The 72,089-nt window shown below is 38.7% G+C and overlaps 1 protein-coding gene across 1 annotated transcript; it reads left to right on the top strand.

Annotated features, from left to right (window-relative positions):
- The first annotated feature begins 24,046 nt into the window (after window positions 1–24,046).
- On the top strand, window positions 24,047–70,210 carry TMX4 (thioredoxin related transmembrane protein 4). The gene is made up of 8 exons (XM_047067845.1): window positions 24,047–24,356; window positions 36,335–36,450; window positions 45,743–45,788; window positions 47,361–47,489; window positions 50,326–50,371; window positions 59,898–59,999; window positions 64,858–64,921; window positions 66,087–70,210. The coding sequence occupies exons 1-8, from the start codon at window positions 24,184–24,186 to the stop codon at window positions 66,443–66,445; spliced, it is 1,035 nt and encodes a 344-aa protein (XP_046923801.1). The 5' UTR covers window positions 24,047–24,183; the 3' UTR covers window positions 66,446–70,210.
- Window positions 70,211–72,089: the final 1,879 nt, after the last annotated feature.

Here is a 72,089-nt window from a genome sequence, read left to right as displayed (position 1 = left end):
TCAGAGAGAGAGGGAGACACAGAATCCGAAACAGGCTCCAGGCTCTGAGAGGTCAGCACAGAGCCGGATGAGGGGCTCGAACTCACGGACCGCGATATCATGACCTGAGCTTAACCGCTTAACCGGACGCTCAACCGACTGAGCCACCCAGGCGCCCCCCAGGCGCCCCCCAGGCGCCCCCCAGGACTTTATTCTTATGATGGCTTTATAGCATGTCTTGACTTCTGGTGAAATGGGATTTCACCTAAAGCCTAGGGTTCTTGCCCTCCAGAGAACTCTTGTCTAGAACAGAGGCCCTTTTTAGGCTGCAGACACTAGACATGTTCTCCCTCTTCCCTCTTCTTTTTCAAAATCTGCGTAATCATTTGCATGTGTCAATTCTCTCCTGTAAATTTAAGACTAAGTTTTTTAGTTTCTTAAAAATATCCTGTGGGGATTTTGATTGGAACTTCTTTGAGATTTTAGAGGAAGTTAGAGGAGATGAACATTTAAACAAAATTAATAGAGCTTTTTTTTTTTTTTTTTGAAAGAAAGGAAGGAAGGAAGGAAGGAAGGAAGAAATTATCTCTTCACTCAAAATGCATACAACTCATTTGAAAGCCATGGGGCATTTTCTGTGCTTCTTAGTGGTTATTTTTCTAGCCAAGTTTTCTATTTGTGCTAATTTTGACCTTTTGTATTTTTTCCAGAAATGTATCCATTTACAAGTCCATTGGATGATGAGAAGCATTCGGCCCCCCTCACCCCATTACCTCCAGTGACAACAAACACTGGTAGTCAGATGAGGCAATGGTAGGGCAACCCCAGCTGACCAGCAAACCAGTGCAGAATTTCCCAGCTGACCCACATACTCACAAGCAATAATGAACAGTTGTTGTCTGTCATACACCAAAAGACAGCTGATATGCTTTGTATATTTCCGAGATTTCTGAGATTTGAGGTTAGTTTTTCAAATCCATTGGTCTTACTCTCTGCTATGCTCAGGTTTGATTTGGGGGAATGGGTCCAACAAACCTTGCTAGTTTGATTGTTTTTTTATATATACGTTTTCTCTCTGAGTAGAATAGAGAGGAACCTGTCCCTTTTTTAAGATTATTTTTTAATGTTTTTTAAATTTATTTTTGAGAGAGAGAGAGAGCACACCTGAGCGGGGGAGAGGCAGAGTGAAGGGGACAGAGGATTCCAAAGCTGGCTCTACGCAGACAGCAGGGAGCACAATAAGGAGATCAAACGCAGGATCCATGAGATCATGACCTGAGTTGAAGTCGGATGCTCAACTGACTGAGCCACCCAGGTGCCCTGAACCTGTCCTTTTATATTTCAAGTGATGCAGAAGGAAGACAGGATTGCATTTCACCTGGAGCCTAGTGAGAAGTCTGCTCTAGAACAGAGAAGCTGCAGACAGAGCTGGGAATACAAAACCAACCCCATCCCATCAGTTCTAGTGAGTGGAGATCAACACCAGCTCTGGAGCCCAGAACTAGACCTTAAGATAAATGCCTTTCACAAGAGGACAGAAAGCACAATGCGTGGAAGCTAACCAACACTTGGCATTGCAATTGATAATAAAGAAAGGTCTTATGAAATCCTCTGGCCCTTATGTCTCCTCCAACAATTTTTTTTGAAAGAAAAAAAAAACAATCGAAGTATGTTCTATCTCAGAGAACAGAGCCATCCACTAATTTAAAAAATTCTACAACCAAATGAACCTAAGCAATAAAAAGATAGGAAATTTTTATATTTCTCAAATTTTATAAGTATTATTAGAGCGACTGAAGTATTTAACATTAATATGATAAAGTGTCCAAATGTCATATATACTCAAATGTGAATCGCTCTTTGTTTAAAGTCTTCATTGTACACACTTCTCTTTTTCAACGACTCGTCTGTTTTCTGTGTACTGTGGTTTAGAGGCATCTGAATTGAGTAAGTCTCTCTCTCTGCTCCCACTTCCTTTTGCTTCTCTTCTCGAACTCACCGGTTCAAGACTTGTCCTTTTCAGTGCTCTTCTGTGTGTGCTTTTCATATTTGCCTCTCAAAATCTGCCATCTATCTTAAGAGATTAAATCTTTTTTTAAAAATTAATCTCAATCTGAAAATCTTTTTTAATCTTAAGAGCTTAATTTCTTTTTCCTTTAGGATCATTATTTGGCTCTTGTACATTCTAATCCTTTTTTATTAACTGCATGAAAAATCCTTTTCATCTTACATTTTTAAATGAGAGGAAATAGAAGATTTAATTTAAAAAAAATATGAAATGGGCCTGGAATCTCTTGTGGCGCCAAAAAGTAAGGAAATGCTCAGCAAAGGATGTGAGCATGTCGGAAAGACATGGGCACCGATTTGAAGAGACTCCCAGCAGCCAATGCTAGGTCAGTTTGAGAAAATAAGTAAATAGAGGTGCCTGAGTGGCTCAGTCGGTTAAGTTTCCAACTCTTGGTTGGGACTCAGGTCATGATCTCACGGTTTTGTGGTTTTGAGCCCCACATCGGGCTCTGCGCTGAAGGCGTGGAGCCTGCTTGGGATTCTCCCTCTTTTTCTGCCCCTCCCCCACTCACACTGTCTCTCTCTCTCTCTCTCAAAATAAATAAATGAAAAAACAAATAAATAATAGTTACAGCATTGGATTAGAACCCATAGAACAAGACATATCCATACATCCATGCTGATAGAAAAATAATTGAATAAGTGAATTAGTGAGGGAGAATAGAAAGCTGTACCTTGAGGAGAATTCTAATTAGTGTAGAAGGAATGAGGGAATAGAAAATTGTCATAAGGCAAACAACAGAGTTATTACAGGCAAGATCCACTGATAAGTGCTAAGAGTAGTAGGTGAAAGTTTGAGAAGGAGGGTTTCTGCACTCTCTCAACATGTCTTGCCCCAAGGTATTAATTCATTATAAGAGAAAAAACAGGAAGTTTATGCAGCACAAACCTGGCAGACACCACCTTGGCTGTAGGACAAATCTTCATCACAAACCACCTGATAGGATGCTCTGAGAAGGACATGGCATCGCTTGTGCAATGTTCTTGCCAAAAATGAAGAACCTGAATCTTACATGAGAAAACATCACACCATCCCAAATCCAGGAATATCCTACGTGCCAAAGTCATAGAAAACAAGGAAAGATTGAGGAACTATTACAGATTAAAGGACACCAGGTAGACATGGCAACTAAATGCAGTGTAGGACCTTGAATTAAATCTCAGAACAACAGCAACAAAAATGGACATTAGTGGAAACACTGCTCAGCTTCAGATGAGGCAGCTTAGTTGATAATGTTGTGTCAATATTCCTATCCTGGCTTTGGTGGTTGAAGGCTGTGAACATTAGAAAAATCTGAGTGAGGGGCAGATGAGAACTCTGTATTATTTTTACAATTTTTCTGTAAGTCTAAAATTATTTCAAAATGAAAAGTTTATATTTATATGTTTATATGTGTATGTGTATGTTTTAAGCATTGGTTTTCTCTGTCTTAAAGTTTCATCCTGTACTTGTGTTAGCTCTGTTTCTTTACTGTTACAAGTAAAGAAAAGGCTCTTCAGCCTTTTTTTTTATGACCCTTAAGCAAAGGTCCATATTTGTGCATTAAGACCCTTAAGCAAAGGTCCATATTTGTGCATTAAGAACGACAACAGCAACCACTGAAACCTTCTAAATAGGTATTATCCATAAGTGTGTAGCAAATTTTCCTGCCCACACCAGAGAACTAAGAAAGAGGTTATAGTTTAGAGTTTTTATGGCCGCCTTGATGTTCTATCATTTTTTTTTAAAACTGATTTAACAAATAATGGAAAACATTACCCATGTCTCCCTGAGTGGGGCAAACTCCAGCCTTTCCCTGAGTGCTCTGTCCTGTGGGTGGTGTTGTGTCAGTGGCTGTGTCAGGAGAGGGATGGGGCTAAGGAAGTGAAGGAGAAGTTGAAGAGAGGACAGAAGCCCCTTGGGGAGGGGTGGAAAATCTTCCCCTCATCATCCTATTTGGTAGTTCCACTTGGCTGCTCCAAAAGCCCCCTATGCTGTTAGGTTTTGGTACCTACTACTGTGCTTTGACTAACTCCCTTGCTCTCCAATAGTTAAATATCTCTCACTTAGCATCTCCTGAGGGCAGTAGTCCAGTTAGGTGACAGTCAGAGCACTATTTATCTTTGTTATAAATGGGTCAAAATGTAAATACCTATATATTTACCAGCAGGGGTTGTCAGACCGAGCGATTTTGCAGCACCCCCTGCCAGGAACATTTGACAACGTTTGGAGAAATTAAAAAAAATTTTTTTAAGTTTATTTATTTTTGAGAGAGAGAGAGAGCATGAGTGGGAGAGGAGCAGAGAGAGAGGGAGACACAGCATCAAGGCAGTCTCCAGACTCTGAGCTGTCAGCACACAACGTGACACAGGGCTTGAGATCATGACCTGAGCCAAGTCCGTTGCTTAACTGACTGAGCCACCCAGATGTCCTGGAGATATTTTTGATTGTCAGAACGGGGAGGTTGTACCAGAAGAGACCAGGGAGGTTGATAAACTTCCTACAATGCATAGGACATCCCCTCACTAAAAGGATTACCTGAAAATGTCAATATTGTTGAATACCCTAATGACATAAGTTTAGTTGTTTTTAGGAACTAGGTAAAGAACCCTATCAGAGTTCTCTAGTCCTAAAACCAGCCTATATCTAATATCACACACACACACACACACACACACACACACACACACACACACACAAATGTCACCACACTGCTAACTTCCCTTTTTAATATGTTTGCATCAATAATGGAAGCTGATCCACTGCTTCAGCCTTATTTGACTATAACAATAACAATTAATATTTATATAGAGCTTTAAACTACATCAAGATTTTCCCATGTGTTACCCCATTTGAAGCTTGGGTCAAATGCAATCACGGTTAGGTAATTCCAGGGTAGAGCTCATTAATCTTGTGTGGTAATATCCAAATGCATGTATCTAAGGGTCTTAGCAAAAACAACCCATGCTCCCACAGAGGGCACAAGAGCAGACAAGTAAGTTAGCTGATTCTCGGAACCAGCCCTCCAAGTCCACTGTCCCCTGGAGTAAATAGACAAACTATTAATGACCTGGATTATGTATCTAATTAGATTTTTGGCAGTAAGCACAAGAAAATCAAATCAGGTTGTTGCTGTGAAGGGACACAATAATGTTTACTCTTTGATTTTTCCATTTTAAGAAAAATCAAGAAAGGAATGATGACTACTATTAAGAAGGAAGCTATTTTCTGTTCTTTTTTGTTGTAAGTATAATGCAGCTGTATTTATTAGATGGGAAGAGGGCTTTAAATTCTCCTAAAATTGTCTCATTTTAATTTTCATTACACCATCTTTTCTAGCTACCATTAAATGCGATTGGTTTCCAAACACACTTCCCCAGGTAGGAATCATATTAACCACCTCAAATCCGACATCCTCAGAAACCAGGAACAGTTCTCACTCCTTCCCACAGTCCCTTCCCCTCCTTCCTCTGTGCACCATTTTGACAGCACCAGTAGCCTGACAGCCCAGAAAAGTTTAGAGGGCTCATGGATTCCTTTCCACTTCCTCAAACCAATTTTTAAAATCTAAGTAAGGGCACTGTTTTGTTTTTAATATTCATTTTTAATTGTGGTAAAATACACATAACAAAAGGTGCCCTTTTAATGATTTTGAAGTGTCTGATTCAATGCCATTAATTACACGCTCCAAGCTGTACAACCATCACCATTATCTAAAATCAAAATTTTTCTGTCACTCCAACCAGAAACTCTACCCATTAAATAATAACACCCATCCCTCCTTCCCCAGCCCCTGGTATCCTCCAATCTACTTTCTGTCCCTATGAATTTGTCTCTTGTCAATATTGCATAAAAATGGAATCTTACAAAATTTGTCCTTTTATGCCTGTCTTATTTCACTTAGGTTAATGTTTTTAAGGTTCATCTACATTGTACCATGTATCAGATCTTCACTCCTTCTATGGCTGAGTAATAAATGTGGATGTACCACATTTGCTTATCTATTTACCTATGGATAAATGGGTTGTTTCCACGTTTTGGCTATTTCAATAATGTTTTTGTGACCATTCACATGCAAGTAACTGTTTCAGTCCCTGTTTTAAATTTTTTGGGTATATACATATGAGTGCCATTGCTGGGTCATACACACACAAAGAAAATAATTCTTAGCATTCTAATTGGATGAATATATTTTACAGAAATAAGGAAAGTGTGTACACAGTTATTTCCATGTTATCTGCAGATATATCAAAGCATTTATGAATTTCTGGGAATTATTATTTTTAAATAATTTTAATATTTTATTTTTAAGTTATTTATTTGTTTACTTATTTAATCATTTATGTTCTTTTTTAAAAATGTTTATTTATTTTTGAGAGACAGAGCATGAGCATGAGCAGGGGAGGGGCATAGAAAGAGGGAGACAGAGAATCTGAACCGGGCTCCAGGCTCTGAGCTGTCAGCACAGAACCTGATGTAGGACTTCAACTCACGAATGGTGAGATCATGACCTGAGCCAATGTTGGATGTTCAACTGATTGAGTCACCCAGGCACCTAATATGTTTTTTTACTTTGAGAAAGAGAAAGGTGGGGGAGGGACAGAGAAAGGGAGAGAGAGAATCCCAAGCAGGCTCCGTGCTGTCAGCACAGGGTCCTTACATGGGGCTCAAGCTCACAAACCGTGAGATCATGATCTGAGCTGAAATCAATAGTCAGACACTTACCCAACTGAGCCACCCAAGCACCTCTCTATTCTTTTTTTAGTAATAAATATTATTCATAGTACGATAGTAAAAAATGACTTATATCACACTTAAAACAGCTTGTGACACACCAATGATTAATGTAGTGACAAAAGGACCAACACTTGGTATGAAGTACTATCACTTAGGTCTGGCATTGGCCCGCCCTTGTCCGGTAATTAACCGCTTGGAAATAATGCCTAAGATAGTGGGTGATGGGTGCATAATCTTGAGAGAGATTGACGTATGACCATAGTGGAAGTTCAGAGACATCTAAAAAGAAATTCAGCACAGAGACAGATAAAGTCTGGCAGAATGTAAGAGTAATACAAGATGACAGGATAGTAATATTAATGTCCCTTAATTATATCACATAGGTCATTGTCTGCTCTTCTTGTGGAAGGAAAAAAAAGCCCTACTGTCAGCAAAAAATATTAGGGTGAATATGAGGTTCACCTCCAGGAACCTTAGCCTCCTTCCATGTCATACCAACTCTGCCCTGGCTCATGCCCCCTTCCTGGGGCTGATAGTTACTTGTCTCACGAATGCTGGGATCTTCCTCATGGCCACCACAAAGCAGCCAGGCAGGCCCATCTGGAGTTCTGACTCCTCCAGGTACCTGAAGATTTCAATAAAATATCACGCCTCAGGGCTTGAGTTATGGCGTCCCAGGAGGCAGCTGAAATAGCCAAATGATGCCACTTGGCAGCATGGCGGGTTATATTCCATTGATGCACACTTTAACCAGTGGGGAAGATACGTGTGAAGCCCAGACTATGTATTCCCTTCTCTTTCTCCCTCCGAGGGACTGGCCTGATGCGTGGATTCTCTTTTTGGCAATCCAGGATATCCCATGCCAGGTAGATACATCTGCTGATTACCATGGCTTTGTATCTCCTTGTGCCTCATGTCTCTTCTTTCCCTTACCCTTACCACTCCAGATTCCCCCCCCACCCCCCAAATTAAGTATCATTGCTTTCAACCTGGCCTCAGGCTCTGTTTTCTAGGCAATCTGGGCTGAGATGGTTGGCATTGATATCCCCATTTTACAGATGAGGATAATATTAGTAAAACTCAAAGAAGTTGAATAACTTTGAAGTCACATAAATAGCAAGTGGCAGGCCAAATCCAGTCCAAATGCTAGGTCTGTAACATACTCCATCTGCATCTAAGAAAGATTAGTTATGTCTTGCAAAGGCAGTAAAGTGACAAACACAGAACTATTATGATAATGTCCTGAAGCCTAGCCATCACTTTAGAAAGCCCAGGAAAATACAATGCTTAAACTTAAAAATGGAAATGTCATTAATACATTCAGAAAGAAAAAATCCACTAATATATTTCTAAGGAAAAAAAAATAGGCTGTTTTTAGGCAGAACACCAAAACCAAACACAAGGATCTGTACTGTTCTTAGCCAAAGGATTTTAATCTTGTTACACTCTCTTCCCAATCTTCTCTGTGCCAAGGATTCCATTACCAAATTAAACTGGCAATGTTTAAGTATAGCATAAAAGCATTTTATGTGAATGTGGACAAAATAAAAATCCAGATATATCACATTGTGCTAGTTACAAACTGCATGTGTCTCATTTATCACTTTTGTGCTTTGTGTTTAAATCATCATTTTTAATCGGTAATACGTTCATATGGACCAAAAGGATGTTCAGGTTAAAATCTCCATCTACCTTTGTTCCCAGCTGTTCAACTTCCCTAAGACAGTGTAGTGTATCCTTCTGGGATGAAGAAGTTAAATTAACTGCTTGAAATCTACATAGTCCTTGACAGGGGACATGCACCCAAGGGAAGGACAGGGGACCCGGTCTAGCTTCTGGCATCTGGACCTCTACCTATAAATAGACTTACTAATACGTGTTAGGAGGAAGAGGCATTGTCTCAAAAAGGTTTTTAGCAGGCAGTCCCTGGCTAAGGATAACCTATGGTAAACAGAGCCCAGAGTCACTGAGGTGGGCCTCCTGGGTGAACGTCAGGTAGGATATACCTGGGTATAAAATAGAGATGTATCATAATTAAATGCTCCTACTGTGGGAGGTGATTCTGTGAACCACACATAGAGAGCATTTCTGGATGATGGGGTGTCAGCCTCCATAACTTCACAGACTTCTCTCTGCTTCATCTGAGCATTTTGATCATGTGGGCCCTCGCCATTCTTAATAAAACCTGATCCTGAGAAATATGTCTGTGATTCGTGGCAGTCTATGTTCTACCTCACCCTCTGAGAACTTCTATGCATATACACAATACATATTTCTATCCTAACTTTTTTTAACCAGTGTAGTATATGATACATACTGTTCTGTGACTGGATTTCTTCTATTAATTTGAAAATTCAAAAAAAGAGCAAAGCCAAAAAAAAAAAAAAAGACAAAAAGGGAGGGGATCACTTATAATACCACCAAACTCTATTTGTTGTGCAGTTTTTACATTTTCTGAGTTAAGTCAGTCTTGGGGAAAAGAATGGAGTAAACACAAGCTACATTGACAGGGGTGGATAGAAACAGGTATTTTCATACATCACTTATGGGAGCGTAAATTGAGACCATCTCTGTGAAGCACCTTTGGGCCATGGCTGTCAAAGTCATATACACCTCTTTCCTTTTTCTTTTTAATTTTTTTTAAATGTTTATATTTACCTTTGAGACAGGGCATGAGTGGGGGAAGGGTGGAGAGAGAGGGAGACACAGAATCTGAAGCAGGCTCTAGGCTTTGAACTGTCAGCACAGAGCCCAATGTGGGGCTTGAACTCATCAACTGTGAGATCATGACCTGAGCCAAAGTTGGGTCATGACTTAACCAACTGAGCCACCCAGGTGCCCCTACACCTCTTTCCTTTAAGTCAGCAATTCTGCTTCTAGGAAACTGTTCTACAGATGTACTTGCATATATGCAGTGTATTAAGCGTACAAGATTATTCCCTGCAACAACTGCTTAAGAAAGTAAGTTTAGAAACAACCTAAATTCTGTCAACAGAAAACTGATTAAATTTGCATAATACTGAAGCTGTAAAACAATGAGAAAGCTCTTTATATGCTGCTACAGCATTATCTACAAACCATATTAGTTACAGCCACACATTGCAACACTTTTTTATTAACTGCTAAGGAATCTCTGGTATATATATTTTAAGGGATTTTTGTGTGTGCATGACCACACTGATATATTTTTCCAATATGGTATCATACTACACATGCTATTTTATAACCTACCTTTTTTTGTTATATTTTCTAATAAGATAAGCATTAATTTATGTTAAATAAACTTCAGGGATATGATATTTCCAAAGCCTTTAAAAAAAAAACTTGTCTATTTATTTTGAGAGAGAGAGAGCAGGGGAGGAGTAGAGAGAGGGAGAGAGAGAATCCCAAGTAGGCTGTGTGCCGCTGTCAGTGTAAAGCCCAGCGTGGGGCTCAGTCCCACGAACTGTGAGATCATGACCTGAGCCCAAATCCAGAGTCAGACACTTAACTGACTGAGCCACCCAGGCGCCCTCAAATGCTTTAATTGAAGTAACATACACATATGGGAAAGCATACAAACCACAAGTGTATATACTGCAATGAGTTCTCCTGAAATGAACAAACCCACTTCCAAACACCAGTGGCAATTTCTATCCTCACTGTCTTGACTTGTTCATGAACTCATATCCTTTTTGGAATAAAATCCCATTTTAGCAAGTGTTCTCTCTATACTATAAATTTTGCAATGTAAAGATGGCAAAGTAGTTTGCACTAGCAATATAGAGCCAGTTATGACTAATTTCTGACAGCAAATCAACTAAAACATATTTTACGGTGGCCTTCCTACTAAAAAAAATCTGAGCTTGTGAAGGGTCTCTGATGTGATAATACATCTGAAGCTGAAACTATTTATATTAAGCTCATGGGCTGAAAGTATTCAAGTATTAAAGTTCTTTAATGAATTAAGACCACTCTGAATATCTTTTCTGTGGTTGATACCAACCTATTACCTACCAACTTTGTTATTAAATATGCTTTCAATAAGGACATATGTAAATCACTGTAAAAGTGGCAAATGATTATAGAAGACGTTTAAATACTAAATGATGCTTTAAAAACCAGTAAGTTTTGTGACGATTTTATTTCTTGAAAATGTAGTATTCTAGGGGCACTTGGGTGGCTCAGTTGGTTAAGCATCGTCTGACTTCAGCTTAGGTCATGATCTCAGAGTTTGTGAGCTCGATCCCCACATAGATCCTCTGTCCCCCTCTCTCTCCCCCTCCCCCACTTACACTCTATCTCTTTCTCTCTCTGTATAAAATAAAAAAACATTTAAAAAATCTTAAAAAAAGAAAATGTAGTATTTTATAGAAAATACATAAGTGTATTATTGGAAGAAAAAAGTTAAACATAGGAAACTTTTTTCTTAGAAGTAATAATTTTATTCACAATTGGTAAATAATAATTACCAAGTTCATAGATATAAGTGCTCTTGTTGGCATGTTGTAATTGTCATTTATACTGGTGTGGCCTGACAGTGTGTATGAGAAAGCCCATGGTGCCCATGGGCTCTCTGGGCCTCCTGATGTGAAGTTGGCCTTGTCTCTTCCAGTCTTGTTTTCTTTCCCATCCTTGAGTGAGTCTGTAACTTTATGGACTCTTGCAAAGGAAGAGAGGAGGAAGGGACCAAATCTAAGAAAGAAGGATATGTTTTTCAGGTATGTGTGTATCAGAGAAACACTTGACAACAACTTTGACATATGAGGAATTGAGGGGGAGGAGACCAAATCTTATTTTCATTTTTACTTTTTAAAATTGTTTCAGTGTTTATTTTTGAGAAAGAGAGAGAGAGAGAGAGTAGAGGAGGGGTGAAGAGAGGGAGACACAGAATCTGAAACAGGCTCCAGCCTCTGAACTGTCAGCACAGAGCCCGATGTGGGTCTCGAACTCACGAACCGTGAGATCGTGACCTGAGCTGAAGTTGAACACTTAACCCACTGAGCCACCCAGGCACCCCTATTTTTAATTTTTAAAGAAACACTGTGTGGCTTAAGTTTCCCTTTCATAAGACTTGAGAAATACAAACAGGATTATTTTGACATTACTTTTGGGTGTGGCATTGTGCTCTTGATCCATACCTGAACCACGTGGCTTAGCCATCTACATGAATCATGAATGCAAAAGCTGAGCTTTACTGTAAATGTAGCATTAACTAACAAATCTTTGCCAATTTAATATCTAAATTCAGCATATATTTGTCACATCACTGAAGATATAGTGTATGTGAAACACTATACTATATGAATTCTTTCTCTTGGATCTTGACTGAAGGGTCTAAATTTACAAAACGTACTCTATTTCACAAATAAGATTGAAGCAGGTGCTGATGACATTACATTTCTTCACCGGGGTACATTTATATATGTGGAAATGTTTGGGTATAATGAAAGGTTTCTTTGACATTTTGGGTCTTTAGTGGGAGGCTGTTGTGTGCATTGGAGAATATTTAGTAGCACCACTGGCCTTTGACAGCTATGTACCTATAACATCTTCCCCTCCTAAGTAACAACCAGAATGTGTCCAAACACTGCCAAATGCTTGCTAGGGGACAAAGTCACCTCCATCCTCCATTGAGAACCACTATTACAGTAATTTTCTAATGAAAATCTCCACTAACAGGAGAATGCTTGTCTACTCCTTCACAATAGCCAACATGATTTTTACTTGGACCTGTCTCCTTGCAACCTAAGTGAAAAGTGGTGTGGTGTTTGTTTCACCTTCTCCTAGGAAGAATGTTTTCTGTCACTTTTCCAAATCCTGGGTTTGAGTTTGCTTCTACTTCTTAGTTCTTTTATCCAGTGGTTCATAAGGAGAAGTATTCTATTCATTTTATTTTATTTTATTTTATTTTATTTTATTTTATTTTATTTTATTTTATTTTATTATTTTATTCCAGTACACTTAACACACAGTGGTATGTTAGTTTCAGGGTTACAATATTGTGATTCAACACTTCCGTACATCACCCAGTGCTCATCACGACAAGTGCACTTCTTAATCCCCGTTACCTATCTCACCCATCTCACCACTCACCTCCCCTCTGGTAATCATCAGTTTGTTTTCTATAATTAAGAGTCTGTTTCTTGGTTCATCTCTCTTTCTCTCTCTCTCTTTCCCCTTTGCTCATTTGTTTTGTTTCTTAATTCCACATATGAGTGAACTCATACAGAAGTTGTCTTTCTCTGACTGATTTATTTAGCTTAGCATTATACTCTCATCCATGTCACTGCAAGTGGCAAGATTGCATTCTTTCTTTCTAGCTGGATAATATTCCATTGTATATATACCACATCTTCTTTGTCCATTCATCTATCAATGGACACTTGGGCTGCTGCTTCCATAGTTTGGTTATTGTAAATAATGCTGCCATAAATAGAGGGGTGCATGTATCCCTTTGAATTACCATTTCTTGTATATTTTTTAAAAGTTTATTTATTTTAAGAGAGGAGAGAGGGCGTGAGTGGGGGAGGGGCAGAGAGAGGGGGAGAGAGAGCATACCAAGCAGGCTCTGCACTGTCCGCCCAGAGCCCCACTCAGGGCTTTATCTCACAAACTGTGAGATCACGACCTGAGCCCAGATGGAGCGTTGGATGCTTATCTGACTGAGCCACCCCTGTTTTGTTTTGTTTTTTTGTTTTTTTGTTTTTGAGTAAATACTCAGTACTGCAATTACTGGATCATAGAGTAGTTCTATTTTTAACTTTTTGAGGACCCTCCACACTGTTTTCCACAGTGCCTGCACCAGTTTGCATTCTGAAGAGGACTTTTTAATCACCTTTAATGATGTGATGAAAATTCTGTCTTTTGTACGGCTTAGAATAAGATCAATCAAGGAAGTCTTATACTTTCAAACTAAACATCTGAAAATAAAATTAGTTTACTATTTCTGGTCCATTAGTATGGGAAAATCAAGTATTTGTAAGTGTTACTTAGATTTGTTTCCGTTTTTATTGGTAAGAAAAGGTAGAAGCTGAAAACTTGACAACACTGGGGCGCCTGGGTGGCGCAGTCGGTTGGGCGTCCGACTTCAGCCAGGTCACGATCTTGCGGTCTGTGAGTTCGAGCCCCGCGTCGGGCTCTGGGCTGGTGGCTCCGAGCCTGGAGCCTGTTTCCGATTCTGTGTCTCCCTCTCTCTCTGCCCCTCGCCCGTTCATGCTCTGTCTCTCTCTGTCCCAAAAATAAATAAACGTTGAAAAAAAAAATTAAAAAAAAAAACTTGACAACATAATGCACGTTTAATATTACAGATGTTTTCAAGTACATGTTGTCTTTTTTTAATGTTTATTTATTTTTGAGAGAGAGACAAAGAGAGAGAGAAAGAGAGAGAACAAGCGGGGAGGGGCAGAGAGACAGGGAGACACAGACTCTGAAGCAGGCTCCAGGCTCTGAGCTGTCAGCACAAAGCCCGACATGGGGCTCAAATCCATGAACAGTGAGATCATGACCTGAGCCGAAGTCGGACACTCAACCAGCTGAGCCACATAGGCGCCTCTAATCATATATTTTTTTAACTATTTTATTAGAGATTTTAAATCCATACTTTTAGTATTTAGAATATTAAGTTAAGGAGATGCATTTCGTTAAGTGGTAGTATAGTATCATTTATCAGTGTTTGCAGTGGGGTGCTGGAGTTATCTTGTATCAGATTTTACAGAACAAATAATATGTTTTCAGAAATTTTATCAGCTGGAGGACATTAAGCTGGCGGTCTGAAATCAGCCATGGTGGCAGAACTTAGAACTCAGAAACTGGCAAACTCAACAAATCAAGGCTTCCCAGCCTCAGAGATGTGGGCTGTTAAACATCTACCATCATACCTCCGGGCTTAACATAAAAGGACGTTATATAGAATCTATCCTACTACATTTATAATTTTAAAGTATTCTGTTTATTCCTCAGTAATAAATTGTTCTAGTGATTTAGGTGAAATACAGACTCCTGTTTTAAGTTACATTTTAGTTACATTTTCTCTGATAGCACAGACTTTGACTATTTTTCCAATTTTTATCAGGAATGTATAAATTATTCCCTAGCAGTTATCCCAAAGCATTTTCTTAGGTAAAATGCAAGATATTGAACTCTAGACCTGCATTATCTAATATTTTAATGATTACCTTTGTCTAATATTGGATTTTAGAATTTTATATAATGACAAAGGAAGAGGAGCTTAAAATAGGGACAGAGACTAAACATTAGGAGTATAAAATTAAGTTTATTCAGTGGTGAACAGTTGTTTCCTACCTTCACCAAAATGTAAACAAAACAAATAAATTTTTTTAAAAATCATAATTTAAGTATCTGGGGAAATATTTGCTTCATATATCAAGAAATATTTACCAAAATGAGATATGTACAGTGAATTCTTGTATAGACACACAAGAGCTGACAGTTTAATTAAAATGTTTTGTTGCCTTGGAGCAGAGCAATAAACTCAAAGGACATCTTTGTTCCTTCCAGTTTCTTCTCTACAATAAAAATAAATACTGACTTAATGTGTTAAGCACACAAATATAGTTTCTAATTTCCCAACCTTCAAATGCCAAAAGATAACAGATACTTGTTCATGATAAACGTGGTTTGGATTTTTTTTTAAGGTTGAGAGTTGAACTTTGATGTTCTTATACTTTCATGCCGTTGTATCATTTTCTCCATCTGCCCCTCTTTATTCCTATGTCCTTTTCAGAGTAGCACTCAAGTTCATTATCTTCACTGGCGTGTTCTCAGCCTTCCTATTCTGAAATGCTCTACACCATCTAAAACTTAGTATTTTCTGAACATTACTTAAACTTTATTGTTTAATGTGTTATCAGTCAATGCCTTGCACATTAAGAACAGAGACTCATACCTCTCTTGCTCTCACAGAATCTAGCATAAGACCTATACACAATATATGCTCCATGAAATTTGTTGAATGAAATCTCTAGGCCCAGTGATTATTAGAGATCACCAAGCATTACAGGCAAGTGTTATACTTGGATTCATTAATGTTATTTTCCCTTTTGTGTACAGTTTGCTAGATTTGTGGCACACGGCTGCTATAGAATAAACATGATGCATACCTCTTTCCCAGTTTTCATTTAATCCTACTTTAAAATTGACATAAACATGCCAGGTTCCTGAATATCCTGTAATCAGAGAATATAACTGAAAAGTAAGGAGGGTGAGGGGCACCTGTGTGGCTCAGTCCATTTAGCGCCAGACTCTTGGTTTTGGCTCAGGCCATGATCACAGTTTCTGAGTTTGAGCCCCGCATCAATGATGTGCCAATGATGGCTCAGAGCCTGCTTGGGATTCTCTCTCTTTCTCCCCCCCCCCCTTCCCCTTCCCCACCCCCCCTCCCTGCTGAATCTCTAGCTCTCTCTCTCTCTCAGAAATAAACAAATAAACATTTCTTTTTTAAGTGAGGACGGCGAGTAGTTACAAAAGGAAAGTATTTAGAGTCCACTGGGGAGTTTATGAAACTGGTGTGGTTTATTCTAAACACACTTGATTGAATCCAAAGAAGAATCATTGGGAATCACCAAATAAACTATATTAGTAACTATAAAATATACTTTCCTGATGAGCATTTTGCTCAAGCAACTCTTCATATTCATCTGCCATTTTCATTTCTTCTTCTCTGGCTATTTATAATCTTTTCTATTTTCCTCTTGGGTTGTATTTCTTTTTCTTAATTATTAGTAGAACTTCTTGAATTTTAGGGATATGAAACCTTTGTGTATATTTCAGATCATTTTGCCCAATTTGGCTTAATTTTATATTTACTGTGTGGCAAACTTATCAGAATCATTTTATGGCCTCAATGTTTCATGTGTTACTTAAAAAGACTTTGCCCACCAATGATTCTAGAAGTATCCTCCCAAAACTTTTTAAAGAGCATTTGTTATTTTGTGCTTTTTTCATTTGTGAATCTGAAATCTATTTCTGTGTTTAGATTATGATAGAGATGTATATATATATATGGAGAGAGAGAGAGAGAGAGAGAGAGAGATGAAGAGGAAGTTTTCCTAGCACTACTGTGCATTAGTCTAATGTTTCTCACTGATTTGAAGTGCCATTTGTGGACATTATTAGTGTAACATTAATCTTCAGTTTCTAAGGACAACCACCATTCCTAGAAATTAGGCTGTCTTAGGCTTAGTCCTGGCCAATGGACTATGAGTCAAACTGTTATGTGCAGCTTTTGGACTGAGGAAGCCAAAAAAGCTTCTTGAAGCCTTTTACTTTTCTCTTTTTCTACTATGATCATAGAGGAGGACTCATGTTGAGATGCAAGAGCCATAAGATTGAAGCAGCTTGTATTGTGTCAACCCTGCCCAGGGTTCAGCTTCTCTAAAGAATCTCTTAGATCCAAGATGGAATTTGTGTGGCAGAGACATGAGCTTTCTGAGTTAAGCCTTTGAGATTTGGGGGACTGTTTGTTACTGCAGCCAAAGTATACCTTTTCCTAACTAATATATCACCTTATACATATATATTCGTCTATATACAGTTGTTTCTTGAATCTTTACTCTGATTCATCTGCCTATTTGCTATTACCTATTTACCTCCATTTTACTGTAACTTGATAGCATACTTTAATACCTGAAGGGGCAATATTTACATCATTGATCTTTTTCAAAATCCTGTGCCCAGGATTAACTTTTTAAGACAAATTTTTAGAATTCTGTATAAAAGATCTGTATAAAAGGCTGTTATTTGAATCATACTGCATTAGATTTACAAACTAATTTGGGAAAATTGACATTTCCATCATATAAAGTCGTCCTGTTTTTTTTCATATGTCTTGCATGTTTCTTTAGCTTCTTTTTTTCTGGTAATTTTTATTGTTCTTCAATAAGATCTTTGTCCATACTATATTTTGTTTATTTATTTATTTATTTATTTATTTATTTATTTTTAAATATTTATTTTTGAGAGAGAGAGTGTGCGTGTGAGCATGGGGGAGGGGCAGAGAGAGACTGAGACAGAATTCAAAGCAGGCTCCAGGCTCTGAGCTGTCAGCACAGAGCCTGATGTGGGACTCAAATCCACAAACTGCAAGATCATGACCTGAGCAAAAGTTGGAGGCTTAACTGACTGAGCCACCCAGGCGTTCCAATTTCTTTATTTTTTAATGTTTATTTTTGAGAAAGAGAGAGCACAAGCAGGGAAAGTACAGAGAGACAGGGGGACAGAGGATCCGAAGGAGGCTCTGCACGGACAGCAGACAGCCTGATGTGGGGCTCAAACTCACAAACCATGAGATCATGACCTGAACCAAAGTCAGATGCTTAACCAACTGAGCCACCCAGGCTCCCCTTGTCCAGATTACGTTTTAAAATTAATTCTTACTGGTGTATAGGAAGAGAATTGGTTTATATATATATCTCTTGTATGTAGCCTTCCTTAGCTCCAAGAGAATTGGTTGATTCTCTTTCCCCAGGCGGTGGTCCTGGGATTGCTATTTTGTAGAGATTTATCCTTTTTCTGAATTCATTTCTAGTCACTAACCTGGGATAATTCAATGTATTTCCATTCTTCATGGTTTCTCCTACCATCTGTTCTAGGAAGTGTCCTATTTAAATTTCCCCTCCACCTCTTGTTCCTGTAAGGCATTTAGCAAATCTGTTTGTGTAATTAAATTCCTGTACTATTATTACCTCATGGGCTAATTTTACAGCACTACATAGCTTATTTAATATTTCTATATTGGTTTAACCATCCTCAATAGGAAACTGTTGTATATTACTTACTTACCCTATTATTATAGAGTTCGTAATCTGAATATATTCTCTTTATCTCTCATTGCATTATCTTCTTGATATCAAGTCCTGAGTTGCCAATTTTAGGAAGGTCTTTGCTTGTTATTATGCATTAAAAGTTTCTAAATATATGTGCAGATATGGATTGGAATATATACTTTTATCTCACTTGGTAAATTGTTTTCTTAAATTCATTATTCAATGTGTAAAAAGAGTTCAGAGTATGAAAGATAGCTCACCTTTATGAGTATGTTTATATAAATCTTACTACATTCTTTTGAATCTTTTTGGAATAAGCCCAACAAAAATCCTGTGAAGTCCCATGAGTACTTAAATAAAACGGCATGAAAGAGTATAGCTTCCCAATGGCTTAAAGCCATTTTTTCCAATACATTTTTTTTTGCAAATAAATATCTAATTTTTTTTGCAGATAAATACCTAATACAGCAAATAAATACCTAATACAACTTTAACAAAAGTTAAAAGGGGAGAGGTAGTTCCTATGCTGCGTTCTGGAAATATCACCCCAAAACACCCCCTCAGCTATTCTTGACCAAGTCCTAAAAGGAAGATACTGGGTTAGTCAGAACTGGGTTACATGATCCTTCAGTGATAACTCCAAGTTTTCAGGGTGACTTTTTGATAGATGAAAGATGGCCACACTTTATTTTCCTGCTTCTTGTTATGGGGTAACGTCCTCTTCCCTTTAATCTGGGCTGGAGTTAAGTGGTTTGTTTAACCAATATAGTGTAGTGGACTGACATTCTCAGACTTCTGAAGTGAAGTCTTAAAAAGCAGTGCAGCTTCCAGTTAGGTCTCTGGAAACTCACTCTAGAGAAAGTATGACAGCGCTGAGACTGTCATGATGAAGGAAAGCCTAAGTAGCCACAAGGAGAGGATGTATGGATAGGAGAGATGTCTCATCTGTCCCCAGCTGTTCCAGCCATTCTGTACCAGGTACCAGATATGAGAGTGCAAAAGATTTCAAATAACTCTAGCCTTAGCTTCCAAATGTCTTTCACCATATGCAGAGACCCAAGCAAAAACAACCCAACCATGCCCATCAGCCCTCAAAACCATGAGACTTGATATTGAGGTAGTTATGGAGTAATAGCTAACCTGAATAGGTTTCTCATAATTTTCTTACAATGACAGTGTATTTCTTGCCAGTGTAAAATCCATTGAAAATCCAGGAGAACTTCAGGGGCAACAGTTCTCCGCGGGGCATTTTAGCAACCTAGGCTTCTCTGGTCTTGTAGATTCCTAGACTGTGTCTTTTCTCTAAAAGTTTGACAGTAGGAGCTTCCTGCTTCCACTGGAGGGTCTCACATTAGAGAGTAAATGCTTCAGTCTTCAAGTGGTATATACATATCCTTTTGGCTTGCAGCCCATTAGCCAGAACTTTTACACTGCATAGGGGGTGTAGAAGCATACTCCTCTGCAGGCTGAGAAAGAGAAGGGAATTGGATAGGCATCTATCACATTCTTCCTCTCTCTCTCTCTCCTGCTATAGTGTCCCCTCATCACAGTCCAAAAAATTCCTTTTCTGGGTAGGAACCGTATACTTCATGTGACTATAGCTGCCCCACAGTATCACCATTCGAACTGCTCTAGTGGTAAAAGCTCTTTCTCCCAGTACCAGGGACCAAACTTCTTAAAATTGTCAGTAGGTACTTTACACATAAAAAGGATTGAGCACTGATCTAGTTCCCTATTGCTGTGTAACAAATTACCCCAACCAAATCTTGGTGGCTTAAAACAACATTTATGGGGCACCTGGCTGGCTCAGTCAGGAAAGCATGCAACTCATGATCTAGGGGGTGTGAGTTCAAGCCCCATGTTGGGCATACAGCCAACTAAAGAAAACAAAACAAAAACAAACAAAGAGAAAAACATTTCTTCACACTCTCTGTGGGTTAGAGGACCTAGTTAAGCTTGTCCCTCTGGCTTTGGGTCACTCATGAGGCTCAGTCATCTCAAGAGGAGAGGAAGGATCTGCTTCTAGGTCACTTACGTGGTTATTCATTTGCAAGATTAAGTTCTTCCAAGCTTACTGAATCGAGGACTCAGTTCCTCTTGAGATGTTGGCTGAAGGCCTCCTTTAGTCACATGGAGCTCTCCATACAGAGTCTCAGAGTGAGCAAGCCAGAGATAAAGAGATGGAAGTTCCAGTTTTTGTAAACTTGTCCCAGAAATGATATCCCATTATTTTTGTCATTTTTCTGTTTATTAGAAGTGAGTCACTAGGCCCAGCCCACACTCAAGGGAAGATAATTACACAAGGGCCTAACACCAGGAGGTAGAGATACTGGGGCCATGTGGGAGGCTGCTTACTCCTTCACCCCTAGGAGATGGGTATTCTGCTATGTGGGACACACAAAGATAAATAAGGCAAAGCACTAATCTTTGGAGTAGTGGGGAAAGAGGGTCATAAGTGCATGTAATTATAATACAAAAGAGGGGTGTGGCCAAGTTATATGGAAGAAAAGCTATTGGATCTGAGAAGAAATAGCAGCTAATTCTCTATGGCTATCGAGGTAAAATGTGAGCTACATGATAGAAGCTGAAAAATGATTCGCTAGGCTACTAGAGAAGAGGGTTCTGAGCAGAATGAAAAGCAACAGGGCATACAAGTACATTATTATTATTATTATTATTATTATTATTATTATTTTAGAGGTCATGGATATAATGAGACAGTGGCTGTGGCATCATTACTGCTGGGTACCCCTCCCTGCTCTTCTGGGAGGTGCTAGTCATGCAAACTAGTTCTTTGGCAGGTTCTCGCTGCTGGGCCATGGACTCAGAAAGATCCACACATGATTCTGTCGAAAGACTTTGTCATCCAGAATGGGTAAGTGAGGAAGGGTATTGAAAGAGGAGATAACTGGAGTGAAGTTACAAAAAGGGGCAGGCAGGGAGCTAACTCTTTGCCCAAAAAATGCCAGCATACCGAGGTTTTCTATGGACACAATGACTATAACTAGATTAATGTGATGTCGATTACACAGTAAATTCAGGAATAGCCAATATCCTGTGACAGAAATGTGATGCATAGGTGAGAAACGTGCAGATCTGGGGAAGGAGACAAGGACACTTGGATTTTAACTCCCTCTTCAACCCTAGAGAGAAAAGGGAAGCAGGTTGTCAACGTGACCTCAAGTCACACTCCCAAAGACTTCAGCAGATTCCTGATGTCCCTGGGGAATGGGGAATAGAGCTATGGGGCAGAGGATTGTGGGAATGGCAGCATGCAAAGTGGACAAGACTGAAGCTGGATTGCGAAGGCTTTTGTGTACCACGAAAAGCAAATTTGACATTAATCTAGGAAAGACAGACTTAGAAGTGTTATAGTATGTTGTTGCCTCCAGATAACAAGACATAAACTTTATTAATCATACCATGTTCTAGGCATTATATTTACCCCATGTAAACTTCACAGCCACCTTATGCGGAGGTTCTATTATTACCTGCATTTAAACAGAAACCCTGTGGTAACTAGTTTTAGCCCCAAGTCACATAGGTAAGAAGTGTCAAGGCTCAGATACCAATCACTGGACAGCAGTTGCCTTTACCCTGCTCTGTGCAACCCTTTTGCTCCTTTGCTCCCATACATTCTTGCTATATTTCTTCCTACTGACTTACTCTGAAAGCCAGGAAATGCAATCCTTGAATACATGTCTTATGTTAGAAAGAGAAAGAGCTTCAGCAATGAGTTTCCTTTGTGCCTCCAGATACTCTCTTTAACTTTAAATTTTGCAAGTTTTCCAGCATACACAAAAGTAGACAAAAGCAAAAATGAACTTAGCTTCAGCACAGATTGATGTTGTATCACTTATGTTTATCCATCCTATTTCCATCCCCCAAATTTTATTTCTGGAGTATTTTTAAGTGAATTCTAGACATCAGATTGTTTCACACATAAGTATTTTACTATCTGTAACCAATAAAGACTTTTAAAAATATAGTTATAACACCATTATCACACCCAACAAAATTAACAAAATTGTTATTTCTATTTTTTTAATTTTTTTAAATGTTTACTTATTTTTTGAGAGAAACAGAGTGCAAGCAGGGGAGAGACAGAGAGAGGAGGAAACAGAATCTGAGCAGACGCCAGGCTCTGAGCTGTTAGCACAGAGCCTGACTCAGGGCTCGAATTCATGAACCATGAGATCATGACCTGAGCTGAAATCAAGAGTCAGATGCTTAACCAACTGAGCCACCCAGCTGCCCCCAAAATTGTTACTCCTTAATAGCAGATTCTATTTTTAAGACTTTTTTCTACCAATCACATATCATATACAAAAGTTTCACTGAAAAGAATGATAGAATTCCTGTGTATGAAATTTCTTTTTATAAGCAAAATATTTTCTAATGAGTTTATAGGATTGATCTGTAGGCAATAACAGTGATTCTTAGTAACATTTATTGCAAGAACATTTTCCAAATTTACAATAGATTGTAAATGTCTTATATTTTTATAAGGGCTAGCTCCACATAGAATTGAGATACTACCAATTAACACCTTATTAAAGTAAGATCTTCTCTGAAGGCAAAATTAAACCTATCTCTCCTATAAGTACTGATTGGAGATTGATCTCATATGCCCTGCAGTACTGTTAGTTTTATAGCTGTCTTTGTTGTAAGCCCAGGATAGAAATCACACTTTTTCACCATGTATTGACCACATTACTCAGTTTTATGCTTTGCACAGCTAGCAAATTTTTATAAAGCACACTTTGAAAAAGCTCAGTCACCTTCTAATTGTAACTCAGTCATACATACTCAGGGTGTGGTGATCTCAAGGTATAGATGCATCTAATGTGTATTTGCAAAGAAATTTGGAAATCATTTAGGCTACTTTCATTTTAGATCTGATGAACTGTAGCCAAGAGCTGTGCGAGACCCATGTAATTCCAACTGCCAATAGTCTTCTATTCACTGACTCATTTTATGTTAGTACTCATGTTTTAAAAGTTTCTTTTAAAATTTAAATTAATAAAAGATACAATTGCAGAGTCCGGTTTCACTATTACCTCCAATAAGGTAGTGATACTTCAATATACACATGCAGAGAGTACTTAAATTTTCCTCTCCCTTCCAGCAAGAGGCCATGGCCAAACACCCTCCCATCTTCTCATTATAAATAGGTTTACTTTGCAGTCCATTCTTGTTATTCTCGCTGCCACTGAATAGGGGGTGAGTTTTTTAATTACTGGCCGCGATTCTCTTTAGAAAACCCCACGCGCGCCAACCTCAGTACTGGAGCCTGGGTGCATGAGGCGCCTGTTCTAACTTAGGCAACATTGGGTCATCTGTTTATTTTCGGGGGGGGAAGGGGGGAGTGGTGTCAGAAAGAAAGGGCGGCCGTTGCCCAGGCAACCGACACCCCGGGCAACGGCAAGGGGAGGCGGGAGGGGGCGTGGCCTCGGCGGGACCAGGCGGATAAGAGGCGGCGCTGACTGCCCGCCTTCTAAGCTGGGACTGTTCTTGCGGCGGGGCGGAGGCGGGGCGGCCCGGCACCACCTCCGACTACCTGGAAAGGCCCGGGCTTGCGAGCTAGCGAAGCTCCGGGCCCATCGCTTCCTCTCGCCACGTACCCTGCCGAGGAGGCTCGCTCCACGCGCCAACATGGCGGGCGGGCGCTGGGGCCCGCTGCTGACGGCGCTCCTGGCCGCCCGGGTCGCGGTGGCGGAGGAGGCCGGCCCCGCGCAGGCCGCGCTGCCGGAGGAGCGGAGCTGGGTGCGGCCCATGACCGCCTCCAACTGGACGCTGGTGATGGAGGGCGAGTGGATGCTGAAATTGTGAGTGTGCCCGCACGTCCCGCACGCCACACTGCCCCCCTGGGCCCCGCCCTCCCAGAGCCGCGCGGGCCGCTGTGGAGTCCGCACCGCCCGCTGGGCTCCGCCACTGCTCGCCCTGCGGCCCCCCGCGCGGGGGCCGGCTGCTCACGGTGCGCATGCGCGCCAGGCCCTCCGCGGTGACAGCTGCGGGTGCGGAGCATCCCGCCTCTCTCCGCACCCGCTGCCCCCCTCGCCTGCTAAGCCCCCTGCCTTTGGTGGTGGGGGCGGGGGCAAGAGTTGAGGGATGGGGTGGGCAGCGTGCCAAGGGGAGTCGGGGGAAATGGAGGAAATCTGTGAGAAAATCGCGTGCTTTTGGTGCAGGTGTGTACGAAGAGAAAAGGGCTGCCATTCAGTGAAATTAACGCGCAGTACAAATACGTAGCACGGGCTACGCAGGGTATTTGTTGAATGGATAATTACAGACCGTGAAGGGCACACGAGCTAGTGCAAAGTATTTTGGTTTTCATTTTGAATTCTCCGAGATGTCATTGTGAAAAATAAAACAGGAAGATGGGGTGTTTTTGAAGTTTTAGGACAAGATTTCAAATAAATATTGATATTCCTTATCATTTTTAGAGGTAGAGATTTCTGGGTAGATAATTGTGTGAGTGTAATAAAGAAAGGGACATTAGTACATCGCCTCTTTTGAACAATAGAAGGTAAACTGTGGATAGTGTCTTTGCTTGAAGGAGATGGGAAAATACAGTTTTGAGTTAGTTAGGAACAGGCACATGGCTTAAAATTAACTTCTAGGAAGAAAGTGACCCTTTGGAAAAAGCCTTGAAGGAGACCATGGGAGGATGTTTGAACAGGCTTCAGAGACCATCACGGTGGGCTTGTGGGGAATATGAAGAACATCTGGAGAAATGATACCTTATCTCCTTAGACTGTAGTTTCAGATCATGTATATACTTGATCACTACTGTTTGGCCATTAATCTTTCCTTGAGGACACAGACACACAGAATTGGGTCTTTCCTTTATTTGTCCAAGACTACATTTTGGTTTTCTCAATTTCGGTTGCAGATAGATGCGTATGGAGAGAAAACCTCAGCGTGAGATCAGGGCCCAAAGTTACAAGTCCCTTAGCAGATTAGGCTGTTCAGAGAACATAGTACACATTACCCCTTCAAACATACATTTACCTTTTGTCCACAAAGAAGGTGATAGACCTGAAAGTAAAATGCCTTTGGTGTCATAATGAACCAATGAAATGATTAAGGAAATATGTAGTCATGAAGCACTTATTAAACTACTTAATGAGTTTAGTATGAGGAGGATGAAGATGAAGAGGTCATTTTCCATTTAAGAGAGAAGCTTTTCACGTAAGTGGAGCTTTATTCAAGACTGTCATGTTTGTAATAATTGTAAGATTTTAGACTGCATTTTGTCAGCTAGTACTACAAAGAGTTCTTTTTGAAAGTAGGTGCTTATACGGTGGAGCTTTCTAGATGCCAGTTTTCTGATTAAAACTGAGTTTGTGTATGTACATGATGAAGGTCAAAACAGAAAGGCCTCAACTCCTTTATAGCTCCTTTTTGGAATAACCGTCTCTCTATTTTTTTTTCTTAGTAAAAGAACTAAAGCTAAAGCTCAGGTGAGTGTAAGCCATGTGAAGCTTGTAAACGTGCAACAGCCAACAACTCGTATGTTTGGCTACGTCGACTGTCAAATTAAACTTTTCATAAATGTTCAAGCCCAGACATAGTAACCAATTGCTCTAAACTTGCCATGTGTCCATCGCATGGAATATGTTGGGCTGTGATGAAAGATGGGACTTAGAACCCAGAAGTAAGCTGTATTGTGCCTGAGATCATTTTAGAAGTTCCCTTTTCATTGGGTACACTTCAGAATAAGTCACTATGAAGGGAGGCTCTAAAGGAAAGAAGATTTAAACCATTGTATCCAACTTTTTTCTACATAACAGAACCTAAGTCCTGAAGAAATATTGTTGCTCTTATCTGTTTGTGATACCCCCTTTCCTCCCTTTCACAAAATTGAACACTTAAAAAAATATAAAATTCATTATATTCTCAACCACTACAGGCCTACCATAAATTTCTAAGAATTCACTCAAATAGCCTTATCAGAATCTTTTTGCTGATGTATAGAACAGAGAAAAGCCAAATGTGTTAATACTAGCTACCGTTTCAACACTTTTTTCAAGTAAACAGATCATAATAAATGGAGATTGTGAGGGGTCTACAGATGATGCATTTAACTTTTCTAAAGAAGCAATTAGGAGACTTTCTGATAGTATGAAAAATTTTGACATTACTGTGAATGACATTTATTTGTTCATTTGCTTATATCCTACTTCTCTTCTGGGATTTTTTTCTCTCATATTCCACTTCATACAAAGCTCCTATAATACAATTTTTGGTTATATTGGTATTGATAATTTTAGTTGTTTTTAAGGACCTAGCAGTGTTTTCTGCTCCTGTTATGAAATTTAATTTGTTATATTTTATTTGTTTTAAAAACAGTCAATTTTTTTGGAAACTTGCAATTGAATTTTCAGTGTTTAAAAAGCACTTCTCTGTTAAGGGGAAATATCAGTTAAAATATATATTTGTAGTAATTCACCATTTCAATTCTGAAACCTTTTTTTAAAAAAATCTGAAAAATCATCCCATTATTATTTACATTTTCTTTAATGCTTGTTGTATATTCAGTTTTTCTCTTCTTGTTTGCTTTCATATATTGTTTTATAATTTTAATCCCTATTTCTGCCATGTCTCTATGATTGGCTTGTTGTACTTTTCTCATCCTAACCTCTGATGAAAAGTTTGCCCTTTCTCAGGATTAGGAAAGAGTATATATAATCCTTAGAATACCTTCTGAAGTTTTCTTTTTTTCTATTTCCATTGTTTCATAATATCCTTTATTCAGTTACTTTGCAACCTTTTACTATTTTAAACTTTTTTGGTTCCCATTGTATCAGTTCTTGAGAATACCGCTTTTGTTCTTTTGACACACAAAAATGTACATTCTATATATTTTTCTGGTGTTTCCCCCCCACCCCAAAGAAATAAGTAGATATCCAAGTAGCTTAATTTTGATCTGCCTTCTTTAAAAAAATATTTATTTTATTTTATTATATATATAGTGAGAGCACAAGCAGGGAAGAGGGGCATAGGGAGAGAAAGAGAGAATCTTTTTTTTTTTTTTAAATGTTTACTTATTTTTGGGAGAGAGACAGAGTGTGAGCAGGAGAGGGACAGAGAGAGAGCGAGATACAGAATCCAAAGCAGGCTCCAGGCTCTGAGCTGTCAGCACAGAGCCCAGTGTGGGGCTTGAACTCACTATCCATGAGATCATGACCTGAGCGGAAGTTGGGACACTTAACCGACTGAGCCACCCAGGCGCCCCAAGAAAGAGAGAATCTTAACTGGGCTCCACACTCAGCATGGAGCCCAACTCGGGGCTCGATTCCATGACCTTGGGATCATGCATGACCTGAGCTGAAATCAAGTCAGACACTCAACCAACTGAGGCACCCAAGGGGCCCTGACCTGCCTACTTTTAAACTGATATTCAGAAGAAAAGTATATCTTTGGGTTAATTTACCTCTGTAAAGCTTATAGATCTTTATAAAATATTACCTTTTCTGACTTGATTCTAATTTAAATTAGTCACTGTGATGGAGGGAAGCCTCATTTATATCCTTAGAACCTCTAGGTTTTAGCACTTTTTTTCCAAAATCCTTCTTATTCCCGAAGAGAATGCCTTCAAGCAGCATCACCTTAGCTTGTCAGATAGTCATAATTTTTTGAAGTTTAATAGAGTATAGTGATGTGTGGATTGAATGTTTAAGAGATAGTCATTAAATGCTTGTTATGTTTCAGGTTTAGACTTGGGGGTCTTGGAAGATGAAAATGAATGAACGACATTCTTTGATTTCAAGGGACTGTCAATCTTCTGTGTTCTGAAGGAAATAAATAGCAGATACAGCATTCATTTATTTAGCAAATATTTCCTGAATGCTTCTTCTCTGTCAGGCATTCAGCAGTGGTTCTCATCAGGGCACTGTTGGCATCTTGGGTTGGACAGTTCTTTGATATGTGGGGATGGCCTGCCTGTTGCAGAACCGTTAGCGTCACTGCCTCTACCCATCACATTCTAGTGTTCATGTGACATCAAAAAAATTTTAATCATCTCCATTCCTTATGCACATTCCCAAATGTCTCTGATTGAAAACCACTGCCCTGGGTACTGTTATGGGTATTTAAAAACATGAAAAAGAATAGCTCATAAGTGAACATAGAAGTATTTAATTTCAGATTGTTTCCACAAAGGGTTATCCACATTATCACCTCTATGATCATCATCATCTCAGTCACAGTAAACAGTTACATTGCTTCCATTTCATGTCCTGAATGCTGTCTTATTTAATCATCCCAGCAATCTGGTGCAGAGTTAGCATTCTCATTAACTAGGGGAGATGAAACTTGAAAAGGTTAAAGCTTTGGCCAAGGCCAGATCCTTAGGAAGTGATTGGCAAGGCCAGAACTAGAACACAGGCCTGAGCTTTGCAGTTCCTGCTGCAAACCTAGGAGAATAGCGGGGACCTAGGGGAGGAAGGTACAAAGCCTGTCCGGTTCATGCTTAGGCTGTCAGCTGGCCAGCACCATGAAGAGTGCACCATTAAGGGAGGCCTTTTCCCTGTGGGATTCAACGACCCACCCATGGTTTTATCGTCTCTAGATTCTCCAGATGAGGAGCATTATTGCTATATGCTCATTCCTGACACTCTTCACCACCCAAACAGGTGCTCTGCCTTTTCTGCACCCTAACCACCCAGGAAAATTCTCACTTTGCCTTGTTTGTACCTAGCCTGGCCCTTATCACAACTCATAATTATATGTTAATTTATATGCTTCTCTGACTCTTCCTCTAGACAATTAACTTTTCAGTAGAGAAAGAAATTTTTTCTTTTTCCTGTTTATCTCCAGAGCCTTAATAACTATCACATTCAATAAATACTTTAAACGAATAATAGACTAGTTGTTCCTTTAATCAGGAGCTTCCTCAAGTGTATCACTGAGGTAACACCTGTATATATTGTCTTAGATACTAAGGAGAGTCACTATCATCTCCCATTTGTTCATTAATGTATTAAATATTTACTGTGGTCCAGGACCTGCCAGGCTCTGTTCTGGCTCAGTATAAGCAATATACCAGTCCCTGCCTTCATTGAGTGTTTGTCTTTTTTTTTTTCTTCTTAATTTTTTTTTTTAACATTTATTCATTTTTGAGAGACAGAGCGTGAGTGGGAAGAGAGAGAGAGGGAGACACAGAATCTGAAGCAAGCTCCAGGCTCTGAACGGTCAGCACAGAGCCTGACACGGGGCTTGAACTAAAGAACCTTGAGATCATGACCTGAGATGAAGTCAAATGCTTAACTCACTGAGCCACCCAGGAGCCCCCATGGAGTGAATTCTGTTTTCTCTAGCACATAACATGATTTTTGTGGAGTTATCCATTTTTATTTTTTCTCTACATTTTATGATAAAATGCCCTAGAAATGATCTTCTAAAGAAATTGAATTAAATATAAGCCTTCCAACTCTTGGATTATTATGAGTTTTCCCATGTTTTCCAGATATAAGAATGATACTTGATGTAGTTAAGTCATCAGCTAAGACATTTTGATTTAGTTTCATGTATTAAGGCATAGAAAAATGACCCTAGTTTACCTCTTTCATCTTCGTTGTCACATATTCTTTTGAGCATTTTGAGCAAAATAAGTTCTAAGTGAAAATCGACTGTATCAGTCATTGTCTATCTCATCTCTGCATGGATGAGAAAAGAGAATGTACGGGGACACACTGGTGAAATTTGGGCCAAAACAGAAGAAGAAAAATTGCACATTATTGGGAGAATAAAAATGTAGTGTTAGTAAAATTTTATTTCTAGGAAATGTATTTAACTCCTTTCTCTGATGTGTTTCATGTACTTAATGAAATCTCACACCAAATTCAGTTGGTTCATGAAATCAAAGTAATCAAAGGCCTTCAACTACCTTACATATAACAGAAACTAAGTATAATTTATGCATGAATTGCATAACATGGATGACGAAAACATGCTTTAGAATTTTGTTTCCCAAAGTGGTTAAAAACCTTGGATTAATATTCAAGTCTGTGTTTTAGCCGTACAGCATTTTAAATGTGTTTATGAAGCTTGCTAATTTTATATACCCCTGGCACCTGGGAAAAGCTTAAATAGATAAGATACTGTCATATAGTTTTCATGACTGTAAAGGTTCTAATTCCTTTTGGAGGATCTTAAAGAAGGATTAATTTGAATGTAAAAGACAGTTATGGCAGGTCAACCCTTTTATAGTTCTTAGAAGATTGACATTATGAACTAGTTTTAAATAATATAAATAAAGATCGTGATCAGTCCTTTCTGATGATTTTCATCATGCGTATGTACAGAAAGATTACATTTATATACACGTACTTACACAGACACAGAGAGTGCATTAGCACATGAAAGTCATGACTTTTCTTCTTTGTATTCGTTTGGTCCCTGAAGAACCTTCTTGTAGTAGGTTCTAAATTACCATCTAAATCATCGTCCTTCAGATACAAAAGAATACTAATAATTTGAAAAGCTGAAACAACAGTGGGCCAATTCCCACACCAGAGACTCAGAGCTGCCTTATTTCTACCACCAAAGAATGCACTAAGTTAATGAATGATGTTGGTGCACTCCAACACAAATAGCTCTGATTAAATCTCAGAAATAATGGCATTCATAGTCCCTCAGTCTCCAGTGGGTAGCAGCTACATAAAAAATGGAATATCTAAAATAACCTCAGTGGCATTTTTATATCTAGGGATCAATGTTACCCAAATCCCACTTTATATAATAGCCTGTCTAGAGACTAGGGACTGGTATGTAAAAAAAAAAAAAAAAAAAAAAAAAAAAAAGATTGGGGGGAGCCTGGGTGGCTCAGTTGGTTGAGCATCTGACTCTTGATTTTGGCTCAGGTCATGATCTCATGGATATGAGAACAAGCCCCAGTCAGGCTTTGTGCTAGGCATGGAGGCTCCTTGAGATTCTTTCTCCCTCTTCCCCTGAAGCACCCCCCCACCCCGCCTCAAAAAACAAAACAAAAACTAAATGCTCCATCTGGGTTCTTACTCTGTGTGGTCTTAGGTGACCTTAAGCTAGGTCCTTTAAATCTGCATGGTCTGTTTGACAGTGAGGTTGTAAGGTTCAGATGAGCTAATGTATCATAAAAGTGTCTTGGAAACCAAACAGTGTATTAGAAATGTAATTGGTATTAATAATTGTTCTTAACATGTACCTGTTTTATATAAGTCATCTAATCTCCCAACAACCTTCTAAGGTAGCTGGTGTTATTATCCCATTTTGCAGTTGAGGAAGCTGAGGCATGGAGTGAGTATTAAGCTGCCTGCCCAAAGTCACATGGTTAATTTGTGGTTGGTCTTGCTGAATCCTCTGGCAGTACTCTTATCTAATACACAGAAATGCCTGTCAAAGTATACTTAATAATAAAATGTCCTCTTTTTTCCTAAAGTTTACCAACTGCTTGTCCCAGTAACATCTGCCATATGACGGGTTTTTTCTAAATTTATTTATTTTTGAGAGAGAGAGAGAGAGAGAGAGAGGGAAAGAGAGAGAGAGAGCTTGTGCACAAAAGCAGGGGAGGAGCAGAGGGAGCAGGAAACACAGAATCTGAAGCAGGCTCCAGGCTCCAAGCTGTTAGTACAGAGCCCGACGTGGGGCTAGAACTCAAGAACTACAAGATCTGAGCTGAAGTTGGACACTTAACTAAGCCACCCAGGCACCCCTGAATGTTTTTCAAATATGTAGAAAATGACTTTTCTCAAATAAAGACTATATATATATTTTAATTTTTTCATTTATTTATTCAGCAAATATTTATTGAGCACTTACTGCACCAGGTATATACAATGCCCTGGAAATGTAGAGATTCACATGTTTAAAATCAGCTATGTTCAAAGATGTCAGTGGATTGTTCTTGAATCATGTCTTCTGGTCCACATGTATCTCTGGGATCTCAGGGACTAGACAGTGAGATGTAATGAGAAGATTAATGACCTTTTAGAATCATCTTGGAATTGGCTATTCTACCCCTCTAGAGAAGTATGAACAATCCTTAGAGAGGGTGAAAAATTGTGCTTAAGTCTGGTTGCATCTAGGGGCCTGGCTGGACAGAGAAATGCGTGCCTTGCTTTGGACAGCCCTTTCTCTTGCTGGGCTGGGCCTAATCTCAATACTTGTCTTGAAGTAAATGCAACCCATCATGTTGACTTTTAACCCCCTGTAACCTCCTCATAATGTGAAAGATCAAAATATTGCCCACTTTCAGTTTGTTACTGTTTTTCAGGAAAGTTGGTTTGTATGCATCATCGCATTGAGTATTGCATGGCATTTACAGGCATGCTTCCGCCCAGGTTGAGATAAAAGGGTTTGTAAATGATGACCTAACAGTACCTTTGTGCCTAAATTTTATTACAGAATTTGATCATTTAACACCTTTTCCCCTTTATTTCCTTTCCTAAGGCATTTTTTCCCTGTGTGTGCATGTGTGTTTGTCTTATTTTTTTTTTTTAAATGTTTATTTATTTTTGAGAGAGACAGAGGTGGGTAGACAGGGGCAGAGAGACAGGGAGACACAGAATCCCAAGCAGGCTCCAGGCTTTGAGCTGTCAGCACAGAGCCTGACGCGGGCCTCGAACTCACAATCTGTGAGATCATGACCTGAGCCAAAGTCAGACGCTTAACCGACTGAGCCACCCAGGTGTTCCTGTCTCATTCTTTGGGAGACATTCTTTCCTACCTCTCTTTCTCCCCCACCACTTTCTTCTCCTAACATAAAAATAATAGATGCCTTGTTTTGTAAAAATAGTTCGGGAATGGAATAAAATGGAAAATAAATCGGGGGTAAGAATCAACATTTTCACAATGCTGAGCCTGCGCATCCAGAACTTGGCATATCTTTCCATTTAATCAAGTCTTTTAAAAAATATGTTTAATCATTATGTTGTACCTGAAACTAGTGTAATGTTATATGTCAGTTATACTTCAATAAGACGACAAAAACCATTAGGAAAATTTAAAAAATACACAAAAATAGGGGTAGTATGATGAACCCTCATCATCCATCATCCAGATTTATCAGTTGTGTCAACATACAGCCAATCTTGGTTCGTCTATATCTCCTCTACCCCTTGGTGGAATAATTTACCTACTCTAATATTCACCCATTGTATGTAAACAATCAGTGATATCAAGTCTTTTAAAAAAACCTATTGCATTTATCCACTCAGTATTTTGACTTGAGTTGAGGATTTTTATTTTTTTTTAAATTTTTTTTTTTTTAACGTTTATTTATTTTTGAGACAGAGACAGAGCATGAACGGGGGAGGGGCAGAGAGAGAGGGAGACACAGAATCGGAAACAGGCTCCAGGCTCTGAGCCATCAGCCCAGAGCCTGACGCGGGGCTCGAACTCACGGACCGCGAGATCGTGACCTGAGCTGAAGTCGGACGCTTAACCGACTGCGCCACCCAGGCGCCCCGAGTTGAGGATTTTTAAAGTATAATTTAAACAGATTTAAGCAGACTTTTAAAAAAATTTTAATGTTTATTTATTTTTGAGAGAGAGACAGAGACAGAGAACGAGCAGGGAAGGGGCAGAGAGAGAGAGAGACATAGAATTTGAAGTGGGCTCCAGGCTTCAAGCTGACAGCACAGAGCCTGACATGGGGCTCAATGTCACAAACTGTGAGATCATGACCTGAGCCAAAGTTGGATGCTTAACCAACTGAGCCACCCAGGCACCCCATTTAAGCAGATTTTTAAAATATGCCTAGTTGGTGGGATCCCAAAATATTCAGTGTCCAGTGATTTTTTTGTGAGCATTGTGAGCATTGTGTCCTATTTTGTGAGCATTGATTAATTTTATTTACTGCTTTTTCCGTCTGGGTATTATTCAGCAAAACAAAATATCTCTCCATTTGTACTAATGTATTTTTGTGACATTATTCTGTAAATATTTTCCTTTTACTTGTGTCCTATGTTAGTACTTTAAAATGGATTTCCAGCACATGTTACTGTTTGTTAACAAGTGTTTATAATAAGCATAGCTCGACCAACTCTTAAAATCTTCATAAGGCATATTTGATCTCAATCTCTTCTTATTTCAAATTTTATCTTCCTTTCTGTATTAGTTTCCTTGGACAACTGTAAATTACTACAAACTTAGTGGCTTAAAACAATGGAAATTTACTCTCTCACAATTCTGGAGACCCAAATTCCAAAATCAAAATGTTGGCAAGGTGGCTTCCTCTGGAGGCGCTGTGAGACTGTCTGTTCCATGCCTCTCCTAGCTTCTTGTAGCCAGCGTGGCTTCCCTTGGCCTGTAGCTGCATAACACCCATCTCTGACTATGTTTTCACATGGCCTTCCTTCTTCTCTGTGTCACACTTCCTTCTTCTTTCTCTTGTGAGAACCTATCCTAAATCCAGGATAATCACACCCCAAGATCCTTAATTTGATTATATGTATAATGACCCTTATTCCAAATAAGATCATATGCATAGGTATGGGGGCTTAGGAGTTGGATATATCTTTTTAAGAGACACTGTTAAATCCACTATATTTCTAAACAGGAACCTTTTCTGGATTCCTATTTTAACATCTGCATATAAAATCTTGGCTGTGTTAGAGCTTTATGACCTATTTATGATGTTTTCTAGGATCATAGGAACAAAGCGAGGCCCTTAACATATTGCCAGGATGACAGCCTAACCTTCCAGTTTGCTTCCTTCCATCTTATCCTTCCCTGATCCATTATCCAAGGAGCTGCCAGGTGACTTTTCCAAAAATGTAAATCTGATTATGATTCTCACTTCTTTAGAGTATAGGTAATGGAGCTTTGAATAAAGTCCTAACTCCTCATACAACATTTTTAAAGGCTGTGAATGATGCCTTCATCCTGTCCTGTCAGTACTCTGATCCTTCACACTTAACTGTTCTCTCTGCTTAGATTAGAACATTCCCTGAGCCCTCTCTGGCCGTTACTCTTACTTTAGATCTTAGCATGGATGCTCCTTTCTCTGTGGGCCCTCTGAGATCACCCAGCTCCTGAGTGTCCCATAGCATCCACATTGAGTCATGGCATTTGCCACTTGGAATGTCATTACCCCTATGTTTACCTCTTTTCATCTGTGGGTGATGCAGTCCACAAGGAGGAAGGAGGTACCACGTTTGTCTTGTTCACAGTTGTGGCCTCAGTTTCTAGAATGGTGCTTAGATCATGTTTGTTGAATGAAAAAAATAATGTAAAAAAACAGAGTTCTGGTTGAAGTCCCAAGTGTTTATTTCTAATTCCTCTTCTATTTAAAAAAGTGTCATTTAGCCAGCTTAGCCTATAGCTTCTACTTTCTGAGAATGCTTCAGACTGCCACATATCTTTGGAAATGATTTGCATTTGGGGGCACCCACTGGCAATACATCTTCTGTCCATCAGATCTCACATTGATGGGTCTGAAACTGGTTTGCCTAGTTTAAAGGGGCCCTTGTGAAAATTGTCTGCCATTAGTGGGGCACTCAAAATAGTTTGACCCTGAAAAATCATAAGCTATCTGGAAAGTAGTATAATTTGGGTTCGTTGTAAGAATAACTTTGAAATAAAATATCTTATGTATTGTAGTAATTTGTGAAAATATTCTTAAACTTTGGCTAAGTTTTTCCTGGGGAATTGATATTCATACATTAGATTCTAGCAGGGAAATCTGCTTCTGTTTATCTATATCAAGTGTCTTTGGAAAAGCTTGCTCTTGTGCTTCCCTTTAGTTAAAAACTTATTTCTCTATTTTGTTTTACAGATTTTTTTCATATGTTGATGATATTGATTAGCTATTCTTCTTTTATAGTTATGCCCCTTGGTGTCCGTCCTGCCAGCAGACTGACTCAGAATGGGAGACATTTGCAAGGAACGGTGAAACACTTCAAATCAGTGTGGGCAAAGTGGACGTCATTCAAGAGCCAGGTGCTGTACATGTTGGACATGAAATGCGAAAGCTTATTACTTTTAATTTTGATTTTTTTATTTAAATGTATTTATTTATTTTAAAATGTATTTTTGAGAGAGAGAGAGAGAGAGAGAGACAGAGCATGAGCCGGGGAAGGGCAGAGAGAGAGGGAGACACAGAGTCTGAAGCAGACTCTGGGCTTGGAGCTGTCAGCACAGAGCCCGACGCAGGGCTCAAACTCAGGAGCCACAAGATCATGACCTGAACTGAAGTCGGACGCTTAACCAACTGAGCCACCAAGGTGCCGCCCCTTTATTTTGAATTTTTTCAAACATATAGAAAAGATGAAAGGCTAGGATATTGAGTATGCATGAACTAACCATCTAGAATCAACAGATAACATGTTAACATATCTGGGTCTGTCTATGTATGCTGGTGTTGACATATATATATTTTATATTGTTATTAATTTGCTGAGTCATTTGAAAATCAGTTGTAGACATCATGATACTTTACCCTTAAGTACTTAAGTATATTAAAATCTTTCTCATTATTTCCCATTTTGAACCAGGGTATAATCAAGGTTCACCAATTGAATTTGGTAGCTATACTTTTTAGTCTCCCTCATTCTAGAAAATAGTCCCCCATTTTTTTTTCATGACATTGATACTCTGAAGAGAACAGGCTGGGGATTTGCCTAGGTGTTTCTCTGTAGGAACATTTAATTTATTCTTATATTTTCTGCAACTTGAATTTTGGTCTAGAGACATGATTCAGGTTAGACATTTATGGCTAAGAGTACTTCATAGGTGATCCTGTGACTTAAATTGTATTCTACCAAAAGACAAATATGTGTGACAAATATCACACATATTAAGACACGTTAGTGATGTTGAGTTTGAGCACTTGTTTAAGGTGATGACATTAAACATCTCCATTGTAAAGAAAAGACCCCATTTTGTGATTAGCATATAATCTATGGGGTGATACATGGCGTTGATGATCTTACCTGAACCAAATGATGATCTTACCCGAACCAAATATTTCAGTGTGTTCCAGAATGGTGAATTTCTAATTCTGTTGTTTCATCTACATTTATTAGCTGTTAATGATATAATTTTTCAAAAGAAAGAGAGAAATAGAGGAAACTTTTAAATTCTGAAAAGATACACACAAGTAGTATTTGTAGTTTAAAAATAACTGTGTAAGGGTTTCCTGAGTGGCTCAGTCGGTTGAGCTGCCGATTCTTGATTTTGGCTCAGGTCATCATTCCAGGGTCGTGAGATCGAGCCCCAAGTCGGACTCTGCACTGTGAACAGAGCCTGCTTGAGATTCTCTCTCTCTGTCTCTGCCCCTCCCCCAATGCTTGTGCATACTCTGTCTCTCTCTTCCCTTTACAAGGGAAAAAAGAAGGTAGGCATGGAGGTGTAGCAATTACTTTTCTGAAACAACTGTGAGTGCAAAAACACAAAGTAATGAATTACCAATTACTTGGACAGGAAAACTGATGGTGTCTGTTAAGATGAATGTGTTGACAAACCCCTGGAGAGAGATTTCTGTTAGTCATTACTTCTCAAGCCTCTACCTTTTTAATCATTTGAATCAAATCCATTTCTGCCTATCTGCTGTTTAGAGCTGGACAATTATACTTACTAGTTCATGGTTTGGCCTATTAGAATGAGTTATTCCATTTGGAAGTCATGTCATTGCAATTACATTTTTGCTGTAAACTTGTTTTTGTCTTTTAGTAGTTTCAGTCCAGTGAAATCAGGTGTAAGCCTTGCTAATTAGTGGGCAGGAGATACATTTGATGATGTGTTTCTTGGAAATGCAGCTGGCCTATTCACATTTCAGTCGTTTGGTGTACCTGCCGTGAATTCACAGCATGATTTGAGTTAAAAGAATTAAACAATTAACTTTGTGATGGATTCACAAATCTAAAGGTTAACTGAACATAGTCTTTCCATCTAAAATGTAGATTTACAGCTACTATTTTCAGTGTGAATGGATTGAGTGCTTTTTTGATAAGGTAGAGAGAAATCTATTATAATGAAATATTTTAAAAACAAATTTATCATTGACTCATACTATTTATGTAAATGTAAATTATATATATTTGAAATATTTATCAAAGAAGAAGGAAAAAAGTCTTTGGTCCAGTATTCTTTAGGAATAGCGAAGAAACAAAGTCCAAAAAAAGGAAAAAATGATTGTGTATTAAAACAAGTTTTAAAGTATAAGTTCTAGAATTATTTTAAATAGTAAAAATTTAAAAACTGTAACTCATAAATAAAAATTATGAGACAAAATTCCACACACATGATTGAGTGGCCTAAAGAATACTTCACTTCAGATTATACTATTTTATTTTATACTTTATTAAATCTAATGCTGTTAGGGCCCCTGGGTGGCTCAGTTGGTTGAGTGTCCAGCTCTTGATTTCGGCTCAGGTCATGACCCCAGCGTCGTGGAATTGAGCCTCGCTTCAGTCTCTGCAGTGAGCATGGAGCCTGCTTAAGATTCTCTCTCTCTCTTTCCCTCTCTCCCTCTCTCTGTCCCTCCACCCCTCTCCCCTGCTTGTGTGCACACTCTCTCTCTCTCTAAAATTTTTTTTAATCTAATGCTATCAATTAATCTTTTAAAAGGGTTTCAGAATAATGTACTTATTCAAGAAATATTTGAGTTTCTACCACGTACCAGGTCTTGTTCTAGATGGCAGTGATACAGGGGTGCCTAGATGGCTCAGTCAGTTAAGCATCTGACTTTGGTCATGATCTCACGGTTCATGAGTTTGAGCCCCATATCGGGCTCTGTGCTGACAGCTCAGAGCTCTTCACATTCTGTGTCTCCTTCTTTCTCCCTGCCCTTCCACCACTTGTGTGCTCACTCTCTTTCTCTCTCAACAATAAATAAACATTATAAAAATTAGATGACAGTGATATAGATAAATGATACAAGTAAATAAGGAATATAAAGACCTGGCTGCCCATTGAATTTACATTTTAGTGAAGGAGATAAATAGTAATGAGAGTAAAATGGAAAATAATGTCTGGTGGCAGTAAGGACTTCAAGAAAAAGAAAGCAGGATAAAAATGTAAAAAATTGTGAGAGCCACTCTTTTATATAGGATGTGCAGGGAAGGACTGTTTGACTAGATGTCTTGACAAATTGAGAAAGTGAATTTCAACAAGCCATAGAGGAGGAGCATTCCAGGCAGAGCAAATGGCATGTGCAGGCAGGAGTGTATTTGGCTTATTTGAGGAGCCATATGATAGCCAGTGAGATACTCAAGATAAACAGAACTGGAGGGGTAGCTAGGGACCAGACCATGCAGGGTGTTCTTGGCCATGACAAGGAATTTAGATATTAGTATGATAGCAAGGAAGCTACTGGAAGGTTTTGTGTAGGGGAGTGACATGATATGGTTTATGTTTTGAAAGAATTGCTTTGGCTGCTACATGAAAATTTGTCTGTAGGAAGTCAGAAGTGGAAACAAGAAGTTAAGAGGTTAATGTAGTAGTCCCAAGTGGAGATGATGGTGGCTCGGACAAGCAGCAGCAGTGATGAGTGATTGGAGTTGAGATACTACATTTGGCTGGAATATCCAATCCAGGATTGGATATAAAGAATCTATAAAGGATTTCTTTATAGATTGGCTGTAGCATTTGATGGAAAGAAAGAAGATGGTGAAGACCAAAGGGTTGAAGTTTAAGATGTTCAATAGAAAACCAAATACAGCTGAGCTAGAGATATACATTTGAGGATCATCACTCTATATGGTATTTAAAAGAAGGGGAAGGGGCGCCTGGGTGGCGCAGTCGGTTAAGCGTCCGACTTCAGCCAGGTCACGATCTCGCGGTCCGCGAGTTTGAGCCCCGCGTCGGGCTCTGGGCTGATGGCTCAGAGCCTGGAGCCTGTTTCCGATTCTGTGTCTCCCTCTCTCTCTGCCCCTCCCCCGTTCATGCTCTGTCTCTCTCTGTCCCAGAAGTGAATAAACGTTGAAAAAAAAAAAAAATTTAAAAGAAGGGGAAGAATTGAGATCGCCTAGGGAGGGTGTGCCAGAGAAGTGTTTTGGGGATTGGGAACCAGGGAAGTCTAACATGTAGAAGGAAAGAGCTAGTTCCAACAGAGGAAAAAGAGAAGCAGGTGAGGTAGGAAGGAGCTGGAGGAGTAGGGGGTCCTGGAAGCCAAATGAAGAGAGACATGTCTTAGGTTGTACTGACTCATTGGCAGACCTCCAGGGCAGCTTGACCCTATTCTTGAAAGTTCTTTGGGTATTTACTTCATTTTTACAAAGTCTAACATCCTGAATACTACATTTCCCCAATTTGAACATTTTACTAGATTTCTTTTTTTCCAGAGACAGAGAGGGCACAAGTGAGCCAGGGGCAAAGCGAGAGAAGGAGAGAGAGAGAATCCCATGAGAAGGAGAATCCCATGAGAGAGAGAAAAGTGGGGCTCAGGCTTACCCGATATGGGGCTTGAACTCACCAACTGTGAGATCATGACTTGAGCTGAAGTCAGATGCTTAACTGGCTGAGCCACCCAGGCACCTCTGGATATTTCCGTATACAGATTGGTGTTTGGTCACAGATCTCCATTGGTATATACTTTCATCAGGGCTGCCTTGCCAACACTGCTAGTAAGGCATAATTTCATTTCTTTTTTTTGCAAATAAAATTTAAAAAGAAATGAAAGCAAGAATTTCTGAAGTGTTTATGCTTGCATTTAGTCATGCCTGTAACTCTTCCAGGGGTATATCTCACAAGAGATTTTTTTTTGTAGGTATTTTGAACAGAAAATAAGATTTCAGAATTATCAAGATTGGGGATTATAAACACATTGCATTTTACAGCTGAGATGTAGAAGTCAAGGAAAGGAAAGGCCTTAGATTAGATCAGATTACATTGTCTGTGTAATACTACATAGGGCAGGCGATAGATATTTCAGTTGCATGCTCTTTGGGAAAGTCAGTGTAATGAGTATGTACTTGAAACTTCTGTTCCAGGCAGATGAGCTTAGTTGTCAAGGACAGGAAAACAGTAGCTGCTCATAGAGCACCCATGGGTGATGGTTTTTCACTAGACTAGAGGTAAACCAGACTCCCACCACGGTCAAGAATAAGCATTATGTTTAAGTCACTAACAGCAAAAGCTGTTAGTTAACTGTGTTTCAGTTAATGTTCATATTTTAATTTGATAATTATAAAAATTAGTCTTTTGTATTCTATTATATTGACAACTTTATTTCCGTCTCAAAGGTAAGGCTAGTTCTTTTTTTTTTTTTATTATTTCTTTCCTTCTGCTACTCTTTTGGTGATAATAACTAACATTTAGTTAAGCATTTACTTCAACCTATAATTGTTAGGCACTTATATACATTTTAGTTTCATAACATGAAGAGAGCTATTATCTCTATATTAAAATGTTCAATAAAACTATAGAGAGAACTATTTATCTCTATATTACTAAGAAACCTGAGGCTCAGAGAGGTTAAATAACATGCCCAAAGTAGCACAGCTAATAATGGTAGAACAAAAGCTGGTAGCTATCTCCATTTTTTAAATATTTAACTTAAATAATTTCTATTGTGTTTTTGCATATCAAAATATAGTTCCCTGATGTAGTTTTTCTTTCTATAATCTTTTAATTCTTTTTTTCTTTAAGATAAGCTTTCATGTTTAAGATAAGCTTGCTAATAAGACATTAAAATTTTTCCTGAATTTTGGATTAATGCCTCTTTTATGTTGCAATAAATCTTCATTTAAAGTGGAAGTTTCCCTTAAAGTAAAAAAGACATGCAGAAATGTTGGCAGACCTTGTGACCAACCTTTATCTCCTTTAGTTAAAGGTTTAGAGTACACTTGTTTCTTTTACACTTTCTGAAGTTTGTTGCAGTGAATCATTATGCAGACTTTGAAATGAGCTGCTGATCTGTTGTAATCCTTTGTTAAGATCCACACTTTACTTGTTGTTAAAGCTTGAAGTTCACAACCTCAGATGGTACTTCTCCGTTCCAGGGTGGTCATGTTTTAACTTTTCAGGTAATGAAAGGTTCCCTTGATACCTGATGGTATCAATACTAAAGGTTAGAAGACATTTTTGGAGCACTGACATGAAGCCCAAAGCTTTCTGACATTGTTAATCTCTCAGAAATGTCATTTATTTGAAGTGATTATCCTATGGTGTCAGATCTTCAAGGAGTTAGTGATGTGTCATAATCTCAGGGCTACATTAATTGTTCTTGATTTTGTTGTTAATTGTCCTGAATACAGCCTCAGTGACAGTATATTATCCCAGACAGCAAACTGAACTCATATCTCAGTTAGGAGCTATGATTTTATTATTAGTATCCTGCATGGGTTTTCATTTAAAGGAATACTGACAGAGAAACATAAATGAAAGTTTTGAGGTGTGACAATTTATTAATAATGATCTTTATTTTAATTTTTTAAGTGTTTATTTAATTTTGAGAGGAAGAGAGGGAGAGACAGAGAGAGCACGCACATGCACGTAGGGGGAAGGGCAGAGAGAGAGGGAGACCCAGAATTAGAAGCAGGCTTCAAGCTCTGAGATATCAGCACAGAGCCTGACACAGGGCTCAAAGCCCATGAGATCATGACCTGATCATGACCTGAGCTGCAGTCTGATGCTCAACCAACCAAGCCACCCAGGCGTCCCAAAAAGGATCTTTATTTTAAATAAGCCTTAACTGATGGTCTTATAAATTGGTACAGTAGTTCTGGAAAACAGCACAGCAATTCATATCAAGAGCCATAAAGTTCTTATACCCTTTATTCTAGGAATTTTGGGGATGAGCATCCTTCTAGCCTGAACCAGAAAAATGCAGAAAATTCTCAGAGACTATCTGTCATTATTTTCTCTATTGTGTTTTTTCATGGGCACATTTATTTGTAAAGACACGTTAGCCAAAATAGTGTCTGATTTCCAAAGCACTTAACACTAAGTTAGTTTATTACATCCTATTTTATCCTAGCTTTTAATCAGAGATTTAAATATACAGCATATTAGTTCGGATGTATTTAGTACTTATTCTATGTCAAACACTGCATTCTGTTTGCTTTATAAATAAGAAACCATTTAATACTAAAAAATACTGAGATAGAAATAATGATATCCATTTATGTGAAAACTGATGGTTTAAATTTACTGCCCCAGATTAAAACTAATAAGAACCAGAAGTGGGATTTGACTTCAGGCAAGCTGGCCTGTGAATCTGGAAATACTGTTTATAAATACTATGTAAGTTAATGTGTTTTATGAAATATTTCTTATATTTGTTTACTTTTAATTTATTGCCATGGCCAATGATGACCAAGAATGTATGAAGGATTTTAAAGAACAAGTAAAAAATATTGCCTTCAGTGATGCCTGACATTTGTTAGAAATCCTATCTATTTCTTCTGATTAAAAAAAAAAAAAAAAAAAAAAACCTAAATAGAAACTTGAAGTAGTGATGGGATACTAAATTGTTTATGCATTCCATTTTAAAGGCCATATAAATAAAGCATAATTCCCTAACACTGTGACTCCGCTTGTACAAAGTTTGGAGCAGTCAAAACAATCTGTAGCTAGGGAAGAATTGAAATATGAAACTTTGTAATAAGCAAAACATATAATAATCTTCAGGTCTTTAGGATTACCAGTACTTTTTCCTTGGCAATTTAGATTTGGAACTCTACTAAAAAAAGCCTTTTCTCTTTGATAGAGGGAGTTCCAAGCTTGTTACAGGTGAGAATGCCCTGTTGACACAGACGCTTGTTAGAGTTCTGTTACTGCCAGTACAACCTTTAAAAAAAAACGTACAGGGATAAATGTATGAAGTTTATGTTTCTTTTTGTAACATTGACTTTTACTGCCTTCAGAGTACTGTGTTTGCTTTTAAGTGCCATAGGGAATGTTTTAGAATTGCTTGGCTTGGTATGAGAAAAAACAGAGAACCCTTCTTTGGGAAGACTCATCATTAATGAATAAATTATTTTGCTGAGTATAGATTTAGTTTATAAAGTAGGTATCGACAAATATCCCTTGTTATTAAAAATAAACCTTCTGTGTTTCAAACTGTAAGTTATCCCAGAGATGTAGCATTTGAGCCACATTATTTAAATTGGCATTTGATTTTGTCCAGACTGTCCTTCAGTGGGAAAGGCAGAAGTGGTGAGAAATGAGGAAATGCTGTCTCTGCCAGCTTACCATGCTGGCCAGCGGGGTCCTTTAGCTTTCTCTTTGCCAGAACTGGGCTTACTCTCTTGTGGTGCCCACATCAACATTATTTATTGGTGAACATTTAAAGGGCAGGGATCTGTTCTTTACTCCTAGTCTCATGCAAGTTTTTGTTGTATGCCCCTTTCCTTCATATCATGCGTCTCTGTTTCTGGTCGTGATTACCTGATTAAATTCTATCCCTCTGCCACTAGACTGTGGCAGAACAGTCTATGTCAAACTCTGTTCTTCCTTATCTATGTGTCTTGAGCCATTATTACAGTCCCTGAAACAAAGAAGATGCCTAGTAAATATTGGATCAGTGACGAAGGGTTTTATTTATCTTTATTTTCACATGTACCTAGGAAAGCATTTGATATGTGGTTATCGTTTTGTAAGGGTTTGCTAAGACAAATTGAAACAATCCATTAAAGTACACAGAGTTCCTTGACAGAAATTACAAATTTTATAAATGTGCAAAAATTATAATGACCTTATAATTTCATATTCTTTGTTGCTTTTAAACCTATAATTGATTTGATATCTATAATTTATATTTAATATGTACTATTTTTAATTATGTGCTATTCTATTTAATATGTGCTAAGCACTTAATATACTTACCTTAACTTCAGAACAATTCAGTCAGGCTTTCATATACCCATTTCACAGAAAGGTTAAGTAATTTATCTAAGGTCACAAAGCTAGTAACTGGAGAATTTAGTATTTAACCCAGATTGCATGACTCTAAAATCTATCCTTTCAGCCAGCATACAGTTCCAAGCAATGCACAAGCCAGAAAACTTTAGTGTAACACATCAAAGATAAGCACATTGTCTGTCAGTCATCAGAAAGTGGTAGGTAAATAAAAATGGATAAAAATAAGATATCTTTAAGTAAAAAAAAACCCAAAAAACAAAAAACAAACAAAAACAAAAAAACTAGTAAATGTGATTAAATAACTGGAATGATTTTAATTACATGGCTATGAAAACAAGCTCAAGGCTGCTTATTCTTACAATGTAAGTTAGGTGCTTGGGGTAGTCTGAGTTTGACTTGTAACTTTTTTTGTTTGTGCCCCTTGTAGGTTTAAGTGGCCGCTTCTTTGTCACTACTCTCCCAGCATTTTTTCAGTAAGTTTAAATAATTTTCTGGTTAGACACTAGAAACTTTAGAAAAGATTCGAGAGCAGTAGACGTGTATCAAGAATTCTAAGTTGCCTTCCATAACCATTGCTGATTCAGCTTAAAATTTGAAGAGAGAAATACTGGTGTGTGTATTTAATGATAGCTGGAAGGAGAGAGGGATGCCCAGAGTACAGCAGGGGAAAGGCACCTAGTGTCAGGCAGGGAGTAGGACAGGGGTGGTCAAAGATGATTTCTCTGATGATATATAAGTTAGGAATTGGGCTAAGCAGACAGAGTGGAGAAAACCTTTCCAGGTACAGGAGATATGGAAAAGCCTGGAAGAAAATGAGATACCTTCTGAGGGCTGTAATTGGTTCTGGCCTATGGAGTGCATTTGGATCATCCTGGATGATGAGGTTAGAGAGGCTCAGGTAGAGTTACAGGGAAGGGAAAGAAAGGGGGATAGATCCTGGAAATACTTAGGATGTGAGATCATTGGGACATGGTGACTAATTAGCTATAACAAAGGAAGAGCCTGTAATGGGTACCAATAAGCCATGTAGAATTTGTAAAAGCTATTGAGGAGCCATTAGAATAAGATGAAGTTTGGAAGATAGAGGCCAGAATGGAGAAGATAGTGTGAAGTGCCTCTGTTAATTCCAGATGGAGAAGTTTAGGTGCTGGTTTGATTTCCATATCTAAAGCTCAGAAGAAGGATCTAGACTGAAGACATGTATTTGGGATTCCTCAACATTGAGGTACATAAAAATGCAATGTATCTAGAGAGAACGTATACTGTGGAAGGAGAAATAAGTTAAGGATAGAACCTGGTGTTGACCAATATTAGAACATCTGCAAAGGAAGACAGGGAGTGAGGAACTGAACAGGGGTGGTCAGAGTAATAGGAAGAAGCCAAGAGAGCTCATGTCATAAAAGCCAACAGGAAGGAAGGGATTTTCACAAGTGGGCAGTGCCAATGAGCATAAGAGCAGTTTCTCTGGAGTCATGGAAGCGGAACCACCAATCACATGAGTAGTGAATAAGCAATGCAGGAGGAGAAAATGGCAAGTGTAGACTCTTCCCTTAAGGAAGCTGGACTATGGCGAGAAAATGAGAGGAAGGCCGAGGGGCCTGGAGAATACAAGGTGTTTTGTTAATTTTGACAGGAGGGATTTGAATGACATAAATTTGGAAGTGTGGATGCAGTTTTTTAAAGCTTGATAACAATTAATGTTTTGCTGTTGTAAGAGAAAAATTGAAATCATTGGTAGCAAAAATAATAAGAAACTTGGTAGATTAGACACTGCCAAGAACTTTGCTTGTGGTCCCAAATTGTGCAGTGATAAAATTCCCCATAGAATATATTGTGCTTGCTGTTTTGGAATTTCTCAGCTGTAACAGATTAATATAATGCACACCTTCTGATTTATGCTTACCTATAATTGTTTTCTTCATTTGAGCCAAGTTAAAATTCAAAGTAGAGTTCACATGTAAAATTAGTTGTTGTTTTGGTTTTTATTACCTATAACACTTATCACTTTAATAGATTTATTTTCTATTTGTTTTTATAATTTATAGTGCAAAGGATGGAATATTCCGCCGTTACCGTGGCCCAGGAATCTATGAAGACCTGCAGAATTATATCTTAGAGAAGAAATGGCAATCAGTTGAGCCTCTGACTGGCTGGAAATCCCCGGCTTCTCTGACGTAACTTGTTATTATTATTATTTTTTTTTATGACAGGGTGTTTTTTTAAAACAGAGGTATCAAGTCAACAGTCCATAGGCATTCAAGGTCTACATTTTTCTTCATAGTCACTTCTGATTACCAAGACTACATACTGACCATGCTTGGCCTGTGTTGTGTTTCTGGTTTTATGACCCACATATGTTTCAGCCAGTTGTTAGTATACTAGGAATTAAGTATTCAGATTCAGGTGGATTACAAAAGCCTTTCCTCTAACTTTTGCACTAAGCCATATCAACTGTTTTGTCTTTACAAAATATGATATTGAATACCATTTACCATTCTTTCTTCTGAAGCTATCGTATCTATGTGGAAATAAATCCTATGGTGTCTTTGGGTGCCTAGCGTAACACTGCTGCGGGTAACTTTTGTTCATGATGGCAAACTGTATAATTCTTGGTGAAGTACATAATGCCAGACCATACTGACTTTTTTCCACAGTTGGTTTTAAATTTGAATGAATTGTGATAATTGCAGTTAATATTATGTTAGTTTACACAAGTATAGGGAATATTCCTGGTGAAATAGAATCAAATCATGCAATATTTCAGGAATAAATCATGAAATAGTATTTTATAAAATACCCAAGAAATACATAGCTTACTGTAAAAGCAGTTCATCTTTGGCATTTCATTCTACAAATGTTTGAGTACTGATTTTATGCCAGATGCTATTCTAGGTGCTAGATATTTAACAGGGAGCAAGACAGAGTTGGTCCCTCTGCTCTCCTTATGAAACTTAAAGTAAGACATATTAACAAAAACAACTAGGGATATAAAGAATCTTAGTCTGGATAAGGGCTATTAAAAACAAACCCTTACTAAGACAGGGATGAACTATGGGGGCACGGGCGTCCATTGGATGAGAGGCGGAGTAGCAGGCAGAGCTGAAGGATAGAATGACCTAGCTGGGTAAAGAGCAGGGGTAGGAATATTCTCAACAATGGGTATAGCATGGCCAAAGGCCCCAATTTGGAAAGAGCTCATCATGCTGAGGAGCAGAAACAAGGTTGAGCACAGGGAAAAGGATTGGGAGTGGTATACACCGAGAAAGAGAGGCAGGAGCCAGATCATATGGGTCTGGGTCTCATTTTGGACCTTGGATGTTATCAGTGCATACAATTAGAAGATGGCTCTTAGGAGGAGAGGTTGGAAAGGGCACAAATGGATGAGGGGAGACAGTTAAAGGCTGTTGCAGTGTCCAGCCAAGGGATGGTTGTAGTGCCTATCAGCGTGTCAGCAGTGGGAATTGAGAGAATGGATGGATTTAAAATAAGTTTGAGATGCAGACTTCCTTCTAGAGTTCTCAGGTTGAATGTGTAGAGATGGGTCTCCATAGAGAATTGAGGAACAAAGTGTGTGGGTGGTATTTAAACCTTAGAAGGGAGGGGATCACCTAGAGAGAGGTAAAAAGAAACGTGCTTGGGGCGCCTGGGTGGCGCAGTCGGTTAAGCGTCCGTCCGACTTCAGCCAGGTCACGATCTCGCGGTCCGTGAGTTCGAGCCCCGCGTCAGGCTCTGGGCTGATGGCTCAGAGCCTGGAGCCTGGAGCCTGTTTCCGATTCTGTGTCTCCCTCTCTCTCTGCCCCTCCCCCGTTCATGCTCTGTCTCTCTCTGTCCCAAAAATAAATAAATGTTGAAAAAAAAAAAAAAAACAAAAACAGAAAAAAAAAAAAAAAAGAAACGTGCTTGGGACTGAGCCAGGAGACACCCCAAAATTAAGATGAGTAGAGAAGAAGTCAGCAAAAGGAAACTGAAAATGAGTACCAATGAGGCCGGCAGACAGTTAAGGGTGTACGATTTCCTAGAAGCTAAGCAAAGAGTGCTCAAGAAAGAGGGAGTAGTCACTTGTGTCCTGTGTTACCAAGGGTAAAAGATCGAGTCCGAGACATGGATGTTTGGTAAAGCAGTGCAAAGTCATCATGGTCTTGACAAGTAGTGATAATGTAGTAGTGAGGATGGAAGCCAGATGTGATGGTTAAAGGTATGGTGAGAAGAAACAGTAAGCATAGCTACTCTTTGGAGACGTTTGTGAAGTCTAAGAATGTGCTTTTTAAAAGAAAAGAGGGGATAGAACATGTTTTCATGCAGAAGAAAATGATCCAGCAGAAAGGGAGAAATTACTAATGTAGGAAAAGGAGTGGCAGAAAGAACCAAGTCATTAACAAGATTAAGTGTCCAAGACTAAAGATCCAAGACGCAAATCGAGGAATTAGACTGTGGTAGGGCAGATCAACTTTCTCTGCTGTAACAGGAGGAGGTAGATCAGGTGTACACCAGGCTCAGATTTGATGGTGGGAAGATAAGAGAGGTCACACAATGGCTTCTGATTTCACAGGGACATACAAGGAGTATTTGTTAGCTAAGCATGCATGGAAAGGGGAGGGTGCGGAAGGTCTGAAGAGAGGGAAAAGACATGAGCTATCATCTCAAGTGGAGCCTAAGACAATGCAGTATTGAGTGCTTCCTGAGGTTTGTGACTGGGAAGGGGGAGCAGTCAGTCAGTCATGTGGTTTTCTCCAGAGACACGCAGCTGCCCAGGGTTGGAGTTTTTGCCAGGTATGTATAATGGTGGGAGAAAGGGCCAGGGGGGTTGAATGTATTTATAGCAGAGGAATTGAAATGAAGGCTATGAAATCTAAGCTTTATGGGAATGGAAGTAAATCCAGGAGAGAGGACAACATATTGCAAAAAGTGGAGGGGCAGATCCTTATGACCTAAGCTTTGTTTTGGTTTGTTTCATCATAGTATATATCACCAGTGGTTCTCCTTCTCTTCATTTATTAATTTTTTTTTTAGGATGTCTGGAATGGCTGGTCTATTTAGCATCTCTGGCAAGATATGGGTGAGTAATTAAATATACCTTTTGTGACTATCTTGGCAGAGAGGTGTTTTTTTTTTTTTAATTTTTTTTTTCTCAACGTTTTTTATTTATTTTGGGACAGAGAGAGACAGAGCATGAACGGGGGAGGGGCAGAGAGAGAGGGAGACACAGAATCGGAAACAGGCTCCAGGCTCTGAGCCATCAGCCCAGAGCCTGACGCGGGGCTCGAACTCCCGGACCGCGAGATCGTGACCTGGCTGAAGTCGGACGGACGCTTAACCGACTGCGCCACCCAGGCGCCCCGGCAGAGAGGTGTTTTTAAGGAGTAAGAATGTAGCTTCTAAGCAATAGGAAAGTAAACACTTATAAGTACTTTTGTAATTCACTTTTCTCCTTACGGCACACAATTGCTCTCATGTGGAGTCCCCAGTAGAAACGTGTCTCTGTGTAGAAGGGCATAAATTGAACACGGACCTGTAACTACTGTGTCAAAGTCCTATTCTGTGTGTCAGGGATCAGCAAACTATATCTTGGGGACTGGCCACCTGTTTTGATAACTTTTATTAGAACACATTAGTTTTCATTCATTGCCTGTTGTCTAGAACTACTTTCATGCTATGATGGTAGAGTTGAGTAGTTGTGACAGAGACCATGTGTCCCACAAGCCGAAGATATTTACTCTGTGACAATTTAAGAAGAACTTCGAGTGTCCCTTGTATATGTGATTTTATCATTTCCCTGAGTCATTTCAGTGAGTTAGAACTGTTATTTAGGTTAAAATTTGAACAATTATATAATCTTGAATGTGTTACGTAATCTTTTACTTCCATTTATGTGTAGGATGGGCTAAATTTTGCCAAATTTAACAAACTTGCTGTGGAATTAAATATATATCCTTAAAGTATTTCAAAAAAAATCTTTAGAAGTGTGTACTTATATTTGTCTTTTCAAACTATGATTCTAAGTCATGATGTCATATTTGGAACTTAACATTCAAGAAGTTCATAAGACTCTTCTGTTTCTCATGCACATCAGTGTATGTTTAGGAAATTTAAGAACAACCTTTTGCATCCTAGTTTTTCAGTTATATTTTATTTTCTGCCTTGTGAGGTAGAATAGTAACTTCAGAATTTTTTAAAAACAGAAATTAAGTTTGTCACTTGGATTCAGTATTTCTTAATGTTTGTTAATTATTTTTTGGCATTTGTGTATGATATTAAATAATAACTTGGATTTTCCCTCTCACCAGATAGCATGAGTTTTATATGGTTTCCTTCTACTATTTTCTTGACACTGGTGAGAAGTTTATTCAGGATTTGAGAATTATGAATTGCCAACTGGGAATTGAGAGTAAGGATTTTACCTTTTGCAGTATGTTGACACTGAAGGTTGTCAGAGTCATATATTCTGATAGCCATCTGAGAACGTTGTAGCCTTATAATGTCTAATTGAACAGGATACTCATAATAGATGGATTTCAGGAATCATGAGAGCAAGATCTTGGCATTGAGCCTATAATAAGTGCAGGTCAAGAGATGAATTTGTTTAGTTGTTTAAGAAGAGTTTGGATGGAAGTTGGTCATCAATTTCACACATTGTAAAAGAGATGTATTTTCAAATACAGTATCTGGGAAGAAAAATGTAAAATAAGTTTATTTTCAAATACAGTATCTGGGAAGAAAAACAATTACTTTGACCTCATATAACTTGGCATTGGTGCTTTGATAAGCAAGAGTTTAGGTAAGGAGTTACAGTTTTTCATTTTATCATGCAAATAATTACAATATGTGGCATTGTTGTGTCAAGGCCAGGAGTGGGTATTTTATCTTCATACACACAGTGCTCCAGCCATGGGCAAGCATGGAAAGATTCTGTGTGGATGTGTCAGACTGCAAAAAAAAAAGAGGGGGGGCATTTTGGAGAATAGAATATGATCTGTCTCTGAATAACCAATTGAGATGTTCTTCTTAGTGATTGAGAAGTAGAGTATATATGATATTTATATACACATGTATATTTAGAATATATTTCCCAATATTTAAAAGGGGACAAAAGAAGATAGTTTTATAGAATAAACTGTTAAATTTGACACACAGTTACATTTTACACTCTACAGAATCACTTTTATCTAATATTAATACCATATTTTTTTTCTTTTTTGTCAGTATTTGCCTGGAATGTTTTCCACTTTCAACCTTTTTAATTGCTTTTTCTATTTTGAATGAGTCTTGTAAAATGCATACAGCAACAAGTAATTCTTTTAAATGATAAATTTAGTCCATTTATGTTTATTAGCATCAGTAATGTATTTGCCCTGACTATAGATTTTGTGTGTGTGTGTGGGGGGGGGGGGTGCGCGCGCGTGCACGTTGGGGGTTAACGTGACTAAAAGAACATAAATGGTAAGTCTGTAGATTATTTTGATTTCTTCGTATGTGTATTCATTACCTTAAAAATCTGTGATAGAAATCATGTATCACCCTCTGTATCAGCATCTAGGTTTTTCAAGTCTCTTGGCAACTTTTGTAGTTTCTTCTTTTCTTAGAAACAAGTTTCCAGACTTGCATGAAATCTCTGGGAAGGGCTCTCACAACCTGTTTCCAGAATTGAGCCCTGGCCCTCTTATTCAAAGAGGGTATGATTTTCACCCTGGTTCCCACCTCAGCCTTCAGGTGTAGTCTTGCCTTTTTACACCTAAAGAACCACTTACTGAGCCAGTCCTCCTAGCTGATTACCCAGCCCACTCAGCATATTTAGCCAGCACATCTCCCTTGCCCAAGATCCTTTCATCAGTTGAATGTATAATTGTGGGGAACATAATCTGTTTATAACTCATGTCTAGACAATATAAAACTATAGTGCAATCATATTAACAGTGAACAAAAGAAACAGCATGTAGAGAGAGAGGGAGGGAGAGGGAGAGGGAATGGCAAGAACTAAATGAGTATAAAGTCTTTAAGGAAGAAGATCAAAACAGGGAAGAAGGAAAGACACAGAGTGGCTAATACCAGTGAGACAAGATTGTTGATGCCCACCCACAATCTCTTATCCTACTGAGATGTTGTGGCTACATAGACAGATAGAAGTCAGTGTTTCTTCAGCAACAGTCTAACCATGCATGAGTGGCTGGTTATGTATAATACTTTTATGGGGGTGTTGCAGAGTGCCTGGATGGCTCAATTGGTTAAGGCTCCAACTCTTGATATCAGCACAGGTCATAATCTCGCAGTTAGTGTGTTTGAGACTCATATCAGGCTCTGTGCTGACAGCGTGGAGCCTGCTTGGGATTTTCTCTCTCCCTCTGTATGTGCCCCTCCCCTGCTCACACTCACGTGCAAGTACTCTCTTTCATGCTTTCTCTCTCTCTCTCAAAATAAATTAAATAAGCATTAAAAAAATACTTCTGTAGGGAAGATTTTATGTTATTAAGTGGGGGAAAGATAGCAAAACAGTTTGTGTAAGGTTAAATTCGTATGGAGTTTTTATGTGTATATAGGAAAATGCTTGGAAGGAGATTAATCAAATATCAACAGTAGCTATCTTTGATACTGAAATTATGGCTGATTTTTTAAAAATCTCTTATCTTGCTCTGTATTTGTCTTTTTTTCTGTAATGAAAAGATAAAATAAAAAGAAGAGCAGCATCTATAAGATCAGAGCCTACTTAACTAATCCTTAAAGTCCTTGAGTTTCTGCTTTAGTAGTGAAGCCAGCCTGCTGGGTCTGGCAATTTGGAAATAAGAACTTGTCCTCAGGATGTCAGAATTGCTTGGTGAGGAGACACCCACACAGCTGAGTTCCTATGAACTCAAGGGTTTTGTTGTGCTCTACATTTGGCTTTCTTAACTCTACACCAACCTCCCATATGTTCTTGCTTGAATAAACGCTTGAGTGAAGAAGTTCCTTGAATTGTGTTATAAGCCAGATCCTGTGAGCTTCCTGCTGTCCTCTGGAATCTGAGGGATGCTTGGTAGGTAACTTGTACAACAATGTGGGAAAAGTGGGGGGAGGGGTGGTTGATAATCTCAAATGTTCTGTCCAGTGATGATGGTATCCACCTATGTATTTTAATTTTTATATAAACTCCTAGAAGTCACCGCCACTTTAACTGTAACACTTATCCTCACATGTAGTCTTGACATTTGCCTACCTCATTAGAGTCACTGAAGCCTGGAAGATGTACAACTCAAGGAATTTCTCAAAGAATGGATAGACATTTTCTAGATATGGAATTGGTACTGATTATATATTTTTGGTAGCAATATATATTATAAATTATATATTTATATATATATATATATAAAATTATAAATTTTATTATAATTATAAAAAGTCACACAACTTAATGAAAAATATTAACAAATATAAAAGATAGTACAAGGTGAGACTAATGTCATGAAAGCAATGTACAGGAGATTGAACTTGGGAAGCACTGTCGCTGAGTCTGGGGCCACAGTCAGGGTTAGGAATCCTGGAGCTGTTGTCTGTGACACATGTATGAAGAGACTTTCTAGTCTTTTGTCTTTTCATCTCTTTTCATAGTTAGCGACAGTGGTGCAGGTAGGAATTAGCTTTCTGTCTTCCAGAGAAACAACTCATTGTTCTCCACCTTGTGTGTGTATCTCTGAATCCATTAGTTTCCCCTGCTATAAACTGTTGTCACTAGAACACTTTGAGTGCTTAGCATAGAACCTGGCACGTAGTCAGTACTTGGTAACTGTTTCTTGTTAGTTGTATTCATTGATCATTTGTCATCATGATTTTACTTTTTACCTCTGACTAGTCAATAAGGAATACTTTATCTTTTTATTCATTTATGTTTTAATCCAAGCTGATAACAGGATTAAAATAGGATTGTATGCCAGTTGTACAACGTGTACGTTTGTGAACGAGGTTTAGCATTTGCATGCATTTCAGTAATTATTTGATTTGGTGAATTTTTGCTGCTTGCTGAGCTAATGTAGTATGTAACTTACTTCAGTGTTATGGCTGTTATGCAAGGATGTAGGCAGTAAGGTATGCTGCGTCTTTGGGAGGACAGTCTATGATGGAGAAGATTTAACGCTCTATGAATCCCTCGCAATGAGCATTAAAGGCCATGAGTATTTAGACTGGAAAATAATGAGAGTGTTTTTTTTTTTCAAAGTGGGACTACTTTTTCCAAAATTTTAATTCTAGTGTAATTAACAAATAGTGCTATATTAGTTTCAAGTGTACAATATAGTGACTCAGCCATTCTATATATTACTCAGTGCTCATCATGATAAGTGAACTCTTAATCCCCTTCACCTATTTCACCCATCCCCCACCCACCTCCCATCTGGTAACCATCAATTTGTTCTTTATGGTTAAGAACATGTTTTTTGGTTTGTGTCTTTTTTTCTTTGTTTTGTTTCTTAAATTCCACATGAGTGAAATCATATGAATTTGTCTTTGATAACTTATTTCACTTAGCATTTTACACTCTAGATCCATCCATGTTGTTGCAAATGGCAAGATTTCATTTTTTATAGCTAAGTAATATTCCATTATACATATGTATCACATCTTTATCCACTCATCTGTTGATGAAACTCAGGTTGCTTCCATAATTTGGCTCTTATAAATAATGCTGCAAAAAACATAGGGGTACATGTATCTTTTCCAGTTGGTGTTTTCATATTCTTTGGGTAAATACCCAGTAGTGGAATTACTGGATCACATGATAGTTCTATTTTTAACTTTTTGAGGAAGCTCCATACTGTTTTCCATGTTGGCTGCACCAGTTTGCATTCATACCAGCAGTGCCTGAGGATTCTTTTTCTCCACATCCACACCAACACTTAACAAGAGTATATTTTAAAGCTCTCAAAACATTTCTCTGTGTTTTAGATAGTGGCATCTCATCTCTTACTGTTTTGAGGGTTTTTTTTTCCTTGTGAAGTTATCTAGAACCATATAGTGGGATGGTGTACACCCACAAAATACCTCTCTCAATGCCTACAAGAGGCTGCAAGATTGTGTCTTGTTGCAAGTGTGAGAGTAAAACATCACAGGTGAAGTGAACCCTTGGCCATTACTAGAGAAAGTCTTTGTGAGCTGCTCCCATGTAGGGCAGATGTTTTGCGGATTCTGATCTGTGTTTGAAAGGGATATTGGGTTTGTCCCAAATGTCCTCAGAGTATATCCACATTGATGGGATAAAAATCCAAAAGGTTCTCATGTAATTCAGGGCCAGCCCAGCTCTGAATGAGACTGTGCAACACTAGGCTGGATGGGTGCCCTTGGGCAGTATCTAACCTGACTTGCAGTGGTTCTGATCCCAGATCAGTTACAGATCTCTATAGAGAGAAGGCTCTAGCTCTGATCCATAGATGCCTTGGCCTTACTCCATTCCTTAAACCCATCTGACCACAGGGTAGAATGTTCTTCTCATTTATTCTACTGTAATGGTGTCTTCATCAGTCCTCTCAAATCTGTATCTAGCCAAAAATTAGCTCTAATTCAGTTATTTATTACAATAGTGCAGTATAAGTCATCAGGCCCATTAGATGATATTTTTGTGCTTTTTTTTTTTAATGTTTTATTTATTTTTGAGACAGGGAGAGACAGCGCATGAACAGGGGAGGGTCAGAGAGAGGGAGACACAGAATCTGAAACAGCCTCCAGGCTCTGAGCTGTCAGCACAGAGCCGGATGCGGGGCTCGAACTCACGGACCGCGAGATCATGACCTGAGCCGAAGTCGGCTGCTTAACCGACTGAGCCACCCAGGCACCCCTATTTTTGTGCTTTTTTTTTTTTTTTTAATTTTTTTTTCAACGTTTTTATTTATTTTTGGGACAGAGAGAGACAGAGCATGAACGGGGAGGGGCAGAGAGAGAGGGAGACACAGAATTGGAAACAGGCTCCAGGCTCCGAGCCATCCGCCCAGAGCCTGATGCGGGGCTCGAACTCACGGACCGCAAGATCGTGACCTGGCTGAAGTCGGACGCTTAACCGACTGCGCCACCCAGGCGCCCCTTTTTGTGCTTTTTAAAGAAACAGTAAGATGCTTCCGTATAATGAGATATAATATTGAACAAGGATCAATATTTTCCACAAATGAAAACTGTCACTTTGGCAATTAAAGAAACAAATATAGGAATCTAAAACTGAGATCAGTTTGAATCAGTTATTACTTGAAAATATATATATATCAAAATTTCAAGTACTCAATACCACAAACCCCAACACTCTTAAGGTGTTCTAAAACTATTTGTGGACTCAGACAAAGTAAACAGATAAGGATTTATGTCTGCAATTGTGAAAACACAACTTGGTTAATGAGGCTTTAATATTAATCAACTAAAAGACCACAAGATGGCAGGGTTTCTCTAAGAGGCTCAAATAAATCCTTTAAAGAGTAAGTGAGGCTCAAATAAATCCTTTAAATGGTAAGTTGATACAAGAAAATTGAAGCAGAGCTTGCTACAATAAGAAGATATTTTGAATGCACTAAGAAATGTCTGACTTGGAATGCAATAATTCAAAGGCAAACAATTTACTTAATTCTAGAAAATAACTTAGAAAATTTCTTGAAGGTTACTTTAATCATTTATTTTGCAGAAAGGGCCTAAGGACCTAAAGTCTAGAAGGACTAATAACTGGACATTATTCATTCCAGCCATATAGACGGATATTATTTATAAAGCAAGCTCCAGAATGTGTATTTCTATGGGTCAGCACAAAGCCAGACTGACTTTCCATATCTTTTAATTCTTCGGCACATTTCAGAGTTTAATCCTGATAGTGGCACTGAGTCATCAAGAAAAGCATAAACTATGAAAACACAGAATTTGTATGATACATTTTAGAACTTACACTGAACAGAATTTGAATAAAGCAAGCTTTTGCTATCCCAAATACCTCTTTTGCCTACTGGGCAGCGCAATGTTAGATTATTCTTTTTTTTTTTTTTAATTTGTTTAATTGTTTATTTTTGAGAGAGAGACAGAGTGTGAGCAGGGGAGGGGCAGAGAGAGAGGGAGACACAGAATCTGAAGCAAACTCTAGGCTCTGAGCTGTCAGCATAGAGCCCGATGCGGGGCTTGAACTCATGAACTGTGAAATCGTGACCTGAGCCAAAGTCTGACACTTAACCAACTGAGCCACTCAGACACCCCAGATTATGTTTAATAAACAATTGCCTCGGCTGAAGATAAAATGATGACCAGTTCCATCAACAGAGCACAGATGATAGTTTTACAAATCACAAGTTGTTTGCATTTCCTATGAATAATTGAAGGATTTGCTAGTATCCTTTTTTTTGTTCAATAAGTATTTATTGAACACTTTGCACGTATCAGTATGTAAATTACTCGCTGGGTCTTTAGATCTATCTCTTCTAATGAATGAGAAATTGGGAGAGAGGAGATCTCAGATTATTCTAGACCAATTAACTAGCTTTTTTGTTTGTTGGTTTATCATTCAGAATTAAGCCAGAATAAAATATATTATTTAATTGTATTGGCATTTATAAATGGAAAAGCCAACAGGAGATACTTGAGTAATTTGGATTTTGAGAAATATTAAAATAGAAACTAGGACTCATTGTCACCCACCTCATCAGCTCTAGGCAAGTCATTCAGTTGTTACCTCTGCTTGCTTGTGGCATTTAGCTCGGGGCCATTTCATCTTGTGTCCAGTAAGTGCTTGGATTGTAGTGAATGACTGCTTTGGAGCTGGAAGGGCCTAACACAGATAATCACTAAGCCATCATGGTGAAGCATGGCTCCTACAAGCCCACATTTAAAAGGGCCTTGGCACCAAACTAGTAGGTTCATATTTGTATGACTTAGCATGTAAATAATTTCTAGCAAAAATGGTATCTCTTCACTGATTTTTTAAAGTATCTGACATCAAATAGGGTCTGAGGGAACAGTAAGAATGAAGGGATGTGAGCTCTACTCAAAAGACTGATGGAATCTCATTTGTTCATAATGAATTAACTGGAAAAATTTTTTCTGTGTAATATTATATTTTCAGTTTTATGGTGAATTACGAAAGTTGTTGAAGATGGGTGGGGTAGAGTAATGGTCTGATTAGAAAAAAGGAAGTATGGAGACATTTTAAGTGGTTGATACTCTGTAAGTAGTAATTTAGTTTCACTTAAAAATTGACAAAGGCCCAAGAAGTTTAATTTTTTATGGATGCCATATGATGAGTAAAAATTGAGATACAGAATTATTAGGGGAGAATGACCAAAAAGAATCTATGAAATGATGAAAGGAGGGGCTAGAAAAACAATTCTGCCAGAGTTCTACCAGATCATGAACAAAGAAATAGAACTCAAAGAAGTATAACTTGAGAACAAAGGTCAAGATATGACCTTGATTATTACTCTCAGATTTTCAATGTTGTAAAATCTGACTTGTTCTTGAAGAATCATATAGATGCAGACTGGATGACCTTTGTGGGAGCTCATACATGTAGAAATAATTTGCAAACTTGAGTTATAGCTAGGGAGGGAGATTCAAACATATTTGGTAATAAGTAAAGATTTTATTTTATATTTTTCTTCTGATTACAGCATCTTCACAACTATTTCACAGTGACCCTTGGAATTCCTGCTTGGTGTTCTTATGTCTTTTTCATCATGGCCACCTTGATTTTTGGCCTTCTCATGGGTCTGGTAAGAAATAATGCCATTTCCCCCGCTTTCTGTAAAGCCACATGGATTTTATGCAAAACTAGAAAGCAGCCAAGAAAGAAAAGATGCATAAACAAATATCATTTTGTGTATAATCTAAGAAGTTAAGTAGCATTTACTTGTTTGATATTACTGTCAGTGGTAATTTGAGATATAATGGAAAATTCATTTAATTGTTATCTCCTAATCCTATCCTGAAATATCCTGAAGATGTGTGCTGCCTAGAATATAGGCAGTAATGAAAGAATTGGAGACCTTATGTGAATTCATAGTCAGTTTCCAAGACAACCAAGTCAGCTGTGATTTCACACATTGCCTACTTGATTGGAACACTGTGGTGATAAGGCCAAACCTGTGAATTTGTTCCTTGAGTGAACAAGATGACTTTTTTCTTGTTCATATCCTCCAACTGAATCTCTAATCCTGACCAGCTACTTATACATAGACTCTAGTTATTCCAAGGTGGATTTTGTAAGATAAGGTAGACAAAAAAAACACAGTCATTATTATGGGAAAAAATAAGATGCAAAGCACATTACTATGTCTTCTTTCGGTGTAAAAAGTGGTATCTAATAGGTATCTGTGCATTTTCTTCCTAGATGTTTTAGGTAAGAATTGAAATAATAAATTTATTTATTTAGCTGCATAGACAACTGTAAGGGTTTTGGCATGTTTTACTCTTTTATATAATTTTTTAATCTTTCTTTTTACCCACACTTGATCAATTTGAGCTTTAAGCTCTAAGATAAGTTCTTTTTTTTTTTTTTTAAGTGTATTTATTTTGGAGAGAGTGCACATGTGTGCAAGCCAGGGAAGGGAGAAAGAATCTCAAGCAATCCCCAGTGTCAGCACAGAGCCTGACACAGGGCTTGAACTCATGAACTGTGAGATCATGACCTGAGCCAAAATCCAGTCAGATGCTTACTGAGTCTCCCAGGTGCCCCAAGATAAGTCTTTAAAACCATTGTGCTATATATTTATCGCACAGCTCCTAAACGCTATATGATAGGAATAATTGATGATTATTAAGAATTTATGTAAAAAGGACAAACATTTAGGTAGGTCTGTCCTTACACTGTATAATGCATTTCAGCTCTTTAGCAAGTTCTTTTTATTTTATTTGTTTACCTTTTTTAAATTAGCAAGTTCTTTTTAAAAAATTAGCTTAAAGTGTTAGCAGTTGCTTTTATCCATATTGATATATAACTTGGGATGACAAAGTCAGACTCCCAAGAAGCCAAGGAGGCTTTTATTTGATTCGATTTGGCTTTGCTACAAACCTGCTTATTTCAAATTATGGTATATTTGATTTGTGACTGCTGGTGTTAGCTTCACAGGTGGGGATGGAACTCAGATATGTCATTCATTAGCTTGCATTAATCCTAGTGCTAACTAACATGTCCCTGACTGACTGGCCTTAAAGTATTTGACTTTGTATAAAGCTGACTGGATATAAATATGCTTCTCCTGTCTATGGTCTAGTTCTGGATTGTTCTGGTGGTGTCTTTCAGGGCCACATGAGTGTGAGGCTTTTGTAGGGGGAGCACCATGAGATACTGGGTGGTTCTCAAGTGGAGTTATGGAGAATGTAGGTTGAGCGTGAGCCTTTTGGAAGACCATTGGAAACTCTTCTCAGCATAAAGGCTTTTTGAAATTTATCTTTGAGGTCAACTTTAAATTCAAGAAATCAAGTCAGGCTTGTCTATGCCCTAACTTCATTTGGGAACTTAGATTCAAATAATCAGTACAGGAGGGTTATTAAGATTTGGCCTGAAGAAACAAGAGAGTTGATTCTAGACTATTCAAGTGATTAAATGATATAGAATATCATTCCTTTATAAGAAATTGGGAGAGTAACTATTTAACAAAATAGTAATAATTTCAAAGCAGTAATAAACTCAGAAATTTTCCGGTAATACATTTCCATAAAATACCAAACACATATCTCTGATTCCTTTTCTACAACTGTAATACATACCAAAAGAAGCACACAACAACCAGAATTGTTGCCTTCAGGGAGGTCTGCAGGTGTGCAGTTCTGTCTTGTATGTCACCTTTGCCATTAACTGAGGGCTGAAAGCAGAGCCCAGGCATGCAGTCACCTGAGGCTTGGTCCTGGTGACCCTGGAAGTTCTTCCCTGTATGAATTCTTATGGAGTTTAACTTCTACAGTGGCCAGGAGGGCAGGATGTTTTCCATAGAGAAGTCATTTCCTGATCAAGTCATTGTTTCCCATAAGCCTATTATGTTTTCTACTTTTTCCTAATTTTAGAAGATGAGAAGTCAAAACAAGGCTACTGGTTTAGATTTTTGTTTGTTTTCGTGATTGAGCCTCACGATGGCTGAAATGTTAATACTAAATGTTATTTTGCACATGTCAGCAAAGGGCCCAGTTTTAGAAATCAAGTATATATTTTGCATTTTAAATCAATATGGGAAAGACCCTTAAGTGTATCATCTGTATATGAAATCACTCTGGCAGTGTCATTTTCTGTCATCAGTGACTCTGCTCTGAAGGATAAAAGACAGCAAAGCTCTAGGCAAACAGAAGAGCAGTGGAAAACACAGGCAGCAATCATATGCCTCTACTCTCCCGTCTCCATTTCAGTTGGTATATGTGGTGACTGTCTAAATTTTGGTACTTGGGTAGATTATTTTTCTGTGTGTTGCTCCCCAGTGTCTAGCACAGAGCCTCCCTCAGAGGAGGGTCTCTAATATCAAGAGGCCTAGATTTCACTCTCTGTGAAAGGTGGCAAATCTGTCTCCCCTCCTCATTTAGTTGCATGGCTATCTGTATCTACCTGGGTCACAGCTGGAACGTGAAAATATAACCCTGGAAGGGAAGAGGAAGAAAAGGGCACTACTCCCCTATAGACCCTGCTTTTATTTATTTATTTTTTTGATTTATTTTTTTTTAACGTTTATTTATTTTTGAGACAGAGAGAGAGCATGAACGGGGTAGGGGCAGAGAGAGAGGGAGACACAGAATCAGAAGCAGGCTCCAGGCTCTGAGCCATCAGCCCAGAGCCTGACGCAGGGCTCGAACTCACGGACCGTGAGATCGTGACCTGAGCTGAAGTCGGACGCTTAACCGACTGAGCCACCCAGGTGCCCCTAGACCCTGCTTTTAAACAGTGCCGTTCTTAGTGGCTTAGGAAGTGGACCATTCCAAGGGAATAGTTCTCTAGATGAGAAAATAGATCTTGAACTGAGAGAATATGGGAGAATAAGAGGGTTTTCCTTCCAGTTTCTGAATTAAGGCTATATGATGGAATAGTGTACTATTAGATATAAAATAGACTTTCATGATAGGTTAACCCAATTCCATCCTTTTGAGAGAGTTCCAGTGAGAAAGCAGTTAAATGACTTGTTCAGGGTCACACAGTTAATGAGAGACAAGGTTGAGGTTAGTATGCCTTAAGTCTTTTTCTAGGCCCTCTATACCTAGCCCTCTAGCTGGCCCAGGGAGCTTGTTCCTCACCAACCCACAGAGCTTTATGCATCCCACTGTCCTACCACACTGGTCTCCCCAGCCTTGCATTCAGGGCTTCCTCTGGATATAGGAGCCCCCATGGTCCAGTTTGGTGTAGCTTAGACAAACCAGGCAGCTGGTACTACCCATCCGCTCTGGACTATGCCCAGGGCCTTAAGTGATGCCTCCTTCAAGTGGTCATTCTTGATCCTTCCCAAACCCATAACTGGTTGTAATAGCTGAATCTTTGAAATATCTGTCAAAGTGTTTTATTCATTTTTCTTATGAAATTCATGTTCCATATTGCTTTATGTTTAAACTGCCATTTTTTCTCCTTTTTTGAACTTGTTCCCACAGAAGTTAACACAATACCTTGAACCTAATGAACCAAATTTTGAGTAAAGTGGTAAATGAATATACAGATGGTGATAATCCTGAACACAAAGTAGGGTACTCATTTGACGTTTATGAAACTGAATCAAAAGAACTATGATATCAGGTTCTTTAAAATTTTAGAGCATCTTTAAAACACTAATGTATGAAGTAGTATTACTATCTTAAAGGCCAAGTCTGGGAGTCAGCTAGGTACAAGAAGGACACTGTCCTTCTAAATGGGCAGCTTCTTCCTGGTTGTATCTTTATGTTGTGTGATGCTGCATGGGAAGGTGTGAAGAATGGCTGCAGCTTATTCTGGGTCCAGCTAACTGCACCCCACACCCATAGCTTCATCACCGTGGCCCATGCCGGACTAGGCATGGAACAGGGACTGGGATGAACCTGCCCCTAAGGAGCTTGTAGTTTATCAAGGGAGAGGAATGTTTCTAGCAAGTAGAAAATGATTCATTCATATTTCATTAAGGTCAGAGAAGAAGCCAAGTCAGTCACAGTCTAAAATAGGGTTTAGTTCATATCACTGATAACTTTTCTTGCAATTTATTTCTGTAGAAATTTCTTACGGTTCTCTTAAGAATTCTAGACCCTGAAATAAATAGCCTTTTACTCAGGCATTGGTGAGAGGCAGCCATATACAGACTAGTTTTGTTTGTCCAGAGTGGTGTTTTTAAAAAAGGCCGCTTTAGACTTGACTAATAGTATCCATTTTCTTATACCTGTTTGATTTACCAGTTTTTGGTGGGATCTCTATAGACATTTGACTTTGTGACCCCTGTTATAAATCAATATTTTCCTACATTGTTACATTTGAAAAATTGGAAAGTCTTAATTATGCCCTTGTCCTTTTTGAGGACTTTTGACCAACCGCTAATTATTTGTCTGTAAATATCTGATTATAGATCCAAGACCTAAATTTGAGGCTCTTTGGTAATAAATGTCATATCTATTCACTGTAAAATCACTTTTTCCCTTCAGGTCTTGGTGATAATATCAGAATGTTTCTATGTACCACTTCCAAGGCATTTATCTGAGCGCACTGGTAAGTATGATAAACTCATGTGATAGAGTAGTTTTGGAATTCTGTGGCATGCCCTTTTGTGCTCAGATAGATACTGGAGTTTTCCCCCCTGACTCGTGAGGTGACCAAACCATCACTACTACCAAATTCTTTGAAATATGTTTTCTAGGTCAGATTTGAACAAAAATGATTTTTTTCTTCCCTTAAATTAGGTAATACTTCATTTTGGTCATTGTTTTTCCCCTTGAGTATATGCCCTTCATTAATTAGTTGACACCTTTTCCTTCATTCCAACTGGAATGAGGGAAGAGAACTCACATTTATTGAGTCTCAACCGTGTATCAGTAACTATTCTAAATCCTATAAAAACAGTCTTCCCAAATCCTTGCACTGCTCCACACTGTTTGTGGGACTAAACAGCCCTGGGTTTTCACGTTTTTATTCCTAGTTTTGAGACTTTGCATGAAGACTTCTTTGAGACTTTATAATTGTTTAATTTTATGTGGAAGTTTAACTAAATAAGCTTATATTTCTTTTCAGTTCTTGAAGTTCTCAAGACTTGGAGATTTCCATAGATAATTAGAAAATATATTATGTTCCTTAGAATTGTTAAAAATACCATAAACCCAGTTTAAAGTATAACTTAGGAAAAAAAGGAAATTTTATTAACTCACATAACTGAAAAATCTAGGGATGTTCTGGTTGCAAGCTCAGCCCAAGGGATGTTAGGTTTCTGTTTCTATGTGGCTGATTCAGTGGCTGTCAACAGCCCTAACTCACATTTTATCAGTTTATCAATTCCTGTAGAAAGAGAGAAGGCTTTTCTTCTTGACTCTGGCCAAAAAACTCCTGGGAAGTCCTGTGATTGCCTTGGCTTAAGTCACATTTCTTAACTAATCACCATGACTAGTGAGTGGGTCACTGAGTAAGCCAGAAGGAACCTTTACCCTCCCTGGCTCTGTGCTCTATCAGTCAACACAGTTAGTGAACTTTCCAGAGAGGAATGGAGAAGCCCTGGATGGAGGTAGGACACCGCCAGCCAGAGATCTGTGCAGTGTGATAACATAGCTTCAGATTGGAGAAAACGGTCACGGGCCCCACCCTTTCATTTCACAGCTAACCACACTCAATTGACTGCTGAATGACCAGTTTATTCAGAGGATGTTCCCCTCTCTTCCCTCCACAGAGCAGACTCGGAGGTCAGAGGAGGCTCACAAAGCTGAACAGTTGCAGGATGCAGAGGAGGAAAAAGATGATTCAAATGAGGAAGAAAACAAGGACAGCCTTGTAGATGATGAAGAAGAGAAAGAAGACCTTGGTGATGAGGACGAAGCGGAGGAGGACGAGGAGGAGGACAGTGCTGCCGCTCACGTGGATGAGGAGAGGAACGACGCCCAGGACCAGGGGCCCCTGAGAGAGGTCCAGGAGGATGGAGAACCTGAGCCTGAAGAAGACACGCCTGTGCAGCCCAGCCCAGCCGACACAGAGGTGGCGGAAGACACATTGAGGCAGCGCAAAAGTCAGCATGCCGATAAGGGCCCATAGGTCTAGTGATGGTGTTTCCAAGAATTCAGACCAAAGGACTGTGTCAGCTTCCCTCTGGTCTGCAGTGTAAATCAAATCCGTACTTTTTCCTGAATGAGCAAGCTTCTCTTAAAAAATGATCTCTAGTCATGTAGTCTTATGGCATTAAGCCTCATGTATATTAATGAGAGTCTTTCAGGCATGACAATCAGAAACAGAAAGACAAACACGGTGTTAGATCTGTTTGAGCACTTAGTATGGGCACAAATTCATTTGCTTGGGGCTAGAGAGTTTTGACCTGAGAAAGCACCCCGCAGGCGCCATAAAATGAAAGCAAAGCAACATGAGCCTCCTCACAAGCAGCAGGCGTCTTGTGGAAGTCTTTTGTGTGAAGTATTCGTTTTTGTCAAATGTAAGAAACATCAGCCACCGCGGTGGAGAGACACTTTTTTAGAGGTAGAAATTGAGAGGGCCCTGGATTATTATGGTAGAAAAGAGCTTGGACATCATCCCAACTCTCTGAATCTCTTTTGCTGTGATTTATTTCTTACCTTTAGTATCTCCAACTTTCCCACCACGGGCCTGCAGGCGCCCCACACGCTTCACAATACTTCCTCAGTGATAGGCCACAGACAGCGGCCGGTTGACATCAGCCGCTTTCCTTCTTGACTTAAGGGTTTACATAATCCGGAACCAAAGCCCATGACTGCCAAGAATCTTGAATGAAATGTTGTAACCTTTGGAGATTCAAAAGGAAGTAGGGGTTTTATAGGAGTGATTTTTGTTTTTGTTTTTTGCCAAAATGTAGTAATTACTTTTTTTCAAAAAGTTCCTTTAGCAATATTCTTTTGAAGCCAGAAGTGCCCTAAGTGTTGCCAGTACAAGGTAGTCTTGTGAAGAGAACTTGAATACTTTGTTGTTTTGCTTCCATCTCAAGGGGTTCCTTGGCTCTTGAACCACTTTATTATTAACTGCAAAACCATTTCTGGTTTTCGTTCAGTGATGTGCTTTTGGTGAAAGAATTAATGAAAGTGAATATCTGGAAATGAAAGATTTGGTTTCGTTTCCTTCTTCCTTAATCTTGTAGAGAATTTTATTCCTGTAAATCTCTCAATACTCAGTCCACTAAAAGTACCCAGGGGGCCTGATTTCTTTTAAAGAATCCATCCATCTACTTCTGTCTTACCTGATTTATGTCTTAGAATAAATTCGTAAAATTAGATTCCAAGCTTATGAAAGATGTCTAAAGTTCATCCTACACCCCTTGGGTCCAGACAGAAAAACAAGTAGTACAGGTTTATGAAATTCGAAAAGTTTCTGTCATCTTTATAAAGAAATATGCAGTATACTCCTGTCTGGCTGTTTAGATAACCCTTACCTCATATTAACTTTGAACAGGGGCTCATTGGAGGAGGGGGAGGTCTGAAACTCTCTACCCTCGGGTGGATGAATGGGTCTGTTGCAAGCCTCACACAAAGGGAGTTTTTATTCTGACAGAAGCTAGTTTTTAGAGATGGTTATTTTTCATCTTTCCAACTCAGTTACCTGACAGGCTCATCCCTTAGTATGGTGAGGTTCATTAACAGTCGCCAATAGTTTTTTGCTTCAGACAGCTACAGAATCTTGAGTTTGAAGCCATCACAGAACTGAGGGACTGGGGAAACCTTGACTTTGGCTCATTTCCTGCCCCTCCTGCCATGTAAGTCTCTGATACATCCTCACCCCAAGCACCATGGTTCTGATGGTGGCAGTTATGTCTCCCTAATATTGGGAAACTTTTCTAGATCATTCTCTTCTCTTCTCTTCTGTCACTGGATTTCTTTCTCTGAAACAAAGTTTTCAAAGATCACTAAGTTCAAGTTCAGAGGTGTGGAATAAAAAAGGTTTCATTATTTGACTTTTTTGTTTAAACCTCCCCCCTTTGCCCATTCCCCTATATTAAATCTTTTTTTTTTTTTTTAAGTGTAGTGTTTGACCAGAAGGGAAGGAATGAAGAAATAAAATCCACTTTGGCTTTTTATAAATGTAAGGCCAATTTCCAATTGGACCCCAAATAGTATCTAATTATAATAAGAAAAATATATGTTCTTTCTCAACAATACTTGTAAAAAATTGGAGGAAGAGGAGAAAACAGTTTGGAGAAGAAGGTCCATTAAAAGTTGGAGCATCTGTGGCTACAGGTACCATTTTTTTTTTTAAACATCCCAGCAAAAGATGGGGTTTTTACTCAATGGACTGATAAGTACACATCTAATTTAATCTCTTCCCACTTGAGGCCTTTAAGTTTGTTTTCAGTATTTACTGGATATAAAACTAAAGGGAAAAAGTCAACCTAAAATAATTTATGATTAGATTAACACCTCAATAGGATTTTGTGGATTTTTCATGTGGATAATATATTTAATCCAGGAGCCAAATCATGGAAACACAATTTTGATTTTAAAAATTAAAAAATAATCATGCTTCCTTATGTTGCAATATCAGTTACTTACAGAATAGTGTTTTATGTAACTCAAATCAGGAAAATTAAATAAAAGTGACTCTAGATTTTGGAATAGAAGTGAAATACTTTACATGGGAGCAGTTGGAGCAGGGTGTCTTTTCGCTGATTAGAAGGAAAATTTGAAACTTCTACCTTTTTCTTAGTTTCTTTTATCATTCATCTCTTGCTAGATCTGCTAAAGCACCACAACTTGCTTAGAGCTCTCCCATTGAAGCAATGAGTAGACAATCCCACTTCTTTCCTTCCCTTTGAAGTGTAAGCACTGAATGGGGTGACAGGCAGGACTCCTCTACTTCACAGGTCCCTGCACTGCACGGGTGCATACTTACCACCTGAACTGATGCATATGAGCCCTGTTAGCCACAGGACTCCTTAACTACAAAAAGAAATCCAAAATAATGACTGTAATAAAAAGTAAACAAGCTTTAGAGAATGCCAAATTTTGACTTTTTTATGGCCCCAATCCTTGCTGATAGCTATGGCATTGCTACATGATTTGAGTTTATATAAGCCTGCAGAGTCCACAGTGCATAACACCTTTGGGGAAGGATGATAAAAAATGTCTTCTGAAGTGAGCACTTAGCATATGACTTTTTATGACCAAGTATTTAATACTGGAGCCTGTATGCTGCTTTACAGGATGGCAAGCATTAAAGAGTCCAAAAAAAAAAAAAGTAGAAACAATAGGGTACACCTAAGATTTCAGTATAAAATGTTAAATTGGCATGAAGTGAGAGAAAGAAGGGAAAGATTGGTGCTTTCGCTAATGTGTATCAACTTATCTCTGTCCAACTCAGTGTTGAAGTGTTATCTGCCAGTATTATAAATGTATAATTGACCCATTCCATCAAATATAACAACATTTTGAAAAGTATTCATGTAAATCTTTTGTGCCAACAGAAAACTTCCTCCTTGTTCAGTATCTTTACCTCAGTCCTACATTTTGATCCTCTTCAGAAGATTAGTTTGTCTTGAAAAACCAAACACGGAGTCATCAAGTCTGATGAACCTGGATGGGGCAGCTTTTTGAGTAGCTTTTCTGAACCAAGAGATTTGGTTGAAAGGCCTTTGGTAGTTTCAGACCAGGACATGGCCTTCAGATGGCCTCTTGGTCAAGTTTCACGTGAACTGTGCCATTGTTTCTGTGTGCCTCAGACCATTTTAACATGTTTCCGATGTAGTGTGATTGTATTTGTTCCTAATTAGTTTCTTTGTGCAAATGCAGTTTTTACACTAAAAATACTGTTTATTTGTATTGTAATACATTCTAAATTTGTTATTTATATTTTTTGTAATAGTCGTAATTATTTAGCTCAGAGATATTTAATTATTTTTCTCTTCATCCATGTGTTCTTTGCTTCCTCAGATAGCATCTGCAGTAACTGGAAACAGTAATAGGAAATCAAGATATAAGCCTCAAGCATTATATTGCTTGAATTACAAATCACCTTATCACAAAATTGTATAGAATCTTTGATCATATACCTTTTTATTTTATTGTAAACTTCTATTTGCAGCCAACCCTAATGATAGTGATAAGTAAAATCAAAACAGTGTATGGCTTTTCACAGAACTATTTTCACAAAAGTCATTCACCTAGGGAGTGAAAAATACTGCTTTGTTAAAAAATAATTTTCATCTGTCCATTCTGCATCCAATCTGTTTCCGCCCCCTGCCCCTTTCTTTCTGTCCTCTTTTTGACTTGGTGAAATGCAAACCATGCGCCTTTTAGCTACTTTGGAAAGTGCACAAACCAAGGACAAGTGCAAAGATCCAAGACTTCCTCTTTGTTATAGCCATTGTGTTGCCTATAGAAACTCATTTTACTCATTTGTCAGGTCTCCCTTGGCCCAGCCCTGAGGTGTGGAGGTGGCCAGGGCTGGTGAATATGGCAAAGGATGCTGCTAGTCCTTCAAGACACTGTGGACTGACCTGGTCTCCTGGGGCATGCAGAAGGCTCTGGTCTACACCTAATCCTTCTTATCATGGTAGCATTGGAAAAGCACAAAGGAGATGAGGTGACTTTTAAATGCCTTTAGGGACTGAACTATGGATATTGGATTTTTCACTTTTGAAAAAAATTTTTAATGTTTATTTTTGAGAGAGAGAGTAGGGGAGGGGCAGAGACAGAGGGAGACACAGAATCTGAAGCAGGCTCCAGGCTCCAAGCCATCAGCACAGAGACCGAAGTGGGGCTTGAACCCACAAACCGTGAGATAATGACCTGAGCTGAAGTTGGATGCTTACCGACTGAGCCACCCATGCTCCCCTGGATTTTTCACTTTTGAAAAGATGGTAACGGATGTGCAGTTAGAAGAAAATGATTAAACTTCCATACTGCCAAGTCATTCCTTCAGAGAAACTGCCTCAGAAGGCTCTTTTGTCTATGTAGAGAAAAATATCCATTATGCAGTGTCGCAGCCTACATGAACTTGGTCATACATCCTTGGTGGGAGCAAAGCCTGCAGCTTCTGAAGGCAAAAACACCAAATCTGGAACATATTCCACAGTATTTGGAATTCTATCTTAGAACATGTGAATTTCTCAAGATTGGTGACTGTATTAGGTCAGTCTAGACTGTGTTTACAGACTCCCAAATCTCAGAGGCTTTAAGAACAAGAATTTTATTTCTGCTTCACTTAGGTTAGATCAGCCAACCCAGATAATAGTTGCTCCGCTTCATGTAGGTTTTTCTGGGACCCAAGAGAGGTCAGGAGAGGCTTTGCTGTCTAACATGTGGCTTCTAAGGTGGTTATGGTCATTTTCATCCAACCAGTCTAAAGGGGAAAGAGCATGGAGGAGTGTTTCTGGGAGATCTTAAAGCCAGGCTGCCAGGAGGCACATACGCATTACTTTTCTCATTCCTGTGAGAAGACTTAGTCACGGGGTCACGCCTAATCGAAAGGGAGGCTAGGATGTGTCGCTTTGCCATGTGCTTAATAAAAAATGGAGATTAGAGAGCTGGCCTCTCTGCCACAGTGATGTCATTTTCCTACCTTTGCCACCTGAGCATCTCACAAAGAGCAAGCCCATGTGAAATGTTAGTCACATGAACGCACTGGTGGCAGGAGAGGGAAGAATGCTTGTCTTCCTTCTGGACTTTGTTATATTTGATCTTCAAGATTCCAGACTTTTCAGACTGTGAATGGTGTGTTCTTAGAG

Source organism: Lynx rufus, unplaced genomic scaffold, assembly GCF_022079265.1.
Source record: "Lynx rufus isolate CCGP_SWC_20201006 ecotype Redwood Valley unplaced genomic scaffold, mLynRuf1.p SCAF_8, whole genome shotgun sequence".
Taxonomy (NCBI): domain Eukaryota; kingdom Metazoa; phylum Chordata; class Mammalia; order Carnivora; family Felidae; genus Lynx; species Lynx rufus.
This window is presented reverse-complemented; position numbering and strand designations above follow the sequence as displayed.

Excerpts from the sequence above, each read along its gene's own strand:
- TMX4 (XM_047067845.1), top strand. The coding sequence starts at position 24,184 with ATGGCGGGCGGGCGCTGGGGCCCGCTGCTGACGGCGCTCCTGGCCGCC. Across the intron at positions 47,490-50,325 it reads AAATCCCCGGCTTCTCTGAC|GATGTCTGGAATGGCTGGTC; the intron begins GTAACTTGTTAT and ends TTTTTTTTTTAG. Across the intron at positions 60,000-64,857 it reads TTGGCCTTCTCATGGGTCTG|GTCTTGGTGATAATATCAGA; the intron begins GTAAGAAATAAT and ends TTTTCCCTTCAG.